At 35.5% G+C, this 72,089-nt stretch overlaps 1 protein-coding gene, 1 long non-coding RNA gene and 1 other non-coding gene across 3 annotated transcripts; all 3 read right to left on the bottom strand.

The window, feature by feature from the left end:
- Positions 1–17,280: 17,280 nt before the first annotated feature.
- LOC136231418 (small nucleolar RNA R71) lies at positions 17,281–17,386 on the bottom strand. The gene has a single exon (XR_010689806.1). It is a non-coding gene; the product is annotated as a small nucleolar RNA R71 (small nucleolar RNA).
- A 14,896-nt stretch (positions 17,387–32,282) lies between these two features.
- LOC136229126 (uncharacterized) lies at positions 32,283–50,082 on the bottom strand. The gene is made up of 16 exons (XM_066017703.1): positions 49,752–50,082; positions 49,443–49,628; positions 48,465–48,644; positions 46,993–47,401; positions 46,446–46,564; positions 46,289–46,366; positions 41,273–41,413; positions 40,764–40,808; positions 40,453–40,616; positions 38,879–38,957; positions 38,718–38,803; positions 37,845–37,974; positions 36,503–36,635; positions 35,964–36,130; positions 33,278–33,470; positions 32,283–32,710 (listed from the first exon to the last, which is right to left on the bottom strand). Exons 1-16 carry the CDS (start codon positions 49,869–49,871, stop codon positions 32,514–32,516), a joined length of 2,427 nt encoding a protein of 808 aa, XP_065873775.1. The 5' UTR covers positions 49,872–50,082; the 3' UTR covers positions 32,283–32,513.
- A 14,274-nt stretch (positions 50,083–64,356) lies between these two features.
- On the bottom strand, positions 64,357–65,800 carry LOC136230168 (uncharacterized). Its single transcript, XR_010689290.1, has 2 exons — positions 65,352–65,800; positions 64,357–64,784 (listed from the first exon to the last, which is right to left on the bottom strand). It is a non-coding gene; the product is annotated as an uncharacterized lncRNA (long non-coding RNA).
- Positions 65,801–72,089: the final 6,289 nt, after the last annotated feature.

The raw sequence follows: 72,089 nt of genomic DNA on the forward strand, positions 1-72,089 counted from the left end.
CCAGTTGATATGTTAAAATCCATTAGGATAGTACTGGTCATAGTTGCATGGTATGACTATGAGATATGGCAGATGGATGTTAAAATCGTTTTCTTAAATGAGAAGTTACTCGAGGATGTCTACATGACACAGCCATAGGGTTTTATCGATCCGAAGTATCCTAACCGAGTATGCAAGCTTCAAAGATCCATTTATAGATTGAAGCAACCATCTAGGTCTTGGAATCAGAGATTCAATGAAGCCATAACCGTAATATGGTTTCATGCAGAATCCGGATGAACCCTGTGTGTATATGAAATTCAGTGGGAGCATATTTGATGCGCCTCAGAGCTAACGCCCAACGAGACTCACTAAGGGATAAGTGTACCCCGTCGCTACCAAGTAATAATCTGGACAAGTCCATGTATCGAATCCATAGGATTTACATCTGCAAGTATCGAGCTACTAGGTTTCTAATGTTATCTAGGCTGTGGGGGGTTTGAGATTGAGTTTGTTTAAGTTAATCTACTCCTAATTAAGTTATTCTACTCCTATGTGATCCTTAATTAATGTAATTACCCTGAGGTGAAGCTTGGTGATACGATAATATCAATTTCAATCTATTTTATCAATCAATTATTAACCTAATCTGATGTCACTTGTGCCTAAGGCGATTAACCCTACTTATCCTTCTATGGTTCCTAGCGCGTGATTCCCTTGTAAGGCCGAAACTAGCTCTAAGGCTCGGAAATTTAGGCTTAATCTTCTATAAGGTTGTCAATCTTATAGGCTCTGACTAGGTCAGATTCAGCTCGCAATATGTGCCAAGTAATTGTATGGACTTATGAATGAGTTAAACCAGAAAGGCAAAGCGTAAGACAAAGATTTAAAAAAAAACAATCAACTGAACAAAACAAAACTTGAATTAATATTAAAGATGGAAATATTGTCACGAAGATACAATTAGCCTAGGATTTATAGTATGGATCAGACGCAAACAGAATGTAAAAGAGAAGAAATCCCTTTCAGGGAACCTGTCGACCAATGCAGACGTCTTCCTAGGACTTGAAGGATGGAGCCTTAAACAATCCTCGGGGAACGCGAAGCTTGGAGGGTCTTCAATGGCTGACGGAAGGAGGAAAAGGATTCTTCAAGGATGGAGACTAGGGTTTTTTACACAAAAATAAGGATCTCCTAAAAATTAATTACAATGTTCTATTTATAGCTGTAGTTTGAAGCCTAAACCTAATCTAATTTGTTTCCCGATGCAGGTGGAAGAGTGGGGACGCAATTGTGGACTCGTGGGGCCAGGAATTAGTCAAAAGACTAATTCCTATAGGCCATCTCGTCGAGCTGCACGAGGCAGCTCGTCAAGCTGGCCCCTGGCAGCCAGCTCATCGAGCTGGCCTCTAGTGGCCTGCTAGCCGAGCTGCTCGTTGAGTTGGCCTCTGGCAGCCAGCTCGTCGAGCTGGCCTCTGGTGGCCAACTCACCAAGCTGCTCGCCGAGCTGGCCTACAGAGGCTAGTTCGGCAAACTGGATATGCCCAATTCACCGAGCGACTACCGGGGGTCCCCGAGACGCGATTTTGCCCGAAATTGATCCCGTTTTAACCTGCACATGCATATAAACTCCAAACAATGTTAGTTCAAAGGCTAAATTGACCCACCAGTCGTTAGATTTGAGTAAAAACTCCATTTGGTGTGACCTTTGGTGGATCAATTAGCCGAAATAAATAAGTGACAGTTCACGTGTGTGCTATTTTGGCAAGATTTGCCTGAAAACAATCAGAAATCGGCTAGAACCTACAAAAGTAAATAAAACATATACTAACTAACACGCACACATGAATAAAAGTGCGAGAATTGCTCGCTTATTGAATGAAAACTAAACAAAACCATCCTAAAAATTGTACCTAAAGATAGTGGTTTTCGACCCCTATCAATATCCACATTCTTGGTATTGTATGTCGATGGCATACTGCTCATTGGAGGTGATATACCAACAATGCAAGGCATAAAGTAGTGGTTGAGTAAATGCTTCGCAATGAAAGACTTATGAGAAGTTGAAACGATTATAGGGATCAAGATCTACAAATATAGATCCAATCGGCTTCTCGGCTTGAGTCAGGCAAAGTACATAGACAAAGTTCTTAAAGGTTTGCATAGACCTGGCTAAGAAAGGATTCTTGTGAAGGAAAATAGACAAACCTACGCGCAGCGGAAATATAATTTTTTTATCTATTTTATCTATTTCCCTTTCCCAAGATCCGTTAATCGTTATTTCATACAAAGAGGGATTAAACAAGTGTACCTTTTCTGAAGATCAATCTACCATTGCAAACAAAGTGCCCACAACTTCTTAACCGTATATCATGAATGATGATAACAACAGAAAAGAAAACGATTAGTAATCAACCAATGAATAGCAATCTAAATGGATTACCTCTAAAGGAATCGACACGAGATCAAAGAGAGAGTAAACAAAAGAGTAATTTAAACGGGATGATGTCGGAAGAATTCTTAGTCTCCAATACTTGCTTGGACGAAATACATAGGGGAGGGGTCTATTTATAAACTTCTCAAATCCAAACTCTAGTTGTATTAGTTAATTAATTAAATTAGAATCCAATTCGGAATAGGATTACTAATTAGATAATTAATTAAATATCTATTATTATCTTAAATTATATCCTAATATAATTAGATAATGATCCTAATCAAATTAGATATTAATTTATGTTAGGGATAATTAATTAGAGTTATAATCATATTAAAACTTCTAATTAACATTATCACATAATCATATAATTTAATTTACAATCATAATCCAATTATAATTATTAATTAAATTATTTTATCCTTTGTTCATTAAATTCAACTATATAAAGGCATTAATCTTTTATCAGAACTAAATAAGTCAAATAAAAGAAATTCCAAGTTTATTTAAGTGATCATAAAGTGTTCATACAGCAAGCATGAAATGAGACTAAACTTTATTATAAACCAATAAACTTCAAATGACCCCAAGTCAAGTAATGTGTTTATGGGATTAACGTATTGCTGTTGAGACTTGCACATAACAGTGTCTTTTATTGTGAACAGAGAGCTGATCTCACAAGCTTTAGATATGGAGATATCTAGACAGTTATATGGATCCGTTGAAGGGTTCATTAGGATTGGGGACCTGATTTGAGATAACAGGATGGATAGATTCATCCAAATGTCACATGTTCACCTCAAATGGTTTTAGTAAGTATAAGTAATCCTCAGACTCAAATAAACATTAATTAGTGATTCTGGATTATGGAATGTGGTGCTTAGGCTCTGTTCAAGCACGATCCACTACATAGGGGACTTTGGGGTGTGTGAGGCATGCATTAGGTATCACATGAAGTAATTGCAGGATAGTTAATATTAGATTGAGCATTCGCCACTCCTGGTAAATAGGAGATACATTTAGGGCCTCTTATGGAGAAATAACTGGAAATCCTTACAAGGTGATAGGATTAAAAGTAGAAATGGAGATTTTATTTAACTTATCTATTCAGAGTTAATTCTACATGGACAAGTAACACAGACGTCTCAATATATGTAACTTGACATATTCCATAGTTACAAGGTTTGTCTAAGGATATAGCTGATGAAGGATCGAATTATACTAGACCTAATGCGGAAAGGTAAACGTCAGTATCAACCTGTCTTCTTATCACTCTGGGGAAATGTCTACGGCTCTACTAGTAACAGTCCTCGAATTCATTTTGTTATATATTAAGTTGAAATTAATCATGTTGAACTAATTCCAGTAAATAGATACGGCTAGCAGATGGCGATCATGAACTCTTTGGGTTAAGGCCTTCGTCAACGGATCTGCAACATTGTCCTCTGTGGGTACTCTTTCTATTCTCACATCTCCTCTGCCTATAATCTCTCTGATGAAGTGATATCGCTTGAAATAATGCTTGGATCCATTATGAGACTTTGGTTCCTTTGTTTGTGCAATGGCTCCATTGTTATCACAATACAATGTAATAGGATTCACAATGTTAGACACCACTCCTAGTTCTGTCATGAACTTCCTAATCCAAACTGCCTCTTTTGTTGCTTCTGCAGCTGCGATGTACTCTGATTCGGTCGATGAGAAAGCCACGCTTCCTTCTTTGGAACTCTTCCAACTGATTGAACCACCATTTAGGATGAACACATATCCTGTTTGGGATTTGTAATCATTGTCATCTGTTAGATGACTATCATTTGAAAATCCTTCTATTTTCAGTTCTCCACCTCCATACACATGGAACGTGCCTTTAGTCCTTCTCAAGTACTTAAGAATGTCCTTGACAGTTATCTAGTGTTCGTTTCCTGGATTTGCCTGATAGCGACTCGTCATGCTCAATGCAAATGCTACATCAGGCCTCGTGCAAAGCATGGCATACATAATCGAATCAATTGCACTGGCGTACAAAATTACAGCCATGCATTTCCTATCATCTTCCGTTTTCGGACACTGATGATTAGATAACTTAATCCCATATAGTATCGGTAAGTTTCCCCTTTTCGATTCATGCATGTCAAAACGCTTTAGCACCTTGTCAATTTATGTAGCCTGGGAGAGACTAATCAGTCTTCTTGATCTATCTCTATAGATCTTAATCCCTAAGATATAAGCTGCTTCTCCCAAGTCTTTCATATAGAAGTTACCAGATAACCAGACTTTTACCGACTGTAGCATAGTTATATCGTTTCCCATTAGTAATATGTCATCCACATATAGCACTAGGAAAATGATTGAGCTCCCACTTGCCTTCTTATAAACACAAGCCTCTTTGCAGTTTTGTTTGAAACCAAATTGCTTTATGGTTTCATTAAAACGTTTGTTCTAGCTCCTTGATGCTTGCTTGAGTCTATAAATGGACCTCTGAAGTTTGCAAACCTTAGTTGCATCCTTCGATGTGAAACCTTCAGGTTGCATTATATATACATCCTCAAGTAGATTTCTGTTTAGGAAAACTGTTTTCACATCCATTTGGAAAATCTCATAATCAAAATGAGTGGCAATAGTAAGCAGGATTCTAATGGATGTGGACATGACTACTGGAGATAAAGTTTCATCACAGTCAACTCTTTGCCTTTAACAATAACCTTTCGCTACCAACCTAGCGTTGTAGGTGCTAACTGTTATCGTCGTAATTTATAGTATTTTTAGTATTTAATTACTAGTTATTTAGTACCATTTTAATAAATTTTAATAATGGTTTTTGTATATTTTCTTCATTTTATGTATCTAAGCCACTTTGTATGTTTTTCAAGCACTTTCGCAAGGTTTTCGGCATAAATAACCAAAGTCGAGACTTAAGGCGAGAACTCGGGAGTAAAACAGAGTGAAAAAAATGAGTTTTTAGTGGTTTCCCGTATGCATCTTGTCAAGGTGGGCAGCATCTTGTCGAGATGGAGCTGGCAGAAATAAAGTCTCTTTGTTCACATTGAGGGCAGATTTGACACGCTTTCGTATTGTCATCGTATCTCCCTCATACGGACTCGGATTGAGGCAATTCAAAATGTGCTGGAAAGCTAAGAGAAAGATGTACAAATGACTAACAATAATCATCTCCAAATTCGAAGTGTAACAGGCCCAGAAAATTATCCAAGTTGATGAACATGTTGAAGCCTATGATTCCTTTTCCACCTTTACTTATTTCAACTCCTAAATTGTCAAAGTCTTCCACCACCCTCTTTAAAGTTGAGTATGGAAGATTAAGGAGTTATGGGACATAAGGAGACTTGGTCTTTGGAAGCATTTGTGCCATTTTACTATAAAGGGAGACCTTAGGAGCCATTTGCGGACACACCAAGCTTAGGCTAAATTCCTCCCTCTAGAATGTTATTTTGTTGATTTTTCTCTTTAAGAATCAGTTGTTTGTGTTGTTGTAATTGTTGTTATTGTTCTCAAAGTGTTGTTTGTGCAAGAGTTCATCCAATAAAAGTAAGTTTTAAGTTACCGAAGAAGTTCATTCGGCAATCGTCCTTACGGTTTCTTCTAAACTTCAATCTCTTTTATTATTATGAACTCCATTATCTATCTTTCTAAGGTGCATTTTAATCTAATCATGGGCTAAAACCCCCTTAACTAAGGCTAAAAGTGGATCTTAACCTTAATTATGTGGTAATTACGTTTAACCTATTTAAGCTATGTTTATCCTTTTTGAGAACTAACTTATGATTCTTAATGCTTGTAGGAGATGAACCAAATTCCTATTTGAATATAATTAATCATTTATATTGACCGTGATTAAATTGATTTCAAAATTCATAAGTTGAATCTAATGACCATTTAGTGTGGCTTATTGGTTTTCCAAGGTTTTTCATGAATCTTATTACAAATCTTAGATTTATTACTTGAGCCGGACTAAGGGGAAGTAATAAATCGAAGGTTTGGAACTAAGAAAACTTAATGCTTCTTTGGATTAATTACTTGAGGCGGACCAAGGGAAAGTAATTAATCGAAAGTTTAGAACTAATTACTCGAGCGGTTTTTTCTTGAATCTTAAGTGATCACTTTAGTCGAACCAATGTAAAGTAGGTTAAAAAGGTTTAGATTAATAAAACTTAATTCTTCTCTAGATTAATTACTTGAGCCGGACCGAGGGAAAGTAATTAATCAAGAGTTTAGAGCCAATCTCGAGAATCTATTAGTTAATAAGAAAAATCGCCATCTTAAAAAGAATAAAACAACTTAAAAGGGGTTAAGAGTTATTACCAAGCAAAGAGGTTAAGTGAAGCTAGAACCCGTAGTTTCTTTCAATATAAGTAATCTCTCAGGTAATTTGTATAATTTTCATTTTATTTCTTGCTTAAGTCTTAACTTGGTTATCCAACAAACTCTACCTTTCGATTGTTTAAATAATAAATAGTGAGCGAAAAAAATAATACTTATAATCACCATCCTCGAACGATACTCTACTTTCACTTTATTACTTGATACGCGATTAAGGTGCACTTGCCTTGACATGCACGTATACGTAAAACGCGCATCAAGTTTTTGGCATCATTTTCGGGGATGGTTGAGTTGCAATATTAACCTAGTCGAACTTCTATTAGTTTAAACGTTTTTGTAAATATTTTGATTTTTTTCACCATTTTTTTCTTTAATGATTCTTTTGTAGGAAGATGGCCATGAATGACTTTTCATAGGGAATACATTTGTCGATAGAAAAAGTTTTCAGCTCTTTCTACACAAATTGGGAGGACAAACCTGAAAATTCATGGTTCGAATATCAATATGATGGTCCAAATTCACCACAACATATTGGCAATGAAGAAAAGACTATTGAGGAACTAATGGTCCAAATTCACCACAACATATCGGCAATGAAGAAAAGACTATTAAGGAACTAATGATTGATTTTATTTCTTCAAAAGAAAATCAACATGATAGTTCATATACTTTAATGAAAGATATTTGCATTGAACATTGTCTACTAATTGATTTGACTGCAGATAAATCAATTGGAGAGTTTGATTCAGATGATCAGATTGAAGTATTTATCTTAGATGGGCCACAATATGACAATTTTCTCAATAAATCTTTGGAGCCAATATTAGTGGAGAATAGTGACCGTTCGACCAAAAGTGAAGAGTTGAAAATTTTGGTAAAAAAATCTATGATAGAGGAGTTCGAGATAACCCCGACTCAAGAATATTATGTGTTATATGACTTGCCACGGGAGTCAAAAAGGGAAAATTCGAAACTCGTACACAATTTTTTTAAATTTATGTCGTGGATTTTATTAAGTTAACTTCAACCTGACAATCCAATGTGCATTTACAGGATTTTTATCAAAGAATTTGGATATCCTAAGAAGGCATAAGACGGCTCTAGCATGGAAAATAGAAGATATAAAGGGAATCAGCCCGACAATTTGTATGCACAAAATTTTAATGGAAGAAGATCATTGACCAACTGTGCAACCGCAAAGAAGGTTAAACCTGCACATGAAAGAAGTTGTGAAAGCAGAGGTGATCAAACTCATCGAGGCAGGAATCATTTACTCTATCTCCGATAGTATATGGACCAGCCCTGTCCAAGTTGTTCCTAGAAAGGAGGAACCACCGTGGTCAAAAATGACAAAAATGAGCTCATCCCTACCAGAACAATCACAGGATGGCGGATGTGCATTGACTACAGGAAGCTCAACGAAGCAACAAGAAAGGATCACTTCCCGTTACTGTTTATTGATCAGATGTTGGAGAGACTAGCTGGTTATCAATTTTATTGCTTCCTGGACGGATATTCAGGGTACAATCAGATTCACATCTGCACCAAAGACCAAGAAAAGACCACGTTCACCTGTCCATATGGGACTTTCGCATACAAACGTATGCCATTTGGGTTGTGCAATTCTCCAGCAACATTTCAGAGATGCATGATGGCCATATTCCATGATATGATCAAGAAAACAGTTGGACATATTCATGGATGATTTTTCTATCTACGGCACATCCTTCGAAGCTTGTTTAGAGAACTTAGAAGTTGTTCTGGAAAGGTCTACGAAAACACAGTTAGTCCTAAATTGGGAAAAGTGACACTTCATAGTGACAGGGGGTATTGTGCTTGTACAAAAAATATCGAGCAAAGGGTTGGAAGTTGACAAGGCTAAAGTGGAAGTAATCGAGAAACTACTTGTGCCATAAACGGTCAAGGATATTCGAAGTTTTCTGGGACACGATGGGTTCTATAGACGGTTCATCAAGGATTTCTCAAAGATCGCACAACCACTCTCCGCACTACTACATAAGGAGGCTGACTTCATCTTCACAGATGAGTGCAACCAGGCATTCGAACAGATCAAGGAGTTGTTGACACATGCACCTATACTCACCGCACCATATTGGGACGCACCATTCGAGCTCATGTGCGATGCCAGTGATCTGAGTGTAGGGGATGTTCTTGGACAACGAATCAACAAGCAGTTTAAGCCCATACACTATGCAAGCAAAACTCTAAATGAAGCTCAACAGAATTACACAACCACAGAAAAAGAGTTGCTCGCAGTAGTCTATGCATTCGACAAGTTTCGACCCTATCTTGTACTTTCCAGAGTAACTGTTTATACTGACCATTCTGCTTTAAAATACCTGTTCGCCAAAAAAGGATGCTAAACCACGACTGATATGATGGTTGTTACTTCTACAAGAGTTCGATTTAGAGATCAAGGACAAAAAAGGGATCCGAAAATCTAGCACCTGATCACTTATCCAGAATACAAGCAACCACGGAAATCGAACAACCCGAGATCCTCGACCATTTTCCTGATGAACAACTGTTTGCAATCTCCACGCTCCCCTGGTTTGCTGACATTGCGAATTTCTTGGCTTGCAAAATAAAACCTTTTCGATACTCTACTAATAGAAAACAAAATTTTTATTCTGAACTTAAATATTACATTTGGGAGGAACCTTATCTATTTAAATTATGTGCAGACCAGCTCCTACGAAGATGTGTGACCAAGGAAGAAGGAATGGAGATCTTGCAAAAATGCCACGCTGCGGAATCAGGTGGCCATTTTGGGGCCAATCGAACAGCTACGAAAGTGTTTCAAGCAGGGTTTTTTTGGCCCACCATATACAAAGATGCCCAACAGTTCGTTCAACGATGCAACGACTGTCAACATACAGGCAACATTTCTGCCCGAAATGCCATGCCTCTAAACAACATTGTTGTTTGCGAAATTTTTGATGTATGGGGCATCGACTTCATGGGACCATTTCCCATCTCCTTTGGGAATCAGTATATCCTGGTCGCTATGGATTATGTGAGTAAATGGGTGGAAGCATGCGCGTATTAGGGGTGAGCAAAAAAACTGATGAAACCGTTATCCGAACCGAAAACCGAAAAATCGAACCGAAAAAATTGGTTAACCGAATCGACGGTTTAGGTTTAGGTTTATGTAAGTTTAATTTTTCGGTTTTCGGTTTGGTTTCGGTTTTAGATAAAAAAACCGATGGTTTCGATTAACCGAACCGTTTATATTATTATATTATAAAATATAGTTTTTTTAGAAATAAATAGTTAGAAATCCTAAATTTCTATCTCTTTGTTCCTGCTTTCGTTTTCCATAAACAGTCGCCCACCTCATTTTGCTTTCTCTCTGCTTTCTTTCAACCATCCATATTCCCCATTCATTTTCTCTTCCGCCGACCAGCAGATAACAGCCAGCACCGGCAGCCGTAGATCTCCATCTCCCTCCTAAGTTAGACACAACAGTCACCCACAGCCACCCATAAAACCACCGCAGCCAGCCAACCACTATTTATCCAAGCGATTCGATCGATAGCCATTGGATTTCCGATCGACAGCCACCCACCCACAGCCCTTCACTCATCTTGCTTATTGCTCTCTTGTACTACCTATTCCATTCACCAGAAGCAAAGCTGAGAAAGAAGGAGGCTCAAGGCTGGATCTTCCTCAATGGTGGATCTTGGGCAGCAAATAGAAAATGGAAGCTGAAGGCTGGATTTTCTTTTAGAGTTGATACTAATTAAATCTTGAGAACCAATGAAAGACTTTTACACTTAGATTGATTTTAATTTCAGCCTTCCTCCATTTTTTTGTTTGTTTTTATCTTTCTAATTGTTTGTTGTAAATTAGTTGTTCCTCTATTGTTTGGTTTTTCATCTTTCTAATTATCATGATCATAAGTGTATTAGATATTATTGTAGATATATTAAAAAAATCCCCACTGCAAACCCTTATTTTCATATTTCTATTTAAAATTAAATTTGTTTGTATATTTGAATATTACGGTTAACTGTTGGTTTTGGTTAACCATAGAGAAAAAAAAAAAGGTAATGGTTAAAAACCGATAACCGAAAAATTTAACCGAAAATATCGGTTAACCGTTGATATGGGTAACCGATATTAATGGACCGGTTTTAGTATTAATGCATTAAAAACTGATAGGTTCGGTTAATAAAATATCCTAATGGACCGGTTAACCGAACCGTGCCCACCCCTAGCGCGTATCCGTCAAATGACGCAAGGGTAGTGATAAAAATTTTAAAACAGTTGTTCACCAGATTTGGAGCACCAAGGGCAATTATAAGTGATCAAGGTACTCATTTCTGTAACCAACTATTTGAAAAACTACTTCAGAAATATGGTGTCACACATCGTATAGTTACACCATACCACCCCCAAACGAGCGGACAGGTTGAACTATCCAACAGGGAGCTGAAGCGAATTTTAGAGAAAACAGTTAATTCTTCACGAAAGGACTGGTCTCTTAAACTCGATAATGCATTGTGGGCTTACCGAACAGCCTATAAAACACCCATAGGGATGTCCCCCTTCCGGCTCCTGTTCGGAAAAGCTTGCCACCTCTCTGTTGAGTTAGAACATAAGGCATACTGGGCACTAACATTTCTAAATTTTGATGATCAAGATATTAAGCAGAACAGGTGTGCTCAATTGAACGAGATGGACGAATTCAGACTGTTCGCCTATGAAAACACACTCAAATATAAGGAACAGACAAAAAAGTGGCATGATCATCGTATTCAAGACAAGCACTTTCAAGAGGGCGAACGAGTCCTCCTTTATAATTCACGCCTGCGCCTGTTCCCTGGTAAACTTCGCTCGCGATGGTCTGGCCTATTCACCATCCACCGCATATTCTCTCATGGGGCGATAGAAATTCAGAACACCAATGGAGAAATATTCAAAGTCAATGGACAGCGCCTGAAGCCTTACTTGGCTCATGAACCTCCCGCAACAGTGGGCGTCACCCATCGCTTGACCAATCCATGACAAATCAAAAGTTGAGGGTAAATAAAATTTCAATTTTTTTTAATATAGTTTAATTTTATTTTTCGCAACATAGTTAATTTTCAATTTCTTTTTCTAACCTTTCCTATTTTAGTTCCCTTTTGAATAAACATGTGTCTAAGTACATAGGGAAGCACAAACAATCATTCCTCTCACCAACCCGCACCACACGCGAGACAACCACCGCCCAAGCCGTCTTGTCCTTTAATGCAGATTTGTCAGACGGCAGACCCTCAGCCTCAACGGTCACAAGCATTGATGTGGCTACCCCTCTTTCCAAACATGGCCATTTGATTCCCTATTCTCACGGTGGAATAAGAAAAGTGATTGGTTCAAACGGTTGCAACCATCCTTGACGGTTCACTTCTCTTCTCCATCTTGTATAAAGGTCTCACCTTTTCACTAAACCCAATCCTAACCTAGAAAACCATTAACCGCCTGCTGATAATCCGCCATGGCAAGAAAGAACACAAGGTCCGCTACCGCCAGCAAGGGTAAAGAAAAGAAACAAGATGTAAGCTCTAGTACCCAAACCTCTCTTGTCCTTTCCAAGCAACTCCTTACCTTCTCCGATGAGATTGAGAAAACTAATTACGAAACTTTCCAAAAAATGGAGCTATGCGCTACCAGACATATTTGCTAGGAAAGTTTGCGAAAGGTCGGTCTTGCTCTAGAGGTCAAGCAGATGATTGAAGGCGCTAATCTGGCTAAATTTCTAGCCATTGAAGAGTTCACATACCACGAACTCACAATGGAGTTCATTTCCACCTTTCAACGCGATGTCAAGTACACTGACCCTAATCATCACAAGCGCTACCAATTTCGACTCATGGGGAACCACATCAACTGCTACATCAACAAAATGAACATTTTCATAGGCCTGGTCGACCAAACCAAACTTGAAGAAGAGCCTTACCTATCGGCGTGCAGAGATATTCCCCAGGACTTCGATGATAATGCTTTCTGGCATGCAATCACTAATCACACTGATTATAACCCCAGTTCATCCAAGGCCTCAGGTATCGAGAACTATTCACTGAAATATTTACACCGTATTCTCGTTGGTTCACTTTTTGGCAGGGTCCATCAAGCAACAGTACCATCCGTTGACCTGTTTGCACTAGCCTGTTTACGAGACCGGAAGCCGCTGAATGTTGGGTATTATTTTGCTGAGTACATTGCCTCCCTACAACAGAAGAATAATGTCGCTGGCCTGTTCTGTGGACCATTCATCACCACCATCGCTCAGAATTTGGGATTTTTCAATCCCAAATACACTACACTAACCCTTGGTCCAGCTATGGAACCATTGAACTTGCAGGTGATGAAGCGGATTGAAATCTGTTGCGATATCAAAGGAGTTTGGTACCTATGGCGAGAAGCGGAGCGACTCAAGAAAAAGGACAAAGACGCACCTGGTCCATCCAAGAGACGAAGATCTGAGGAGTCTATGCCAGAACCTGTTCATGTCACCCCCATACGCTCCGTTCCAGAACAACCACCAACCGGTGATGATGACAAAATTTACCGCATTGCCGCTAGGATGAGCATGGAGATCGTCCTTATCAACATGCGTGTGATGGAACAGCGAATAAATTCCTACGAGCAAGAAGTGGAGATCTTACGAGCCAGAATAGCCATTCTAGAAGGGAACAACCATTCCGCACCAAAGCCCCATGTATCTGATGAATCACAGAAGAGCCCCATCAAAAATGAACCACTTGAAGAAGGACCCACACCTTCTGCTGTAAAACCTAATGCCGATGAGGAGGCCGAGTCCCCCACAGTGTAAATGTCTCACCCTCTTTCTCTCTATCCTTTGTTCGGCTGGCTGCTGCTGTTGTTTTCGCACGACGCTGTTGACGTCTGTCTCTTACCCAATTGTCTTACATTGAGGACAATGTTTTTGTTAAGTTGGGGGTAGGGGAACAGTGTCTTAGCAACTGTTTGGTTGTTTAATTTTGCTATGCTATTTTGCCATGCCATGCTCTGTTATTTTATTCCCACTTTTAATTTTTGCTTAGTCCTCGCTTCACATCAGCACCACCCCACAAAAAGAAAAATAAAGCACAAACACCATAATCACCTTGTGCACTTCACCCGCCACTCAACCATTCATATTCATTTTGGGGTGAATTGACCAAACTTAGAATAGTTAAGTTACCATGCATTTTTTGTTTTCTTTGTGATGATGTGATGATTCGATAATGAGTAGTTTAGGTTGATTAATTAATTTGTGAAGTCCCTGATCAGGTCAATTGTTGGCTAAGTACAAACAACCAGTGAGGCTTGTGCCTAAATCTTGCATATCGTGCAATAACATTATTGAAGAGTGGGCTTTGCATATTTTAGGTAAGTTAGATTTTGCCTTGTTTGCCTTTCGGTAGAAAGAAATGAATCCTGGCATAATAGGATGAACATCCAACCATCCACCACCAAACACCCACACAAACACCTATAGCTTGAAGCTGGTTAGTAAAAGAAAGAGGCCCTGTTTCCCAAAAGTTATCAAAGGGAACACAGTCACTTAGAAAAAATTTCGTGTCAAATAAACGGCGGAACATTTTTCCCTTTAAAGCGTTCAAAAGAAAAATGAAACAGGAAAGCCTAGAAACAAAAACAAGCCAGCTCTCCACGCTAAATTTATCCACTCACCACAAAACATCTGCCCCAATCACAAGTTCCAACCAATCCACCATTCAAACCACCCTTTACCCTTGTAAGGATTCTAAGGTGCCAAGAGAAATTTCGAGTATCTGTTAGACAAAAAGGCAGGTCAAAACTTATTCTTTATATGCATAGTTGTCGAGTGACTTAAACACCCTACAAACAAAGAGCAAACACTGTGAGAGATGAGCAAATTCCCAGAAGTACTAGGAAAATAATTGATTTTTTACCAGGGGATCCGCTAACTAGTTGTATCAGCTTAATTACTCATCATATGAATATTACAATCATTAGAGAAACCTTAACTGCATTTACTTAGTTGTTCTTTTGTTTGTGATAATTTCTTCCTGTTCCTCCATTTAATATTGATGTGTTGCTTGAGGACAAGCAAAAGCTTAAGTTGGGGGTAATTTGATGCGAGTAAAAAGAGCAAATATTTGAGGATGATCACTCATGGAAAAGAGCTTCAAAGTCTTAGTTTTCAACCAGAAATGGAAGAAACAGGCAGAAATAACAGTTCAAGCAGGAATCCTCACGAACAGTCTTTCAGTAGAACAGAACAGCTTAAACAACGGCATTAATGGGTCATTCAGAAGGAAACGGATAAACGCGCAGGTCGAGCAAGCTATAGGAGAGAGAAAGAGAGATAAACGTGGGAAGCAAGACAGCTTTCCATCTTGCGCCAAGTGTAGGAGGATTGTTTACTTGTCCTTGTTTTTACCTTTTTGTGACTTTTTACCCTTGTAATTAGGGTTGATGTAAGGGGAGTATAAATAGGAGGAATATTATTGTAATAGGTATCTCGGCATTACCGTCACCACTAGTTTTTATTCTCTGTTTTTATTTTCTGTTTGAAGAATGTTTTTGGGAAGAACAAGTTGTTCACTCATGATAATGAGTGAGTAGTTCTTCTGCAGGCCTAGCCAGCCATTTAGACGACGACTGTAAGTATCTTTTAACAATGAATGAAGTATTTTTATCCATGATTGAGTGTTATTAGCATGCTTAAAGAATAGATTAAGATCGAGTCTATTTTATGGTTACCGAGGATGACACGACGGTGCTCCGGCGTAACGGAAATAGCTAATCGGCATATGTTGTAGTGGACGGACACGAAAACTACCACATATTGGGGTTTCTTTATGAATGCTCCATGTTACTTAATGCTTGTTTGTATGTTAGCACAAGGACACTTGGTTAATATCACTTACTTAGAATCTTTGGAAATGGGACACCGGACCTTAGTGACCGATGAGGGAGAGACCCAACTCAGGAATATAGATCTACTTCACTTAGCGATAAAAGTTAGGCACAGTTGTTCGTTAGGCGTATGGCTAGATCTGTGCTTGTTCATCTTGGATTCATTTATCTTATTATTCGTTTGTTTTTGTTTATGTTAAAAGCTCACACTATTCACCCACTCAAGAATTGCATCTAACACTTAAAGTAACTTATTCTTCTCACTAAAGTCCAATCCCTGTGGAATACGACACTTGGTCTTACCAAATATCACATAGGACCTAGTACGCTTGCTAGCGTCCACATTTAACACACCAACTTTCGTTTATTTTGAGTTTGATCTAAGTGATATTCTTAAGTAATTTAATTAGTGTTTTCATGCAAAAACATTTATTTACAAATATAGTATTTTCCATGTAAACTTTGTTAAACACTTAAGAAAATTCGGATTTATATTTGGTCATTGCGGGAATACCGAATAATCGGGTTTAGATTCCGAATTTGATTAAGGTTTTCAGTCTTAGGCCGAATAGGAAAGATTGATTACAGTTCAATTTCTTTAAATTGAGTTAATTGATAATTTGTAACATTTTTCTAAACAAATCAAAGTTATAAGTTGTGTTCTTGCTTAGTATAAATAAGCCTTGGATATTAACTTTAATCTAAACGTAAATTCTATAAGTTGTAATCTAAACTATAGGCAAAATTAGAATCAGAATTTGTACCTTTTAAACCATTTAACGATTTTTCTATTAATCTCGAGAAAACAATTTAATCAGAAGTATAATTTTTATTTATCAAAACGTTCCCTATGGGATCGATATCTTTTTATTACTACAAGCGAAACCGTGCACTTGCGGAAATCACTCACCAAGTTTTTGGCGTCGTTGTCGGGGAACGGTGTTGATTTTTATAAAAAAAATTATTTTTTGTATTTTATTCCGAATCTTGGTTTATATATACTTATACTTATATTTATATTATATATTATATTTACTTACAAATTTTATTTTTCAATTTTTTTGAAGGTAATTTCAGTTTGTGCGCCTATTTTCTGTTCATGCGGAGGACTAGAAGTTCGAACATTCAACCGGAATCACTTGATCCTGAAAATGAGAATACGCTAAAGAAAAATAAAAAGAATAAAAAGAAAAAGAATAAAGAGACACAAAATCAAGAACCACAAGCAGTAGAAATGGGAGAACGCCCTAGACTTATGGATTACGCTACACTAAGGGTTAACGGAGTTACCAACAGTGTAGTTAGACCCCAAATTAATGCACACCAGTTTGGGATAAAACCAGCATTATTGAATATGCTACAAAACAGTGTTACTTGTTATGGATTGCCTACCGAAAATCCAAATGCCCATTTGACTAACTTTCTTGAGATTTGTGATACCTTTAAAATTACAGACGTTTCTGCCGAAGCAATCAAACTTTGTCTTTTTCCTTTCACAATGAAGGACAAGGCTAAGGTTTGGTTGAATTCTTTATCGGCCGGAACAATCCAAAGTTGGAACCAATTAGCCCAAGCATTTTTATTTAAATATTTTCTCCTAGCCAAAACAGCAGAAATTATTAAAGAAATTACATCATTTACACAAAATGAAAATGAAACCTTGTATGAAGCATGGGAACGCTTCAAAGAACTTCAACGTTTATGCCCACACCATCATTTACCCGATGAACTTTTAATGCAAACCTTTTACAATGGTATAAATCCTACCATAAAGGGTTCACTAGATGCTATGTCGGGAGGACTATTTATGAAGAAGACATCTACTGAAGCAAAAGAACTTTTAGAGGAAATGGCTATTAACAATAGTATGTGGCCAGCAGAACGTGCACAGACACCGGTTACTCCAAAACCATCATCCACAACTTCATCATCTGTTAAAGGTATAATTAATCTTGACCCTATAGCGATGCTACAAGCACAATTTTTTGCACTTTCGCATAAAATTGATAAGCTTGTGACACCGTGTGATGTTAATGGAAATCCCATCCAAGATGAAATGGATTTTAGTGGTAGGATTAGGTAGAACAGGTAAATTTTATCCAATGACAGAATCGAATCAATAACCTGTATTCGAATACCTATAATCCCGGATGGAGAAATAATCCAAATTTTAATTGGAAAGAGAATAATAATACTAATGTCAATCAAGATAGAACTAATAATTATCAAAATCAATCAAGAGATTCTATTGGCACACTTTCTTCCAAAATTGATAAGTTTATTGATGCTATTGGTGGTAAGATGAATAATCATGATGAAAATTTTAAACGTATTGAAAATAAGTTTGATCAATTGTTTAAGAACCACTCGTCTAGCATCCATAATTTGGAAGTACAAATTGGACAAATTGCCAAGTCAATTCCATCCCGCAAGGAGGGTAGCCTTTCTAGCCATACGGAAGAAAATCCTAAAGAGCAAGTTAAGGCTATAACTCTTATATCGGGAAAACATTATTTAGGTCCGAAAATGCCTGGAAATGTTACTAATATTTTGCAGGAAAACGATTTGACGACAAAGTCCAAAGAAATGAATGAAAATTCAAAAAGTTCACCAAAGAAGCTAATGCAAGTACATTTCAGCCAAAACCTCCTTTTCCACAAAAAGTCTGAAATAAGGACTATGATAAACAACTTTTAACATTTCTAGATAAACTTAAGAATTTGCATATTAATTTAACGTTTATGGATGCAATAACTCAAATTCCTAACTATAGTAAGTTTTTGAAGGATTTGATTTCTAAGAAAATAAGTTGGGAAGGTATTTCATCTATAGCATTAACGGAAGATTGCAGTTCAATTGTGTCGAGTCATGTGCCCACTAAGTTGAAAGACCCAGGATGTTTTACGATTCCTTGTAAGAAAGACCCAGGATGTTTTACGATTCCTTGTAAATTGGGAGATATTGAATTCCCAAGTTGTCTTTGTGACTTAGGTGCGAGCATTAACTAAAGTTAGGTCTAGAAGAAGACATTAAACGAACTAATATGGTTTTGCAATTAACGGATCAAACCACTAAAAACCCATATGGTGTAATTGAAGATGTTTTAGTAAAAGTCGATAAATTTATTTTTCCTACCGACTTTGTGATACTCGACTTTGCATATGACGTTAATTGTCCATTAATTTTTGGTAGACCGTTTATGAATACGGGACATGCATTAGTCCATGTATCCGAAGGAAAAGTAATTTTGAGAATTGGAGAGGATGAAATTGAGTTTAATATGAATAGAGCTATGAAATATCCTATGGAAGAGTTTGTTTGTATGAAACTTGATTTGGTTGATGAATGTGTTAGTGATATTGCTAAAGAGGAAAATGTTATAGAACCCATAATTGAAGAAGAGATGGAAGATAAGGCTCCTGAGCCTTTGATTCGTGATGATGGACCAATACCACCCTCAGTTTTGAAACCACCTAAATTAGAGTTAAAAGAATTGCCCAGCCATTTGAGATACGCTTTTCTAGGGAAGGTGATACTCTACCTATTATTATCTCTAACAAATTAACTAATGAACAAGAGACGAGTTTAAAAGAAATTGTTAGAAATAGGATAGGAAGTATAGGTTGGCAAATTTCAGACCTTAAGGGAATTAATCCCATCATTGTTATGCACAGGATTCATCTAGAAGAAGGAAACCCTCCTAAAGCGGATAGGCAAAGACGCTTAAATCCAAACATGAAAGAAGTAGTTAAAAATGAAATTACAAAACTTTTGGATAACGGAATTATTTATCCAATTTCGGATAGTGAATGGGTTAGTCCGATCCATTGTATACCTAAGAAATGAAGTATGACTGTAGTAAGAAATGATGAAGGAGAGTTAATACCTACATGAACCACCATAGGTTGGAGGGTTTGTATAGATTATAGGAACTTAAATATGGCAACTAGGAAAGATCATTTTCCTATTCCTTTTATGGATCAAATGATCGAAAGGATAGTCGGACATGCATTTTATTGTTTCCTAGATGGGTATTCCGTATTCTTTCAAATTTATGTTTACCCGGATGACCAAGCTAAAACTACCTTCACATGTCCCTATGGAACTTTTGCTTATAGAAGAATGCCCTTTGGTCTATGTAATGCACCTGCAACTTTTCAACGTTGTATGACTGTTATTTTTAACGATTTTATTGAAGATATCATGGAAGTATCCATGGATGACTTTTCCGTATATGGAGATTCTTTTGATGCATGTTTACAAAACTTAGATAAAGTGTTGTCTAGATGTGAAGAGACTAACCTAGTACTTAATTGGAAAAAATGTCATTTCATAGTAGATGAATGAATTGTTTTAGGACATAAAATTTCTGAAAAAAGGATTGGAAGTGGATAGAGCGAAGACTTCAGTAATTGAAAATTTACCCCCACCAACCACGGTTAAGGGACTAAGGTCATTTTTAGGACATGCAGGTTTTTACATAAGGTTTATAAAGAACTTTTCTGTAATTGTCAAGCCACTTAATAATTTACTTATAAAAGATGCTCCTTTTGATTTTAACAAAGATTGTTTGCAAGCCTTTAATACATTGAAAACTGCTTTAGTTAGTGCACCCATAATTGCTAAGCCCGATTGAGATTTACCTTTTGAAATTATGTGTGATGCAAGTGATTTAACCGTAGGATGTGTATTAGGTCAAAGGAAAGATAAGAAACTTCATGTCATATATTATGAAAGTCATACTTTATCCGGTGCTCAATTAAATTATACAACAACCGAAAAGGAAATGCTAGCAGTAGTTTTTGCATGTGATAAGTTTAGATCATACTTGTTAGGGTCTAAAGTCATCATTTACACCGATCATGCTGCTTTGAGGTATTTGTTTGCTAAGAAAGATGCAAAACCGTGTCTTATTAGGTGGGTCTTATTATTGCAAGAGTTCGATATTGAAATTAAAGATAAAAATGGAGTCGAAAATCTAGTCGTCGATCATCTATCTAGACTTGAAGATGAAAATGGTCCCACTGGTGAGACTGTAGGCGTACGAGATGATTTCCCTGATGAACATCTCATGCAAGTAAAGAGTCTAATGGCACCATGGTATGCAGATATAGCTAATTACCTTGCTGCAAATATAGTTCCTGATGGGTTGAATTTCCAGCAAAAGAAGAAATTCTTTTCAGATGTTAAAAAATACTTTTGGGAAGATCCATTCTTGTTCAAAACATGTGGTGATGGAATTATTAGGAGATGTGTTAGTGAGTCAGAATATTATTCAATTATGTTTGAATGTCATGCAAGCTCTTATGGAGGTCATAACGGCGTAAGTAAAACAATTGCAAGGGTATTAGAATGCGGATTCTCTTGGCCTACTCTGTTTAAAGATGTTCGTTTGTTTATTAATTGTTGTGATAAATGTCAAAGAGTAGAAAATTTAGGCAAGAAAGATGAAATGCCCCTGAAGAACATGTTGGAGGTTGAAATCTTCGATGTGTGGGGAATTGACTTTATGGGTCATTTTCCTCCTTCTTTTGGCAAAAATTACATTTTAGTAGCCGTAGACTATGTTTCAAAGTGGGTTGAAGCAATTGCAACCCCGACTAATGATGCTAAGGTAGTTGTTAAGTTTTTAAACGAAATATTTTATCGATTTGGAGTTCCTAGAGCAATGATAAGTGATGGAGGTACTCATTTCATTAGTAAAAGGTTTGAATTGCTTATGAAGAAATACGGAGTACATCACCGTGTATCTACTCCATACCATCCTCAAACGAATGGTCAAGTAGAAATATCAAATAGAGAAATCAAGTGGATATTAGAGAAAACAGTTTCATCTTCTATGAGAGACTGGTCTTACAAACTTAACGATGCGCTATGGGCATATCGTACCTCATTTAAAACACCTATAGGAATGACACCATATAGATTAGTCTATGGTAAAGCTTGTCAATATCGGTAGAATTAGAGCATAAGGCATTTTGGGCAATTAAAACCCTTAATTATGATTTACAAAGTGCATGTAAAAAGCGTTTAGTTCAACTTAAATGAATTGGATGAATTACGTTACTTGTCCTATGAAAACGCTAAGGTGTACAAAGAGAAAGTGAAAAAATGGCATGATGTTAGAATTACGGTAAAAACTTTCAAGATTGGGGATAAAGTTTTACTTTTTAATTCTCGATTGAGGTTGTTTCCATGTAAGCTTAAGTCTAGATGGACGGGACCATATTTGGTTACTACTGCGTTTGATCATGGAGCTTTGGAATTGGAAAATTCTAAGGGAGAACGATTCAAGGTTAACGATAATCGTTGTAAGATTTATTATGATGGAACTCCAGTCCAGGTAATTGAATTTATGCAATATTTAGATGCCTCTTGAGATTTCTTAAGGGATTATTTTCATATTTTAATTCTTAGCTTTTAGTATTTAGCTTTTACATTTCATTTTTAGTTTATCAATTAGAAAATTATAGTTAATTTTTTATCATTGAAAAAGATATTTAAAAAATAGGTTTTGAATCTTAATTATTTGTAATTGTTAAGATAAAATGTTTTTAAATCTCACTTGAATTAAATTTAGGTGAAGTTCCATCAAACATTAAGTTTCTGTTCGTGTAGAGATTATTAAAATCTCAACAGTGACTTTTTGTTTGAAGTTAGAAGGATTTCTGCTCATGCAGAGATTATTAAAATCTCAACTGAGATTATTAAAATCTCAAATGAGATTCTTGTTTTAAGTCTTACGTAAGTTTCTGCTCATGTAGAGATTTAGGGAGGTCCAGCACGCAGCTCTTTTCCAGTGGGCAAAGCGTGTCGTGACCAAGATTTCCAGAATCTCGACCGCGACACACGTGATTCATGCACCGATCTGTTGATTTTCTTCTCCTTCCCTTTTTCTCACATACATTCATTTCGAATTTTTAAGTTATTTTTCACCCAAAAGGCACCAATAGGCACCTTTTCATTTTTAAAAGTAATGATTTTTGGGAATAGAAACCTATAAAATTAAATTTTCTACATATTTTTCATATCTTTTCATCTATCTTCAGAAATTCTGAATTTTCTGTTTTAATTTTCTTAAGTTTTCACACACCAAAAATTTACGTAATCATGACTCATTCTCCAAAACAATTGAAGAAACGTAATCCCACTCGCGGAAAGCGTGTTGACATCTCAGCACGTTATAGTGTGTGGTTCCCTATTTTCAACGAGGATGAGGGACGACGTTATTTGCACTTCCGCTACGTTATATTATGTGGCATGATGTATATAGATGAGTTCTTAAATGATGAACTCGGTAACAGCGGAGATATAAACCGTTAACTTAACAATTTAGGATGGACTAAGTTTTCATCCATGTGTTTCCCAATTATAGGAAATTGGGCAGTAGAGTTCTTTTCAACAGTTCGATTCATCGACAAGCGGTGAGTTCGTATTACATTCGGTTATGCCGAATTACATGCATGGTTTGGTTTTCCACCACGTGATACATCACATATCCATCCTGGTAGAGATATAACTTCTCGAGATATTTGGAGGATGTTGATAGGATTTTGGAGATTTAATCCACGTCTTGCATTCAACAAATCTATTAATTCAAACTCCATCTTATATCTCCATAGGTATCTCTGTTACAGTCTTTTTGGATGTGTTTATGGAAGTATAGTTCATGACAAGGATTTATATGTTTTGGGAGACGTACTTCAAGGTAATATGGTGGATTCATCGAAAATTTTGATGGAAGGTTTGATATCTACTTCACGTTTGAAGAACAAGAAAGTTGGGTATAGGAATTTAGTCTGTGGACTTATTCTAGGTGCCAATGGCACAATTTCCGTTCCTTGGAGCAAGAATGAACCATTTTCCGTCCTTGACTTCGAATTCTTAGAAAGCCAAGGACTTGTCAAACGAGAATTTCGTCTTGGTCCGCGGTTTCTTTCTTCACAAGAAAGAGAAATAACAGTTCAAGCAAAAATAAACCGGGCTCAAGCATAAGGCATTACCATCAATAGGGATGAAGTTTAGATTTAGTTTGTGTTTAAGTGTGTTAATGAATAATTGATTGTAAATATGTCTTGATGTTTAGCTTACATATTTTCAGTTTTTTTATATAAAATGTATATATGTTCCAATATCAATGAAATTATCTTTTATAAATTTTTAGTTTAAGGAAAGCCTTTATGGCTAACCTTTTATTTAATTTTTCAGTTTTGATTTTAAATTTTTTTCAGGTATTAAATATTATTAATGGAACATTAATGCAAGAACAAATAAATTTAACAAGTTGAAAATGTCAAAAAAAATAGAGATTTTGGTGTACAGCTCAAAAATCTCGGTTGAGATTCTCAATATCTCTGGACGACCAGCAAGCAGGCGAAGTTAGGAAGAATTTTTCTCCTTGAAAAACGTCTATCGCGACCGAGATTTTAAGAATCTCGATCGCGACACGGAGATTTCAATCCGAAAATTGGTTGAATTTTGACACATATTCCTATTCCAACTTTCAATTAAACACATTTCCTTCTTCCACGCTAACTACACATCAATCACATTCAAATTCACCTCACTTTTCACCAATCAATACACTTCTCTCTTCCCCAAAATAAGAGTTTGGTCTTCCCCATATATCTTTTCCCTATTCATCTTCTTCCCCAAACACAAACCATACCCTAAACCTTTCATTTTTCAAATTTTCTCTCATCTCTCTCTATTTGCTCACACCAAAAAAAATCAAACACAAACACCATGCTTAGACAAAAGAGAGTTGCACACAAAACTCCTGCAACTTCGGCTAATAGATTACGGGTTCAGTATGGAGCACCCTTTGATATCAATTCCGATGCGGAAGGAAAGCGTTATCGGCACTTTTCTGGTTCCAAAATCCTATTCACCGATATGCCTTTCTTAGATTTTGAAACGGTGAGTAATTTTTCCTTCTCCGAAAGGATTAATGAATTTTTAAGAGTTCTTGGTTGGGAGGAATTTGCTAGTATGTGTTTCCCTCATAGTGAAACGGATATAGTTGAGTTTTTAGTAACTTTGGCCTATGATAAGAGGAATGGTAGAATTTCTTTTAGGAATTTGGGTAGGACTTTTGATGTTGGCTATGAAGAGATGAGTAGGTGGTTTGGATTCCCTACACACAAAAATTATGCTAAGCCTAAGAATTTTCAAACCAACCCGGTTTGGAGATCTTTGACGGATTTGGATAATTTTCGTCCAAAAAATACTTCAAGCAAACTAATTAAGGATAATTGTGTTTTCTATTTTCATAAGTTTTTATCCTATTCACTTTTTGGGAGAGTTGATGGGTCAAAGGTTCAAAGTCGGGATTTGTTTTTCTTGGATTGTATTTTCAAAGGTTTCGTGGTGGATAGTATTGGGATGATTTTTGATAATTTGCACCGAGCCTCCATTTCAACCAATAGACAAGTTCCTATGGGTAATCCCATTACCGGAATTGTTTTGGGAGCTACGGGTGGTTTGGCGGATTTCCAATCCCTCCCTCATAATTTTGGTTTTCCTCTATTGGATTATGCCGCACTTCAAATGGCAAATTTAGTACTTAAACAAGGGCCGCCTACTTTCAGATCGTATGAGGCTAGGACTAGGAGTTTGTTTGCTAGTTCGGGTGGCGGTGCATCTAGTTCACATGGTTTATGTACCCAAGAGGAGGAAAAGGAGGAAGAAGCGGATGTTGGTGGGAATGGAGATAGGCAAGAAGAGGAGGCACCATGTGAAGACGTCGGGGCCAATGTTGATGAAATGGTAGGTTGGCAACGTGTTTTGGAGCAAGTTAATGCCAACAATCGCCAAATGAATTTAAGAATGGATGAAGTCATTGCCAACAATCGCCAAATAAGTTTGAGGATTAATGAGGTAGATGAAAACATCAATAGCTTGAGGAGGGAGCACAAATCCACTCGACGTCGGTTATTATCCTAGTTCTGCCGTCAAGGAGTCGTGATGACACCATCTCCACCGGGTTCACCTTCCCATTGATAGGTTTTATCTTTCTTTATTTTTAGTTTATTTCTATTTTTTATTTTATGCTTGTTTGTTTTGTACAATTTTATCAATTTTATTTCAGTTTATATAATTTCGTACTCTATTTATTTATGAATTATCAATTTTTGCACCAATGAGGACATGGTCCAATTTAAGTGTAGGAGGCTCTATTTCATTTACCTATTTTTGAGTACGAATGCATGTTTTTAAGTACGAATGCTTGTTTTAAATTGTTGCCTACGTAGTAAAAAAATCATATGCTACATATGCTAAATTTTTTTAATTTTATCATAATGATAAATAATAACATATGCTTTTTAAGGTAATCAATATAATAATAGGTAAATATTTCTATAAGGGCAATCAAATATTGAATATTATTACAAATCTCCGAAACGATTTTATAAAGAAAAACGTCTCGAGTGAATGTATATAAGTAATAAATTCTTTATTTCGATCTTTGTTTTATAGTATGCCAATGCATGATAAATATAATTCTTATTTCTATATTTGTAATTAGGTTTATAGACATTAATCAAACTAACGTTTTTAGCTTTTTGCTCGGTTTGATTCCGTCTTACTTTAAAAAATCAATTGAAGTTTTTAGGGAAACTATAGTCATAATACATGTTGATTTAAGTCGATATAGGATGAAGGTACTATTTTCTTTCCCATATTAAAATTTTATTTTATAACTCATATCACCCATGTCATAGTCGAGGTATGAAAGGGAAGAAAAATAAATAAAACGGTACTTTTGACCACGGTTGCGAGCACCCTTATCACAATCGAGGTATGAAAGGAATGTTAAAATATAAATTAAAAGCAAAATAATGTGTCTAAAGTTTAAAGCCACAGTTGCGTCCACCCATAGCATGGTCGGGACCTCTTAAACGGACACAAAATAAAAATATTTATAAAGTCACGGTCGAGACCACCCTTATCATGGGCGTGACTAGCAAATAAGTTAACAAAAACCTAAATTCATATTTATAAATTTTAGTATAGGTTTGGGAAAAGGAAACTTTATGCTTAGAAATGCCTTGAGACCGAAGATCAAAAACATGTGTGCTTTCACCCGTCCCGAATGCTTCATTATAAAAATTGCAATACAAAACGGATGATAAATCACTTTAATCCTAGCTAGTTTGATGTTTTGCGTATAAATTTAACTTACAAGATTTATCTTTTGGTTTTAACTAATTTAAAAAGGTTACGTGGAAATGTATTCTATTTTTAAGATCGTTTGAAGGATACATTTAGTGATAATTTTGCTCGGGACTAGCAAAAACTTAAGTGTATGAGACTTGATAAGCCCAAAATATACCTAAAATAACATGCATAATAATGTCAATTTCATGTGGAAAATATGTTAATTATATTCTTTTGGAAGGATTTTACGTTGGTATTTGTTACTATTGTGCAAGGTGTTAAATTATTTGGAAAAATCCAAGTATGAGCTAAAATGGAGCAAAAACGAGTAAGAAATCAAAGTTTTTAGCAATGTTATCAAAACCGGACCGGACATCAAACCGGATTTATAACTGGATCATGGGTCACTTGGTCGGATCGGATGGCTCGGATTGGTCGAACCGGATGATGTAATAAATAAATAAATAATATTTATATATATTAAAAATATATAATTATTTTAAAATTATTTTTATAAATTATTTATATCTAAAATAAATCATAAAGTTATAAATTATTTATATAGATAAATAAATTAAACTTATCAACTCCTAATCACATAAAATCTATATTTTTAAGTCTTTTGTTTGTTCATGACAAAAATAGGTAATACTCCATTTTACATCCTTTAAGTAAAAGAAATTAAAGCTATAAAAAAAAAAGTAAAAGAAATTAAAAATTACTCATGTTCTTGGGGAAATGGGAAGTTTCTCAAAATGACACTTGCTCTTGGAAAGAGGAAAGTCTGAGTACTTTTGTCCATCTACTTCCATCTTTTCTTCTTTCCATAATATTTTTCCTTCTTTCCATAAAAAAAATTAATTAAGGAAAATGGAGAGAGAAGGTTGAGAAGGAGAGCTTGATGCACTCTTGTATAAACATGTATAATGTTTCTCCTACTAAATTTCTTTTCTCTGTATTTCGTTAAGGACAGCTCACCGGAATCTGCTTCTATTTCGTAGCTCGCCGGAATCTACTTCTTTTTCTTACTTCTGAGTCAGATGCTCTAATGGCGTTTCTTTTTATCAATTTTGGTGCTACTGATCTATTGTTCTTTTCCCTACTTCTGAGTCTGATACGCTGGAGTTTCGTCAAATTATTTTTTGTAATTCTGAGATAACCCGGGTCAGGTCGGTTCACCGGTTCAGTCCGGTTTAACCCGGTTAAGTCCGGTTTGATCCGGTTCAGTCCGGGTTTTTATACATCCTTTAAACCAGTGAGATTCGGACCAGAAGACTGGCCGGTTTCCGGTTCGACCGGTCGAACCGGCCGGTCCGGTCCGAGTCTGATAACATTGGTTTTTAGTGAAAGACGCGTACGAGACTCAGAGGCCGCGTCAGAGATTCAGCAAACAAACTAAGGAAGAATTGGCAAGTCTCTGTCGCGGACGAGATTATGGAAATCTCGATCGCGGCACACATTTGGCAACACCAGAAACACGTGAATCACCCACTCCTCCTTACTCCCTAAAGCCGCGATAGAGATTTCAGGAATCTCTACAGAAACAGCAACTTATTTCAGCATATTTTACATGTTTCAATTTCCAAATGACGCATCCTTTCATCCGGATAGAGGCGACTCTTTACCAACGGATACGTCCCTTTAACACACCTCTTGAACAATTATAAATAGAGGAGACATTTCAGAATTCAATGTTGTCAAAGATTTTTAGTGTATAATTTTGTTAGAAACATACTTGTTATACAAGTTGTACAAATAGTTGGATACAAGATACAGATTTATAGTTTACATTAGAGTTTTCTTCGAAGACGATTTTATGCTATGTAGTGACCGAATATGTGCTATTTCGAGGATTCAGCGAGAGGAACCAGTGTAGGAGGTGCCCCAGGGTCTGACGAACCTACGAAGTTGAGGAAAGGATTGACAACCTTGAACTCAATTAGTTAAAATGTTATCCAAGCTTCTTCTTCTCTGTTAACTTGTGACGTTTCAATTCAAACTAATGAAATATCTTTTCAATACAATTTCATCTTTACTGTTGTTTATTTTGAGTTTGATCTAAGTGATATTATTAAGTAATTTAATTAGTGTTTTCATGCAAAAACATGTATTTACAAATCTAGTATTTTCCATGTAAACTTTGTTGAACACTTAAGCAAATTCGAATTTATATTTGGTCATTGTGGGAATACCGAATAATCGGGTTTAGATTCCGAATTTGATTAAGGTTTTTAGTCTTAGGCTGAATAGGAAAGATTGATTACAGTTCAACTCCTTTAAATTGAGTTAATTGATAATTTGTTACATTTTTCTAAACAAATCAAAGTTATAAGTTGTATTCTTGCTTAGTATAAATAAGCCTTGGATATTAACTTTAATCTAAACATAAATTCTATAAGTTGTAATCTAAACTATAGGCAAAATTAAGATCAGAATCCATACCTTTTAAACCATTTAACGATTTTTCTATTAACCTCGAGAAAACGAATTTAATTAGAAGTATAATTTTTATTTATCAAAACGTTCCCTGTGGAATTGATATCTTTTTATTACTACAAGCGAAACCGTGCACTTGCGGAAATCACTCAACGGATACTATTACTTTCTACTCATCTGGATGATAGAAGTAATATCCTACTGTTTCGTTAGGATATCCAATAAAGAAGCACTGATCAGATTTAGAATCTAATTTATTTGATACAATGCATTTAACGAATGTTGAACAACCCCAAATTTTCATAAAAGAAAAGGTGGGTTTCTTTCCATTGAACAGTTCGAATGGTGTAGAACAGGCGGATTTGGTGGGTACTCGATTTAGGGTAAATAGAGCAGTTTCCAAGGCATAGCCCCAGAACGTCTTCGGAAGACTTGCCATGCTCATCATGGATCGTACCATATCTAATAGAGTATGATTTCTTCTATCGGATACTCCATTGTGTTGTGGTGTATACGAAGGAGTCCATTGTGAGCATATTCCATATTTCTCTAGATAATTCAGAAAATCATCTGAAAAATATTCTCCACCTCGATCTGATCGAAGTATTTTAATAGTCTTTCCTATTTGATTTTCTACTTCTTTCTTGAAGCATTTGAATTTGTCAAAAGCTTCTAACTTGTGCTTCATCAAGTAAATATAACCATATCTAGTGTGATCATCTATGAAGCTAATGAAGTATCTGAATCCTCCCCTTGCTTGGACTATCATAAGACTATATACATCTGAATGTATTAATCTTAGAGTGTCTGATACACGCTCTCCTTTATTGCTAAAGGGTTTCTTTGTCATCTTTTCTTCTAAACATGATTCACATGTTCCTATTAATTCACAATCAACTGGGTCTATAAGTCCATCTTGATGTAACTTAAGCATGCGTCTCTTATTTATATGGCCTAGACGACAATGCCACAAGTAAGTTGAATTATCTATCTTATGTATTTTGGTATCAATTGTGAAAACAGAAACTTTATCATTTAACACATAAATGACATTCAATGATATTCCTGAAAAATAGAAAATCTCATTTCTATAAAATTCGCAATTCGAGTTCTTAATTGAAACAGTAAAACCATCCTCTACTAGACAGCTAACAGAAATAATATTTCTAGACATCTTAGGAACGTATAAACAATTCCTTAATTATATTACAAGTCCAGATGGTAATGCTAAGACATAATCTCCAATTGCGAGTGCAGCAACTCTTGCTCCGTTTCCAACTCGCAAGTATACGTCTTCTTTCTTCAATAAGTAGATTTTGTGTTGTTTTGAATTGGACATATTCTGTTAGCAGAATGTACATTTGGTATTTTATGGATTGGCCATATCCTCTTACAAGTAGATTTTGTGTTGTTTGGCCATTTGGCCATCTCTTAGCAGTATGATACAATTTATGGATACGCTACTTGGTTAACATATGATACAGTTTATGAGTATGTTATTTGGTTAATAGATTATACAGGTTTTGTTAACAGTTTTTTGCATTTTTTTTTTGTTAACTGGGGGTATAGGTTTGAGGTAAAAAAACAGAGGATACAAATTTTTTGCATTATTTTGTTTAACAGAGGATACATATTTTGCATTTTTTTTAACAGAGATGATACATGATTTTTGCATTATTTTGGATACGTCTTTTGCATTATTATGTGTTCAAACTAAAGAGCACAAAACAATGATACAAAATAAAGCCATTTAATTAAGACAAATAAAGTCATTACAAGCCATACAGGTTAGCACCTACTTCAAATGGTCTGTTTTTACATAAAAATAACACTAACCAAATAAACCCAAAACACAAAACATATACAAAGCAAATATTACAACAGTTACAATCCATGTCCGTGTGCAAATCCTTCCCCCGTTTCTTTCTCTGTCAATTACCAAATCTCTTTTCTCTTGCAAAGCTTCTTCACATGAGCTTTCCCTTTCTAATTCATGTTTCACTCTTTCACTTTTTTTAATCATGTCTAGCTTCCTCGATAATCCAAGAATGACAGATTTTGGCCTTTGACCCATAGCTGGATCCATCCACTCGAAGAAGTTGCATACATTTGGTTTCTATTATAGAGGGGGAAAAGTCAAAAAAAAAAAAATACATAGAAGGGGATGAATAGGAAAAATGAGTTATTATCCTAAAATTGATACGGTTGAAGTATCTTCTGCCTAGATTCGAATCGCTCTAGGAAGTTTTCAAAGGAGCATCGATTCCACAGTGACAAATCCTTCCGCTCCCAAATCGATGGAGATTATGCCTGGTTGAAGGCATCCTCCTTGTGTATTTACTAAATCGGTTACATTTTTATAGATTAGGGTTTGTTACTTTTTATTATGCAGCTCAACCACTGAAGGACGACGAAGAAGAAAGAAGAACAATTGAGAGAGAGAGAGAGAGAGGAAAAACTGTTTATGAAACGATTAGAACAGGTATTGTATAGTTATTTAGGACGGAGAAGCAAGAAAGTGTATTTTAGATAAGGGGTCCCACTCTTTTAAATGGGAGAGATGAAAAAATGATTACATGACGCATTGACTGTAGTTGACCAATCATTTTAAATCATAATTAGAGGTCACCTATAAGGTTGTACACCAAAATGTAACATAAATAAACCTTACACACCTCGTATGCAATTTACTCAAAAAATAAAATTCATACTTCTTGTAATTTAATAATAGAATTGAAAATTAATATTTATAAATTCCACAAAAGATTTAAATTTTTTTCCCAACTTTTAAAGACAATATATTTAAAAAAAACTGTTTCACATCTAAAATTTATCTGTTTCTAATGAGTGATACAATAAAACACAGATGATAAGATCCACACTCAACTAGTCAGCGTTAGAGTAAATTGCTCTTAGCTGCCAACATTAACGTAAAATTATTTCTAGCCGTAAACACTAAAGGTTTTTTTTTTTGGCACCTTATCCAATAAATAAAAGAAACATTGTAAGACACGAATCAGGAAGGGCAAAAATAACCGTCAAGATAACAATTTTTTCAGCTACAACAGTCAGTTTGTGATGCTCATCTATGACAACAAAAACAAAACTATTGTGAAGCTACCAGCAAAATTTTGCTATAAAACACTTTTTAACAACTTTGACAAATGTAAATTACAAATACAAAATCCTTGCCCTAATATATATACATGCCAATGCCGTCATTGTGAAAGCACAAGCTTCCATTCACCTGTCACTCAGGAACGGTTGTCCTCTTTTCCATGAGTGATTCTAGAAATGCTGAACACAGTTTGGTGAGGGGCGGCAGATTATGCGATGATCCACTAAATATGCTTTCCCACAGCCTCTCAGATGCAACCCATGGAGTTTCGCATTTTTTTAGCTCAATTACTGGTAGATCTCCATACATAGATGCATACCCAAATTTCCCTGAAACAAATATCAATTGCTGGTTAGGTGAGACATGAAACAAATTGGTATAATTTTCTGCTCTTTTTAGTCTTGCTTTTTGTCCGTTTGAGTTGCTTATGCAATTATCTCATAATTTTCTTTTCTTTTACTAGTTTGTTTTCTCTCAGATCTGAAATTATTGATTAATCTTATGGCTCTTCAAAAAAATCTTATGACTCCCAATTTCAACAACAAACAGCATCTCCAAACCAAGTGTTTCCCTTGTCCCATTGGCTTTTATGGATTCACATTAACAGATAGAATTCCCTGGAATCCCAATGCAGCTTGTCGAGAACCAGGGCAGGGTATTATGACACAAAAGAAATGAATGAACAGGTTTTAACCCAATAACCAGAGAACAAGAACTGGGTATCATCAAAACTCAACCTGTTTTATGTACCTAGAGCGAAGTTTTATTGACCCCAAATTCACCACTTATATCCAACTCAGTTATAAGATGCCTAGTTAAGTTTGAACACAACATTCTTATTTAGATTAACTAGCATAAACAACAAAAAAAAAAAATCAAAATTATGGATTCCTGACCTGATTCTTCAACAACAGGACGACCATCCCGCTTAATTGTGCTAAGCTCGTTAGATTCTTTTTCATATGGATTGAATAGGACATACTCATGATCACCATTTATATACACGAGCAATGCTCTAGGTGCATTCCCATCAAACATGTTTTCTTCTGCCGAAGATTGATTTAGGAAAGAAAGAGCCCCTCCCTTGGCCTGCACAAAAGCATAGTTGATCAGGAGACCAAGTCACTCATACAGCATAAATGCAACACAAGTAGATTAATGTATGGTTACACAGCTTTGAGAATTAAGGTATGCTGTGGCATCCCTCAGGATTTCACAATAATGAGCTTTGAACCAAAAGAGAGAGAGGGGAGAATGGCAAAGGCAGATTTGAATTTATTCTCCTATTCCATCTAACTTTTTTTATCTTTGAGATCAAGATAGAGGAAAATTGTAAACTTCATATTCTTTATCGCATCAACTAAGCAATTTATATAATTTTGTATTATGTCTTGGTTATACAAAAAGAAATGAAAATGCAAACACTAAAATAATAGTAATTACCTACTTCTACCTAGACAGTGCAGAATGTGTTACTTTTGGAAGCATTCACGGTTGAGGAGAACTTTTGATGACACCTTCCATCCAAAAAAAAGAAAACTTTTTTATCACTTAATGATGCCTAATTGCACGTAGGTTTAGTTTAGGCTGGACATGATATTTGATGATTACGTTCTTAGAGTATCTTTTGCTTAACCAAGAATTACGGAACCGTGCAAGCTCCATCCTATCTCTTTCTATAGTAATGAGCTTATTTTGGGTACTTGACTCCTCTTCACTAATTACTAATTAGGGTGCTTTTGAAGATGACTGGATTAGGGCTGCCTGTAATTAACAAAAGAGAAGGTGGGTAGTTTGTTGGACCAGGAGGCGAGAATAGAAGAACGTTGGAAATGGGTGAGTAGAGTAATGGGTGAAACCCGAGATCCCCGAAACATGTTTGCACACTTGGGCAAACGAAATCTGATACCATGTAATCTATATAAATGGAAGAACGAATTATATCCTATTCATCTTAGTTTGTGAAGAGAATGACTAACTATTTATATACACATAAGCTCAGTGACCAAGCAAAGAGACCAACTTGCTAATCAAGTAAATACACCTAGTTAAATGGAAGACAGTTGTACATTTATAACAAGTAGCATTAGTTATAGTTAGGTACTTAGGTTAAGACGTTAAATATATGTTAATGTCTTGGTGTTTTTGACATTTATGATTTAGTACCAAGCTTATGTGTTTATAAATAGTTATAAATGTGGTTTTGTTTTGTTTGTGTGGTTATAAATGTGTTTTTTTTGGTTTATGCTTACTAGTAAAGTAGTATATACATTTTTTTTATTTTATGCGCCTCGTGTTCTTAAGACACGCACCTCGCCTTGCGCCTAGGCTCCAAGACACCTTACCGCGCCTTGCGCCTTTAATAATTATGCTTGTAGTTGCACGTAGTGCTGGGTTTTTTAAACTATGGCTAATGATCTCAATTATCCATAATCTCCACATTAGTTTTATTTTCTTCTTATTCTATCAACAAGCGTTCAAGTGAGGGCCATAGTTTATGCAGACAGCCTCTCTTGCTTAGATGGATAACACTCATTGGAATCTCAAGGAGCCTTTTATGTTTAAAATGCTTATTTTTTGGCTTTGTGGGAATCTTGGTCTTTCAATCAAATTGAATTGTTAACTATCAGAGTTCCTATATCAATTATCCATGTTAGTTTCTGTAAAATTTAGTACTACGACTATATCTTCCACTAATGCCTTTCTGGCTTCTGTAATTTCCCGAAGAGTTCCCAAAGTGTAGCATAAAAATTATTATAACAGTATATAAGCACAAATACGCAGCAATTCTTTTTCAAACAACGCCCAACCATAACCAACCACCATTAACCATTGGCCACCAACGACTACTAGTAAGCTACACAGGCCACCACCAACAAGTCAGTCGAAAATTCCCAAATGCATAACCTTTCCTAGTTTTACTATTAGTTCATCTCCTGTTAAATTATAAATTGTATTTTGAAATCTTAATATTATAACATTTATTCACTGAAACAAAATGGATATTTTCAATGTATTCCAACCATTTGAAAAAGTACTTAATTTTCTGCGTTGCCATTAAACAGTAGAAAAAATATTTTTATGCACCTACATCAGGAGTTAGCAAGACAGATTCAATGTTTTGTGTGTGAATTTGTGTTAGTGTTTTGGTGTGTGTTTGAATGGTTGGTTACGTCTAAAATAAACAGCCTCATAACGGATGGTTGTACCTGTCAGTTACTCATAAAGACAGTAACTGCTTATGCTGGGATGAATTGATCTATGGTAAGCCTTATTATCCAGGAATTCTTGATATCAAAGGGTTCTCTCTAATGAGCCCTTGGCATGATTCATGATGATAGATTCAAAAGGAAGAAAATCAACCAAAACAGAAAACATTACCGTCCCATTACTAGATCACAGGACTGTAATAATGTTCTACTCTTGAAAAGTGTTTTCCTTCGAAAACATTTTCCTAAAGTAAGTTATTTCAGCAAAACTAACAGAATCATAACTCAGCATCAAGGTTTGCATCATCCGAAGTAAAATAAAATTATTGAAGGCACTGCATATGGCTATGGATGGGATGGGGACTGATATTACCTTATTAACCAACCAAGTAGCAATAGGAATCGGATCTGAAGCATTGAAAAATAAAATTACTCCATCTCTTCCTCTAAAAGCAGCTTCATTAGATTCACTGCATTTAGATGATTCAGGAAGCAGGACAAGAGCAGCAAAAGAGAGCAAATCTGCTGCACTTGCTACAGCTGCACAATAAATAGAAACATATAAAAGAAAAACAAAAGGTATATTAATAACACAGTTCTATGATTAATCTAGTTAATCAAAATGATAAAACATTACTATAAACAGATACATAAGATGCTACTTAACATGAAATACATGCTTGTTACTTACTGATTATGCTAATTATAGGTGATCTTATTTTAATAACTTATATCTTACACAAGATTAACATCACATGAATTAGGAAATTAAAATAAAATACAAATTTTATAACTTTAATAACTGAAAATTCAAGCGGTAATCAGAGCAGTCGAAATGATTCCGAGATCAGAAGAGATATCATGAAGTGGTAATTGCCATAAAATGTTTGCATCTCACAGAAGATATCTCACCTTCTACATGAAGCCTGTATGACCAAGACGAACAGAGCTTAGACATACTCCAAACAGAGAGTTGTGGTCTATAACCCCAGGATGCAGAAACAAGATATTCTGACTTCCCTAAAAATGAGAGAGTACGGATTGGCTGCATAAAGTTCCATAAAAAATATGATTTAGAAGAGCCTATATGACAAACACAAGACAAGGCAGATTCATGAACACATAACTATGGAACAGAAGCATAGCATGCCACCTAAAGATGGATAGGCCAAAGCAGTTGCTGTGCAGAAAGAACTCAGATTCTTATACTATACGTTTATTGCTTTTCAGTAGGAAATTCTGCGTCAATTATTTCTTTGGGTTGTTAAAATTTTACGTCTACATTAGGATAGAATCAAAATGCACATCACCAAACCGTTCTATTCAAGGTTAAAATGTAGTGAAACACAACCAAGGTGATACTATAGTAACTGTCAAATATTAATATGAAGTGGACCTTTAACTATCGGATTGAACTTTTAGTTCAAATAGTTCCATGACATGGTATCAGAGCGGGTTCGATTCCTGGCAATCCCATTTGTTGATTTAATTGCAGGACATGGTAATATGGGCCAGCGTCCTTCAAGAACAGTGGGCATTTGCATGTGGGGGGGTGTCAGATATTAATATGAAGTGGACCTTTAACTATCAGCTTGAGCTTTTACAGGGCGTTTGGTATTCTAAGGATAAAGGTTGGGATAGGGATAAGGATAAATGGTCGGGATAAGGATAAAAATATGATAGTCGAGAATTATTATTCAATGTTTGGTATGTGGGATAGGGATAGGGATAAAATAATACATTTTACTATTTTAGCCTTATTTAAACTACATAACATTAATTTGAAGGATAAGATGGACTTTTCCATCCTATTAAAATAGCAGGAGCTTATCCCACCTCCTTATACCACCCCCCTCCTGGGTATAGGATTTGAGGGATAAGAGGCTTATCCCTCATCTGTCTTATCCCTCATCTGTCTTATCCCTCATCTGTCTCTCAAACAAACACGGGATAACTTATCCCGTGTTTTTTAATCCCTATCCCACCTCCTATATCCCTTCTAACAGTTCAAATAGTTCAAATGGTTTCATGATAGTAACCAATCCCATGACCACTTTCTAGGCAATAATGAACTCCTACGAAAATTGGAGTGAGATTTGATGCCTAAGATTGGTGAAGGGCCAGATCTGCTATGAATTCTCATGGATCATACATTAGGTGCAAGTCATGTACATGTGCATGTACACATGCTTGTATGATGTGATGTGCATGTCAGAGTCAATATAACACGATAGTTAGGAAATGAAAGAGTCACCGTGATAGTCTCCCCAACTACGGCCAAAAGAACATTCTTGTAAGCGTCCCACAAAGTAATAGAAGTTTCAGCTGCAACTGCTAAAACAGAACCATCGTGAGAAAACGCAGCCGCTGTCATTGGTTTTTTTCTGCAAGGAGAAAATAATATAAATGGAGATTAGTTAATTTGGATCAGCAGGCTATATTGCCAAGCAACTTAGTCAACAAATATAACTCAGAAAAAGAAGCATGAGAAAAAGAGAACAGAATATGATACAGAATATCAATCAAAGAAAAATCAAGAATTGAGTTAAACCAACTGCGGAGATTCCACAACAGTGAACTTATTTCAAGTACTTCAAATAGCTCAGCCAGCATACACAGGAAAATTGAACTTCCTAGTGGAAATCATGGAGCACAAAAGAGACCAAGAAAACAAAGAATTCTGACTTATCTCCTTCTACCTAATCATCATAATTGAGCTCCAAGATAAAAGCTATCCTACTACCAAGGACAGGAACAGCATGCCTCAGACAGGAAAAACCTAGCTTACCATACACCGTTACACTTGTATGGAAATTCATCGCTGTTCATCTACTTCTTGAACCTTTTCACCTTTACTCATCTCATAAAATTATCCATCTCAAGATCCATTTTCACTATCTTATAATGAAACACATTAAACAACAAAATCACATAATAGAAAATGTTCAGCAATCAACTAAGGTGAAGTACTTCAAAAAATAGAAAAGGAAATACTTAAATGCTCTGAACACCAAGACATTAAACAACATAATCACATAATATAAAATGTTCAGCAATCAACTAGGGCAAAGTACTTCAAAAAATAGAAAAGAAAAATACTCAAATTCTCTGAACACCAAGATCATACTTATATGATGCAACAGCATGGCAAGTCCATCTAGAATTTGTAAGCCCTAGATCCGTCCACTTGATCCCTTTGTTGCAAACCCAAACCTACAACATCAGAAAGAAAATGTATATTTAGTGGAGCTTAAAACAACAACGAACTTACAAAAACTTAAAGATTACCTTAAAGTCTCCACCATAAGATGAGCTGACAGCCATACAATAGACAGGATTGAGAGCAACTGAGGAAATGCCAGCATCCCTGTACAATAACAACTACCACAAGGTTCATTACTTCTGCATACAGGCATCATAGTCTAACGAACATTTCCATTTTGGGAGAACATATGCAACTGAACAAGATATTTAATAAAACCGTACGAACTTTATTTGAAAGGATTGTGAGGTATCCAATAGGATAGCCAACTTTTTCTGTACCCTCCTATTGTATTATAAGATTTAACGGCATAGATTACAATCTTTTATAAATCACTGTATGGTTTGCAACCTTTATAATTGAACTTGCTAAGTATGTTTAGCTAAACACCTGTAACTTTTGTACCAATCTCAATTTTATCAATCAAATTCTCGACCTATATAAAGAAGATATAGTAGTAGACATTTCATCAGCAAGATTGGAGATAGAACTCAGAGAAATATCAAACAAACAGGCGGTAATACCAAATCTAAAAAGTACTACAGGGAAGAAATAATAAATATAAATCAAACAAGGTTAAGAGAATCTAAGATCCAGACAACTAGATGTGAAATCAAAAGATAAATCAAGGAAAGCAAAAAAGAGGCGGGGGTGAGGGAGAAAAAAGAGACTTTGTGATTTTAGAGTGGAGAGTGGAGAGGTGAGAGGTTTGAGAATCTTGAACTGAGAAGCAGAAGCAAGCTTAGCCAAATGAATGACCTTAAAAAGGGCGGCCCGGTCGCACTACGCGTCCCCGCTGAGCGAGGGTCCGGGGAGGGGTCCCACCACAAGGGTGTACTGGGGGCAAGCCTTCCCCTGCCAATTTATTTGGCAAGAGGCCGCTCCTAAGACTCGAACCCGTGACCTCTTGGTCACACGACAACAACGTTTACCGTTGCGCCAAGGCTCGCCCTCAAATGAATGACCTTCCATAAAGAAAAATATAAGGAATAAAACACCAGATGGTGCTGTGGACGAGTATAAGCAAAAAAAAAAAAAAGATATCTAAGGATGACAAAAGAGAGTGCATGTGCAAAGGTAGAAGATATATTATGAATGAAGATGGAGGGAGAGAGAAAGAGAGGAGATAGATGGTAGAGATGAGCATGTCATGGCTGTCTATGGAAAATTTGAAAAAAAAAATGAAAGACGCTGAGGTGAGCATTATGCATAAGGGAAGGTGGAAATCAAGTAAAAATGGAAAAGGAGCCCAAAATGTCATGCTCCAAAATCAAATAATTAGCAACAGTCTGCATCAAATGAATGATGTAAAAACTCTCATGTCTGTGGATGCATATTACAAAGAACTGATTCAAATGAGAGATGTAAAAACTCTCATGTCTGTGGATGCATATTACAAAGAACTGATTCCGTAACACATAAAAACTGATAATTAACTGATAACCAAATTACAACTTATAGACCAAACCAAAATGACAAGGTCAATTAATAATCTCATCTTTTGGCATAAAAAAAGGTGCTATAATGGACTTATTCACACATGTGCTTTAATCTTTTTATGTCTCCCTTTCATTTGTTCAATCAATATGCAGATTCTAACCTGTGAGGTTCATAGACAATTGTTGACAGGGTGAACTTTTTATCAGGCCCCATTGCCCAAAACTTCAAAGAAACCAAGCCACCTAAACCCTCCTCAGCAAGCTTTTCTTCAGCAGTAAGCATCATAGCACCATCCAATGAGAGTGCAACTAAAGTCACTACTACCTATGACAAAATATCAAGAAAATTTAATTGAAACTAGATGATATTGCTATAGTCAGACTATAGGTCTAATATAAGTATTTTACAGTGTAGATGACCATAAATTTTTGTCTCATACATAAGAAAATTTCAAATAAGCTAGTCTATTACCGTGACTCCATCACCCGGTTGATGGTTTCTCTCACAAACTTGCACCTGAAGAAAGTACATTAGACAATTCAACTTCCATCAATGTAGATCATAGTCAATAATATTACTGCATATATGGGTGGCATACAATGTCCCAATCAAAATCAGTAACTAGAGAACCAATATTTCACAAGAAAAGAAAATACAAGATAATGGATGGTATACTACTACTAGTGTTGATTAGCCGCTTTCATTTGCTTGAATTAGAATTCATTATCACAATGGTCCAAACAAAATATCAGAGTAAAATCATTCTCACCAATGCCCACACTTATTTGTAATATAAGAAAGCATGTCACGGAGAAAGACACTGGCACATGCATCAAAAGACTGAATGAAAAGATTCTCTAATAAATAAAGATCTAAGAATATAGATTTCTATTACCAAGAAAAGTTACCAACAAGACATTAAGCTCATCAATTGAAACTAGATATAATCTTAATGCAGCAACAAAAATTAATATTTTCACCTCAGAAATTCCACGGTCATCAAATAGACTATAGAACTGGATGCAATAGTCCTCTGTACGCAAAGCAACTAAGCCATTGTTTTGATCGAAGGCAACCCCATTACACATGCTTTTACATATCTCTGGGAATGAACAAGGAAGCTGAAAAATAAAACACAATTGTTTCTCAATAAATAATCAAATTATCATTTAGCTGAAAGATAATCACATTAGTTTCTCCATACACCTTTTCTCAATATAGACCAAAATAAAATTGACAATAGATACACAAATGTGTGATATGGAACCTGCTAGCTACTAAAGCATCAACCTAGTAATGCAAGAGGCGCATGCATAAGGCATATACAGTTAGCATCCACACTAACTTAAAGATAACACTTAAGGTTGAAACTTGAAAGCACTTTCAACTTTTAGACTTCATTCAATGCAATCAAGCAACTAACAATAATAAAAAGGATATCTGTGCAAATAGATTATATACAAGACTTGTAACAATATTCTACAAGCAAAGCTTTATACTTTTGGGCATGATATGTGGTTACCTGTGGCATTCACTTTAAATTTTGTTACTTACAACTAAGAAATGAAATTCAAAAATTGCATAAGGCTTCATCTGTTATAATGGAAATTCACTTCAAGTCATGTGGTCTAATTCATGTAAGACTAGAAGTTGAGTCCCAGTTCAAGTCTGATTAGGAATTTCTTCTAATTCTTTTTTAAAATTAGATAGTGGGAGGGGGCTTTTTTGGCAAGTCATATGAAGACTGAACTCATGAGCCCTAGCTTCACTAGTGGAAAGTAGTACCACTAGACCAAAGTCTGAGTTAACATTAAAGGTGCGCCTCGAGCAAGGCTCAAGGTCTTGCGCCTTAAACCATGAAATTGAGGCGCTGTTCAAAAGGCTCTCGCCTTGTGCGCCTGGCAGTTTTACTTAGGTTTCTTTTACAATTTTTATTTTTACAGCTTTTTTTTTAAGTAACTGCTTACTTTTTAAAAATACTGCTTTATTAACTGCCACTAATCTAACTTAAATAAGATTAATCTTAACCTTTAATTTAAATAAAAATATGAAGAGTCCTAGCCATAATTAAATATATAAAGAATAGAGAAAGGTTGGGAGAAGAGTCACATACAGAAGTCTCCTCCACTCCAATGAAAAACAAATCTCCACAGACAGTGTGAAGAAGAATGAACTTCATTAGCTCTTTAGGTTAAGACATTAAGTATATTGTTAGCGTCTTTATGAAGTATATGTTAATTAGGTACTTTAGGTTAAGAAGTTAAGTATATATTAGCAGTTTATAGTTAGGTACTTTAGGTTAAGACGTTAAGTATATGTTACTGTCTTTATGAAGTATGAACTTAATTTGGTGTTTCTGACATTTATGATTTAGTATTATGTTTTTATGTGGTTTTATTTTGTTTGTGTGGTAATAAGTGTTTTTTTGGTATACTCTTAACTAGTAAAAGAGTATATATTTTTATTTTATATTATGCGCCTCGTGCTTCTAAGGCGCGCGTCTCGCCTTGCGCCTTTAACAACTATGTGAGTTAACATGTTACTTTTTATTGCACACAGTTAAAATCAATCTTGGGGTTGTTTAGTTTCTTATCTATCTATACATATACTAAATCTGTAGACAGATTTAACACGTGGCAGCATGATAATAATGTTTTTGCTGATGTGCCTTGATAACACAGCTTTCCATCGACGACGAATTTTTAAGCCTGAGCATGGCCCCCTTCCCCGGTGTTTTTCATCTATTAATTGAGGAACCAATTGGTAATGGATGGAAGTCAATTTCTGTCTTCCAATTCCATTGAAATGTTCATGTTTTATGTCTCTGTTAGTAATGGGTCACTTTCTTGAAGAAAATCGGTGGGTTTCCATTACTGTCATCTTTATCTTTTACTAGGAGTTTTCAGTTATTATTATTATGATTAATTGATTTTGAATTAATTAAGGGCTAATCACTTGAATTGTTAAACTGGTAGTAAGGGTAAAAGTTCTCATATCTTGAGATTTAATGAAGGAGTTTTCTTCATATATCTCCTCCCACCTATTATCTTCAAGAATGGGTAGGTACTTTTTAATTATTAATTGATTAATGCATATTAATATTGGCATTGATCGGATTTTTTAATTTAATTGTTGATTGATCAGATTTCAGGTGAAGAAAAAGCGTTTCTTTCAGAACTTTGTAACCATTATGGCATTTGGGGTGTTTGGTGTTTTCATTTCAACATCCATTATTGTTGGTGGTAAGTTCTAATTTCCTTAATTAATTGTTTCCTTTTCTTTCTTTCTTTTTTTTTTTTTTTTGAAGAATAGATGGTACATTTTTCGATTTTCTACTATATTGTTTAGTTGATTGCATAATGATATGTTTAACAGGTTATATCGGTATTTAGGAATGTGAGAAAATAGTATTAGGTAGCTTATATCAGCATATCAGCTATAATATCTAGCTTTGCTAAATATCAGGTTGGAGAGTAATCTATAAGCAAATGAAGACAGTGAAAGAGTTCTTCTTTTTAGGCTTGTGAAATAACTCAAAGCTTATATAGTTATTCAGTTTATGTTTAGAGTTACAGTTCCAATAAAATCCTCATAACTGAAACTGGATATTTTTGTGCAGTTTGAAACAACATAAGGGTGAACTTAGGTCTGTCAATGTGAAGGCATCCTGTTTAATTACAGAAGTATGTCACATTAGTTTATCTCAGGAAATTCAGTTCTTATGGGTCTGAATTTTCCTATCCACAAATTAATATTTTGATTTGATTGTTTTCTATCTTTATACCCGAAAGCTCAAAGTTGATTTGTGTTCTATTGTTCTTTCCCCATAGTGCTTACAATTAGAGGTGTTAAAAAACCGAACCGGATTGAAATAACATACCGAACCGATGAAGTTTGGTTTTGTCTTACCTTTTTCTCAACGATTCTTGAAAATCAGAAATATTTTGCAGATGAGCAAGACAGTTTTCTCAAGGACAACTGCTATTTATTTTTATGATGCGTTGCATATTGTTGTCTAGGTCCAACACGTTCTAATTGAGTATCTTCAATTCATGTTATCTATATAGGAGTGGAAATTTTGAACTTTTTACTCTTGAAACACTTATATAGCTGTAACAAATTGCAACTTTGTTGTACAATGGTCATTTTCTATTACTTGCAATATATTAAATTTCATTAGATTAAAAGCATTGCTAATTCTTTTATTTAGAGGTAGGAACAAGTAGCCTATAAATCAAGTAATGGATATACAGTGCAGTATAGAGTTTGATCAGTTTAGGGAATTAATTTAGTTAGTTTAGAGGTTGATGCATGCTCACCAACTTGGCCAATGTTTTATTAATCTGCTAGAAGTTGTCCAACATCTTTCATCTTTTAGTCAAATACAAAGTTTGTGTTCTTTTTGCTAGGAAATTCTTCTTTGCCCTTTCAATAGATATATTATGGTTTCATCCATTAAGTTTGCTCGAGCAAGACAGAATTACAATTGTTAAATATAATGGTTTTTAAGTATTAAATAAACTTAATCACGAAGAACTCATAGCAAAGTTACAATTGTAAAAACCATTTATTCTTTTTATAAACCATAATATCAAATTGTTCTCCTTGTAATTTAAAATATAATAGTATGCAGAATTACAATTATAAAAAATGATAGTATGCTACTGGTTTTGCTGGAGCAAGGCAGAATTCCCTACAGCCAACCTAATGTCTTAATTTATTACTCTGAATGTATTACTAATTGACAAAAGTTTCATCTATTTAATTTTAAATGTATTGTTTTATTATTTAATCTAAATATACTTATTAAGATATCAAAAATATCAGCAACTAAATCTAAATATAATTTAAAATAGATTTTTGAACTTTTGAATTTTATTGGGTTAAGGTGCAAAAATACCCCTAACGTTTTGGGTCAGGAGCAATTTTACCCCTAACGTCTAAAATGGTGTAATTTTACCCCTAACGTTTGTAGCCAAGAGCAATATTACCCCTAACGTTGATAAACCGGGTCAATTTCAGAAATAATTCATCAAACTGTCTTCTCGGTCATGAATATTATCATCTACATTTCACATGTGCGTCATTTTATCAGTAACAAATCATAAACAAATGTTGGGATGTGAAAAAAATAATAAAAAAAATAAAAAAATATACTGTCTTTTGTACGAATTAGATAAAAAAAATCAAAAAAATCACCGAATTTATAAATATTAATCTCCAATTCTATTATTAAATTATAAAAACATGAAATCCTTTTTTTAGAATGAATTGATATGCAACTTGTACAAAATAATGAACAAAAATATCTGTGTTTTATAATAGTGTCTGAAATTGACCCAAATCACCAACGTTAGGGGTAAAATTGCTATTGGCTACAAACGTTAGGGGCAAAATTGCACTATTTTAGACGTTAGGGGTAAAAGTGCTCCTGACCCAAAACGTTAGGGGTATTTTTGAACCTTAACCCAATTTTATTTTAGTGGTCACGGGTTCGAGTCTTAGGAGCGGCCTCTTGCCAAATAAATTGGTAGGGGAAGGCTTGCTCCCAGTACACCCTTGTGGTGGGACCCCTCCCCGGACCCTCGCTTAGTGGGGACGCGTAGTGCACCGGGCCGCCCTTATGAATATTATGCATTAATTTTACTTATAAAAATGATCATTTAATTAACATTAACATAATATTTTAAAACCATCATTTATTTTTCTTCCAAAAAAAACTATCATTTATTTCATAGAGAAAAAAATAGTAAACTCATGTAACCCGTGCATTGCACGGGTCTTCATCCTAGTTTAGGACTATTGTGATACAAATTTACCCTCTTATTCAAAAAATACTCATTGTGATCCATGGAAGAAAAAGTTAATATTATCAATTTAGAAGAATATAAGGCTTATTTCCCATCATATTCTCATATCAAATTACAAAAATTCAATGTAAATACCTAATCAGATATGAACTATCTGGTATGCTCTGCAAAGAGATGGAAACTAACCTTAATCCCTGAGATGGACTTCAAAATTCCCATGGAAGGCATTTTCAATATGTGAATTTGATTATCTGCACAAGATATCTAAGTAACATTTTATTAGTAAACCTACTAAATAAACTGCTTCCAGAGTTCTATTCTCCTATTAATGTATTTTACTTACTGAAGAAAGAGAAGGATCTGGAGAATCAGTATAATACAAGAGTGGAGATCCAATTCGAGGTAAAAATTTCTTTTTCCCTGTGTCTAGTTGCCAAACCACAAGAACTCCTTCCTTTCCACCTGAAACCAATAACTTTATACATTAACAATAAAACAACCATGATGATGTAAATTATGATATGATCAGGTCAATGGTAATGCGGTCATTAAGCATATTCCATGATTTCTTGCTGAGACACTTAAAACTACCGTTTTTACCCAATGATCAAGCACATAAATATAAAAAATACAGAGACAGTGGAGTTTGTCATATGTAAGCATTAATGGAAATGTGACATGACTCCAGTAAAAAGTCCACATGCCATCAATGAAAATTTTCATTTATTACATGCCATCCACTAGATAATGCAAACCATACTCTGGTTAACTCCAAGAGCGCCTGATAGCTAGCCCGCCCATTCTCCTCATTCAACACTGCAATTTAGTAAAGCTAAATGTATGGAAGCAGAAACACAAGGACTCTACTCGTCTAACTATAGTGTCTTTACCAGAATACAAGTAGGCCCCATCAGAAGAGAACGAAAGAACATTGACTTCAGCAGGGTGCCAATGCCATGTGGTGCAGGACTCAGCATCACCATCACCCCTCACTCCAGGTCTTTCTTCCTCAATATTCAGGGACCTTTGACTGCCTAGTTCATCACCTACAACATATGTTCTGTTTCCAAACCCCCTCCAAATCAATACTCTCCCTGTCACATCTCCGGCAGCAACAATATTTTGAGTTGGATGGAATGCAAGAACTGTCAGGTTTTTCGTGTGATGCAAAGTGATCTTCTTAACTCCTGCATGTTCAGACTCACTACTAGGAACCTTCCATACATGAAGTTTGCGCTTTATCCGAATGCCAAAAAAATTTCCGGAGGAGCTAATAGTTATAAATTTTGGTTGCTCCATCTGTCAAAGAGGTAACAATGACAACATCACAAAATACGGACCGCGTATATAAATTTAAACCACTTGCTTGAAACTACAAATCCATACGACAACTAACATGAATATATTTGATAGACATGTGATCACAACTATTTAAGATTTCATTTAAGGTGGTGGTTTTATTTTGAGTCAACAATTACTTAGTATCAGAGTCATTTACATATTTTATGTAATTACAAAGACTTAATAAACAATTTATAATGCACCCATAGTGGGAATTAATAACCCCACTAAGTAACATTATTCATAGAGAGAACTGTTTGTCTGATCAAAGAGAATTGTATGGTCAAGTCACATTAGATTCCCAACCTTTTCAGAGTCTGAATGTATAATGACTGATGTATTTGGTAAAAAGGTTCTCAGCACTCAACAGTAATTTTGTTTTAACAGAAACTAACCAGCAGAACTCGCCCAACACCTCAACATCAGTAGTAAATGGTAATGACCCCCAACTATATCAAGATGCATAGAATAATGTTAGGTTTTGTTAGTTATAGATTAGTTAACCAATATCAGATTATATAGTCACTGGTTATGTGTTTTAGTTAATAAATTATGATAATACAATGGACCAACTTGTCCTAGATTGGTATACATAGTCGATAACAGAAGCTTATGTACATTTTCATCTCTATCCTCTATTTCTCTATTTATGTATTCTTTCTTCTCTTCTCACAAGATAACAGCAAATCTCTTTCTCAAATGACTCGAGGTCATCAAAACCTTTTTTTTCAAAAGCAACCTATCTTAGAGCATCTAACTGGATTAATTAGCCTATGTTTGTCAAAATTATTGTTTTATTTCCTGTTTTTTTACATAGCTGTCTATCCAAAACAAACAAGTTAAATTACTATCATACCTGCATTTATACAAGCACATTGATTTCAACAAATTTAATGTCAATTTGTACTTCAGATTCCTTCCTTTTCTTTTCCAATTTCTAAGAGCTATGTGCTTAATGGAAAAACCTTAATGCAAAGTGTAACAAATAGTATTGAAGAAGTTCAATAATATGAGATCAAACCTCTGCCAAGGTTAGTCCACCAATCAGCCGTGAGTTGGTCAAGTTACATTTCCTTATTTGTCCAAGTAAAGCTTTGGACTGGTTTCCTAGCTTTTTAGTTTCTTCAATAGACAAATAAGCAAAAAGTTTAGCTGGCTTTCCAATCATCTCAACCGGTTGTCTCAATAGAGATGGAATCACCTGGAAAAGTGATAAAACTAATCAACATTTACATCAAAATGCATAAATAATTAAGACTTCCATAAAATTTAGGAATTCATTGGAAGTTCCACAATTGACATATTTTCCCTGAACATATCAATTATAATTCATGTAATTTGAACTCTTTAGATTTTAATATTCTCGAACCAAATCATGTCAATATTAACAGAATCCGCAGATGAAGTTTATACAACCCAAAATAAACAAATAATTTTATCAAAATGCACTCCAAATTAACAACCCAATCCCTACATCTTTCTTGATCGTTCTCTCCCTAGTGAAATAAGTTGTTATTTCAAGTGTACAAATTCCTTTTATTCAATATGTCTGCCCCAAATTGAGTCCATAAAATTCCCACCTAAATTCTAGTGAATTGAAGATAGAGAGTTGAGAAAACTCATGCAATCAGCCTCTTAAGTGTTAATCTAACATCGATGCAATCCAGCAGCAGTTAGAATAAACCCAATGCTGATCCAAGCTCAATAAAGTTCCCCAATCCTTTTGTAGATTAAATCCAACAATATTGTCCTTAGTACTGAACAAAGTCGGATATTGCTGTATAACAATACGGAAGGTAGTTGAAGACCACACATTTGAACACAAACTTTCCAATTTTAACACCCACGTTTTGGTCTTACGTCTACTGAAATTTAGTTAATGTTGAACATATCCAACCATGACTAACAAATAATATTGAATGGATTGTTAATTTACTGGAGAGGTAACAGAAGCTGGAACATAAAGCAAAATCAGCTTATAAATTTTACTTATAATTACCATGGAGAAAATGGGAAACTTAATATCAATCGTCTTTATCAACTCCGGCACTGAAAAATCCCAATAACGAATAGTCCCATCAAGTGAAGCCGTCCAACAGTAACACAAAATCTTAGTAGCCGGAGTTGTAGCAGGCACGACTATGACCGTCGTCACGAGCGACGAATGCCCTTCTAATGACGTTACCTACCAAGAATAAGAATAGATAAGGAAACCCTAGTAAATTAACAAAACAAATAGTAATTAAAATTTGGGAGGCGAAGCACAATAATAAGTGATAAGATAATTAACAGGAGGGGAAAAGAAAACCTGCAAGCCGGTGGCAGTGCTGAAGACAGAGACAGAGTTACCAGAGCAAACAAGGAGTCGTTTGGCGTCGTTGGAGAAGGCCGGCGGTGAAGAGACATAGCTGCTACCGCCTCTTATCATGGTGAGGCGGGCTAGATTTCAAAGAGTGAAAAAAGAAATAGCAGAAGATGAAGGAAAATTTGGAGGACGATGCAGGGGAGAGTTTGATTGTGGTCGCAATACAGGAGATAGAAAGAGTTGCCTGAGTTGCTCTTGTAAAGTCTGCGCTGGCTGCTTTGCTCTCGTAGACAAAAGCCCTAAACCCTCCTCCCTCTTCTTTCTTTGTTTTTTAAAATGGAGAAAGGCTATGCAAATATAAAAGTGAAAAATTAAAATACATTAATTAAATTTTTTTTAAAATAGCTAAGTTGTCCAAAAACTGACATCTTAACTTCCAAATGTTACAACTAATTAGAAAACTTATTTGGAACTTCAAAATATTAACATATTTGAGAGCTTGTTTCAAAAAAAAAAAAACATATTTAAGAGCTTATTTGTTTCAAATAAGCAAATGGAAGAGATTAGTTTTAACATTTTAAAATTCAATGGTCGACTTGTGGACAATTTTTTTTTAAAATAAGTTTTTGGACAATTTGAGAGTCTTAAAATATATTTGACTTTTTTAAAATTGTTTCATAACTATTATTAACCAAAAAAATTTACATCTTATTGTTAGGTTTTTAAGAATATTGTTATGTGACACAAATTCCATCGATTAATTTTAACGTAACATTTTTCGCTATACTAAAGTTATAATAATATTTTTAATGAAATCAGACTCCAAAATTAGTTTTTTATGAGGAGAAACTGATGTAGCGGAATAAACAGACTTTCGTTCTAAACGAATGTTCGCGCACGAACAAAGCTTAAAACCGTCAACTATCGTTGAATCGCGCACGACTAACGAAAATTGGAAGAAAGAGAACTCTGAAATTTTTATTAATCGATAACTGCCTTACATAAGGTGGGGGTCGAGCCTTTATATAGGCTGACACATAAAACCTAATCTGAAACCTAAAAGGAAAACAACAAAACAGGAAAAGTGCGATAAAACACAAAAAGGCCGATTTGAGGCCCTAAACGACCTCGGATGGCTAAAAAACACGTCCGCCAATGGGTTTGATCCAATGGGCCGAATCCAACAAAATTAGGGTCCGGAATCGCTAAATTCCAACAACCCGTTTTATCTTCAAAATCTCAGTTTCGGGTCCACTTTCTCCAAATAGTTCAAGGCCCGCTCCACTTCATCAGAAACTCCAACTTCTTTCTCTAACATTTTGCATAGTTCCGGACCGTTAAAAATTACAGTCGTCAAACTCCGCTTTTAATTAACACTCTTTATTTTCAAAAAAAAACAAATAATTGGCTGAAAATGGAGAAAGGCTATGTAAATATAAAAGTAAAATATTAAAATACATTAATTAATTTTTTTAAAATTGTTCTATAATTATTGTTAACCAAAAAAGCTTACAACATCTTGTTAGGTTTTTAAGAATATTGTTATTTGACACAAGTTAAATCGACTAATTTTCATGCAACTTTTTCCGCTAGACCGAAGTTACAATAATATTTTTAATGAAATCAGACTCCAAAATTAGTTTTTGTGGTGGGAAACTCTAACTTCTTTCTCTAACATTTTGTACCTCTTTCGGTCCGTTAAAAATTACAACCGCCAAACTCCACTTCCAACTAATACTCTTTATTTTTGGGAAAAAAAAAACTAATAATTGGCTGAAAATGGAGAAAGGCTATACAAATATAAAAGTCAAAAATTAAATTACATTAATTAAATTTTTTAAAATTATTCTATAACTGTTGTTAACTAAAAAAACCTTACAATATCTTGTTGTCAGGTTTTTTTAAGAATATTGTTATTTAAGACAAATTTCATCAATTAATTTTCACATAACCTTTTCCGCTAGACTGAAGTTACAATAATATCTTTAACGAAATCAGGCTCTAAAATCAGTTTTTGTGGCAGGAAACTCCAACTTCTTTCTCAAACATTTTGCACAACTTCCGATCCGCTAAAAATTACAGCTGTCAAACTCCGCTTCCAATTAATAATCTTTATTTTCGAAAAAATAAACTAATAATTGGCTGAAAATGGAGAAAGGTTATGCAAATATAAAAATCAAAAATTAAAATACATCAATTAATTTTTTTAAAATTGTTCTATAACTACAGTTAACCAAAAAGCTTACAACATCTTATTATTAGGTTTTTAAGAATATTGTCATTTGACACAAGTTCCATCGATTAATTTTCACGCAACTTTTTTTGCTAGATTGGAGTTACAATAATATTTTTAATGAAATCAGACTCCAAAATTAGTTTTTTTGTGGCAAGAAACTCCAGCTTCTTTCTTTAGCATTTTGCACAGCTTCCGGCTCGCTAAAAATTACAGTCGCCAAACTTCGCTTCCAATTAATACTTTTTGTTTTCGGAGAAAAAAACTAATAATTGGCTGAAAACGAATTAAAGATTAGCATGTTAACCCTAAATCTACCTCTTTAAGCCCTTACATCAAATGAGTGAGAAACGCGATAATGGTAAAAAAAAATGGGGGTTTAAGTAACGGGTGAGACCGTTGCAAATTGTGAAAAGTTAGTAAACCCGTTAAAAATAACATATTTAATCACGGATATGTCAAATAACGCGATACAATAAACAGAGTTTGCAATGGGCTTAGTTTGTGCCTGTTACATATTGGTAATCTAATTGCAACACACATATTTTATGTTATTACATCTGTACAAAAAGTGTTAAGCTTTCCAGAAGTTAGTGATGTAATTGCAATGTGCTTTTTATTTTAGCCCGTTACAAAAAAAAACATATATTCTCAAAATTTGTAATCATTGTTAGAAAAATATGCATGCTTCATTAAGATAAACATCTTTCAAACTTCCTCCATGCAAACCTTTACATAATTCCTCTTAAGAAATTCGCGTAGCCAATATTCGATTTGCTAATTGGAAGATTTCTTATCGTGAGAAAGCAAATTAGTTGTTCTGTTATATTCAAATGAGCAACCTGCAATGTAGGAATAGCAACCTGCAATGGAGATTTCAATGCATGCATTGTTTGGAACATCAACAAATAATTATAATGCACAATGTACAATTGATAACAACGATGTTATTTATGGTGAAGCATGATACTATAAAGATGATAGTGAATATGTGGTGTGTCTAGATGTAGGTGCGGAAAATTCGAGTTTTGAGTCCTTAAAATATGCATGTAAAGAATATGATAAATGTTTTTGCATTTTTAGGTCATCTTGCATCAAAGGTAAAGGCTAGTTCATCAAATATATGATACTTGTGTGTGACAGAGGAAGGAAATAAGAAGGTCAAAAAAGATTAAAAATGATAGGTTGTCAGTAAGAATAAGAGCATTAGACAATAAAGGTGTTCAGAAAGTTACTGAAGTAGTACATGAGCACACCCATGAGTTGGTTCTAGACATGATTATAATGGTGTCTAGTTAAAGGAATCTGATTATTCAAGATAAGAGGCACTTGGAAGCATTTTATATAGCAAGATAAGGACAAGCAATGAGCCATAGATTATTGGAAGTTCAAAATGGTGGATCGTAGAACACAGATTTATCAAAAAAGGAATGCATAAATTTTGTTGGAAGTAAGAGGAGGTTAAGGTTAGGTAATGTTGATGTTGAGGCAATGAACAAAATGTTATTAAATATGCATGAGAAAGATAAGGACTTTTTCTATCTTGTTCAAAAGGATGGTGAAGGAAATTTAAAGAATGTTGTGTTGATTCATCCTCGTTCAATAACAGCTTTTGAAGAATTTAATGATATTGTGAGCTACATTTGTAGGTGATGAGAGGATATTATACTTGTTAAAACTCGTATATTTTCACTTGTTCTAAGCAGTGTTATGAAAACAGGATCGATCGATTCTACCGTGAACCGATCAGGTATACAACCCGATCGATGTTGTTTTTTTTGTATATCCAATAAACCGGACTAAACCATTTGAAGCAGTCGGGTTAACCGCAAACTGGTCTAGTTGAGCGACTCAGCCCGGTTAGTTTTTCATCCATGTTTAATTTAAAAAAATATGTAGAGTGGGATTGAAACTTGGGCCACTAAGTATTGTTGTACATATCCTACAAGTAAGCTAGCTTTCCATTTATGGCTAATAACAATAATATATATTTATATATTATATTAATGGTTAAGAGCTTACCTATGACTAGAGAGGTTTTAGCCTAGTGGTTGAGAGCTTACTTATGACTAAAGAGGTCATGGGTGCAAATTTAAAAAAAAAACATTAAAAATTTAAAATATCATTTAGTATTTATTTTTATATATATTTTGATAAATTAGGAAAAGTACAAAAATAAACCATTTGATTGCACTCTTTTTCAATCAGAAACTATGTGGTTTAAAAATTTGCAAACAGGTACATTATGTTCCATTAGCAAACACAATCCAAACTGACTAACAGTTAAAAAAAATCAAATGACAAATGGAAAAGAGTTATTTTTATCTTTATATTTATTTATTTTATAAATTAACTTCCTTATTATCTAATTATCACAAACAAACCTCAAAACAAAAAAAAAAAAAAAAAAAAAAAATCAAACTCACCATCTCTCTCACCATTTGTTATCTTCTCCTTAATTCTCTTACATCTTCTCCATGGCCATCTCCAAACTCTCCCAATCCAAACAATTTTCCCTAAATTTCTCCAAACTACAGAGAAATGGAAAACCCAGAAAGTCTATCTTCTTGATCAAAATAAACAGGCAAAACCTTCATCAGCATAACCCAAAAAGAAAGCAAAAACCATTCAATAAAATTTTATTTTTTAAAGCATTACCTGACAAGATCTAAAAGGCTAAGAATTGTAGAATCGAAATACATAAAGTAGATGACAATAAAACCTAAATTGAGCACAGAAATACAGATTTTATACCTCAAAATAGAAACCTAGGCTAAAAAATTCACAAAATAACAACAAAAGATAGATTTTTCTAGCCCGTCAACAAGTCATATAAGAAATTAACTTTAATTTGTTTCCTTGATTTTCTTCGTGGCTAACAGAGAAAGGGAAAAGTTCAGACCAGGCGCGAGAACCAGGTCCGTAGTTTTTGGGATTAGAGTTTAACATGTTGGAATGACCTATAATTCGACGATTTTCAACTAAGGGTGGAAGATACAAAGCCGCGCAAGAGCCTCCTGCAAAACCTAGAATCTAACCATGGAGAAGACGTAGTCTGAGAAAATAAGAGAATTAAAACATTCTAAAATAAAAAGCCTCTTTAGAAATAAGACGAATGGGGAAGTAATCGGCTATGTTCGGTATAGAAGCCTTAAAATTGCAGCAGAAAAAAAAACTATAAAAGCTTAAGAATTACAACCCAAATTTGAACTGTGAGAGTTTGGAGATGGCCATAGAGAAGACGAGATGGTGAGTTTTATTTTTTGTTTTGGGGTTTATTTACGATAATTAGATAATAAGGGGTTAATTTATAAAATAAATAAATATAAAGATAAACAAAAATAATTTTTTCCCTTTGACTTTTTTAAATATTGTTAGTCAGTTTAGACTATGTTTGCTGATAGAAGATAACACAGGATACTTGTTTGCAAATTTCTAAACCAAATAGTTTGTGATTGAAAACAAATGCAACCACAAAGTTTTGTACTTTTCCCTAAATATTTTAAAATTTAATTTATTTTTGAAATATAAACAAGATTTATTTAGTATTTAAATTTTAAATTTACACAAAATAAAATTATAAGTCTAGTAAATTTCATGATTTAATTTAAATTAAACTATATATAAATGTGTATATATATATATATATATATTATTTCTGATGTCATCATGTTTTACCAATCTGAGTCAACTAGTTGAACCCATTAACCCTTGACCCAGTTGTCAATTTGGGTCGACTTCCGATTCGATTTTTAAAACATTGGTTCTAAACCCATACGATGTTGTTTTAGGCATGTTTTTTTCTTATTTTAACTGGTCTAGAGGTTGATCGATAAAATAGACTGATTGCGCTCATTCTAGTTTTTCTTAGTAGAATATATGAAAAAAATGAAAAAGAATTGCAAAATAGAAGCATGTATCTCATTGGTACATTGAACAAAGCTATGAACTTGTGAAAACCTACCAAGTTGACTTATGAAAGAAGCCACAAAGTGAATATTTTATTCACAATTCATCTCAAGCTTCTCGAATGCAATTAACAACCCTTTAGTGGAAGATGACCTTTGATACGAGCAAGATGGACAAGATTGTGATGCTGAACATTCATGGAAAAGACCCTCAAAGTCCAAGTTTCCATCCCTTCAAGGATGGAACAAATAGAAATTACAGTTCGTTAAGGATTCCTCCTAAACAGCTACGAAGAAGGGTAGAACAGCACAAACTATAGCAGAAACGAGTCCGTAAGATGGGTTTTCGGATTTGAGCGCGGGTGAAAGGATTTTATCATTAGTGAAAGGATCTCACTCAGAAACCTTAAAATCTCTCACCTTTAGGGGGGCATTTTATCTGAAACAGCTTGTTCACTCATAATTATGAGTGAGTAGTTTACTTAGCAGGTCTAGCCAGTCATAAATGGTGATTGTAAGTATATCTGTTTTGTTAATGAAGCATGTTTATCCATGATTGGTTATAAATGAGTTTCTTAAATGATTATATTATGATCAAATCTTTGTGATAGCAACAATGGATGGCACGACAGTGCTCTAGCGTTGTTGAAACACTAATTAATATATGTTGTTAGGGACGGACACGCAAATAACCACATACCAGGTTTTCATTTATGAATGCTTTCTTGGTCTTAATGCTTGGATGCACTTAACTCAATGACACTTGGTTAACCTGTATGCTTAAAATCTTTGGAAATGGAATCATCCTAACTTCTCATGGAATGATAATCAGAGACAACTAGTTGTTCAACAATCCTACCATCAAAACAACCAGAGGCAACCATACCAATAGCAGCAAGCTTCCACATCCGGTCAACAATATCAGAAACCATATATGCACCTCCAAGAAGGCAAACCGGACTTAGAATCCATGATGATGCAGTTCATAAAACAGACCTAAACATCCATCAAGAACCTGGAGACATAAATGTTGCAGTTTGCAAATATCATTGCCTCAGAGGAGAATGGTGTTTTGCCAAGCAATACCAACACTAACCCTAAAGAAGAAGTAAATGCAATCATGTTGAGAGGAGGTAAGCTAATTTTAAGTTCCGTTGAGAATAACAATCTGTCCAATGATGTAGAATGGGAGAACTAGCGAACTCAACTACTAGACCAGGCTGTGCCAGCAGTGAAGGCCAGTCAAAGGAAGGACATCAACCACTCAAAGAGGAAACACCCATTCCCTCTTATGAGGTCAGAATACCATATCCTGACAGGCTGAAGCAGCAAAATTGGGAGAAAAGGCATAAGGGTTTCCTATAACAGTTGACCAAGCTGCACATCAACATACCATTCATTGAAGCACTAACAAAAATGCTTATGTATGTGACGTTCCTCAAGGACTTGCTCACCAATAAAAAGAAGCTCGAAAGCGTTGCCATGGTGCAACTGAACAAAGATAGCTCATCCATCCTCCAAGCTAAACAGCAGTTGCCAAAGAAATCAAAAGATCTAGAGAGTTTTTCTATACCCTATCCACTAGGAACCCTCACTATCCAAAACGCCTTGTGTGACCTAAGTGCTAGCATAAACCTCATGCCATATTCCATATATATGAAATTAGGCTTAGGTGAACCTAGACCCACTAAGGTCACAATACAATTAGCTGATCAATCTATTTGGTACCCAAAGTGGATAGTTGAGGATGTTTTGGTTAAACTAGGGAATTTTATCTTGCCTGTTGACTTCGTAATTATGGATATTGCTGAGGATTTAGAGGTCCCAATCATTTTGGGGAGACCTTTCTTAGCCACTGGTAGGACTATCATCAATGTATATAATGGTCATTTAATTCTGAAAATCAACAATGAAGAAATGATATTTAAGATGCACGAAGTTGTTCGTTATGCTTCTACTTCCGATAATGCCTATTATTTTCTAGATACTAGAGAGGAACAGTCTGTTTTGCAGGAATAGGAGGAGAATGTGAAAGCTGTTAGGGTTTCGTGTCCTATAGTCAATTGTTGTAGGATATAAACCAGCTGTAAATGAATTGTTCTTTTATATCATTTGTTTTAATAAGATATAGTTTTCAACTATATAAAGGCAATTACTTTTAAGAACTAAATAAGTCAAATAAATGAAAATTCTTAAGTTTATTTAAAGTGATTATAAAGTGTTCATACAAGCATGAAGTGAGACAAAACATTATAATAAACTAATAAACTTAAAACCACCCAAAGTCAAGTAATATGTTTGAATAGGGATTGACATAATACTGTTGAGACTTGCATGTAATAATGTCTTCTGTTATGAATAGATAGCTGATCTCACAAGCTTCGGATATGTGGATATCTTAGCAGTTATATGGATCCAGTGAAGGAGTTCATTAGGATTGGGGACCCGACTCGAGATAACAGGATGGATGGATTTATCCTATGTCACATGTTCATCACATTGGTATTAATAGGTATAAGTAACCCTCAGACTCAAAGGAATATTAATTAGTGATTCTGGATTATGGAATGTGATACTTTGACTCTGTTCAAACACGATCCATAACAGGGAGGACCATGAGGTGTGTGCGGGTAGACATTGGGTATCACATGAAGTAATTGCAGAATAGTTAATGTTGGATTGAGCATTCATCACTCCTGATGAATAGGAGATATGTCCAATGATCGCTTGTGGAAGACTTGAATCTAAATCCTTGCAAGGTGATGGATTAAGAGTTGAAATGGAGATTTCACTTAATCTATCTATTCGGAGTTAACTCGTCATGTACAAGTAAAATGAACGTCTCGCTATATGTGACTTGACATTATCCATAGTCATAAGATTCGTTCGAGGATGTAGTTGATGAAGGATCGAATTATACTGGACCTAATGCGGAAAGGTCAACGACGGAATCAACCTGTTTTCTTATAGCTCTAGGGGAATGTTTACGGTTTTGCTATTCACAGTCCACGCACTCATTTCGATATACAAAAGATTGAATATAATTTTGGGAAATTAATTCAATAGTTGCATACGGCTAGTAGCAATAAGAACTTAATGGGTCACACATAAGACTTGGAACCAAATGAGGACTTAATAGTTATTAATGAATGGAGGATTAAAATTGGTTAATTTTGGACATAGAGGGGGCCGAATTTTAATGTACATAATATATGTATATTTTAGTTAATTTATTTAGATAATTATAATTAGATTATAACTATGGTTAAATTAATTATAGGATAAATAAGTTAAGAGGTTTAATGTGATTATATATCTCTAATTATTATCCTATCAAATAAATAAACATTATCTTTTATATTTAGATATAATTATAGATAATATTAATAGAGTATTATTTAGAATAAAACTCTGCTTAAGCAACCTAATTCTACCTAACTAGGGTTGAGATACAAGAGGCTATAAATACCCCCCATATAGTGAATTTCGGCCAACCCTAATGAACTCCAAAAGTTGGAAATTTCGGCCAAGAAAGTTAGAGAGAAATCATCCCGCTTGTCTCCATTCGATTAATTGTTATCTCTATTCTTCTTTCCTTGATATTGTGTTGATTTATTAGAGACAATCTTCTTTGATTACTATTCATCGGTTGTATTCTAATCCTTTACTTGTTTGTTTTGTTTGTATTCGTGAAACTCGGGATTAAGAGTTGTGGGCACTTCGTTTGCAACTGTAGATAAATCGTCAATAAAGGTATTTTGTTCTATCCCTCTTTATATGAAATAACGCTTAACGGCTCTTGGGTTAAGGGAAATAGGTATAATTTTTATATTTTCGTTGTGCCTGTGTTTGCCTATTTCCTTTCAAAAGCTGATGAACTGGAATAGTTGTTTAGTGCTGAACAACCCGTTGACTCAAAAGATGATCCACCAGAGAGCGAATCGAATCAAGAAGATAAAGTTGTTCAAAGTAATTTTGAACATGGAGAAGATTCAAGATGCCCTGAGTTGAAGTCTCTCCCTTCTCACTTGGAGTATGCATTCTTAGATCCGCCGAACAGCCAACCTGTAATCATTTCAGCCACATTGACGAAGAACCAAAAAGAACAGTTGTTGATCATACTCAAAAGGAACAAGGAGGCACTGGCTTTGAAAATCGAAGATATTAAGGGAATCAGCCTCACAATCTGCATGCATAAAATCTTAATGGAAGAGAACTATAGACCAACTGTTCAACCACATAAAAGATTAAATCCGCATATGAAGGATGTGGTTAAGGCTGAGGTGATAAAGCTAATTGATGATGGCATTATTTACTCCATTTCTAACAGTATCTGGACCAACCCAGTTCATACTTTTATCAAGGATATTCGAAGTTTCCTTGGCCATACTGGCTTCTATCATCGGTTTATTAAGGATTTTTCAAAAATTGCACAGCCACTGTCCATATTGCTGCACAAGAACGTAGAGTTCAAGTTTGATGAGAGCTGCATTCAGGCGTTCGAACAACTGAAGGCCAATTTGATAAACTCACCTATTTTGATTGCTCCTGACTGGGCTATGCCATTTGAACTCATGTGTGATGCTAGTGACATGAGTGTGGGAGCTATTCTAGGCCCAAAGATCGATAAGAAATTCAAGCCCATTTATTACGCAAGCAAGATATTGAATGATGCCTAGCAGAACTATACCACCACAGAGAAAGAGCTTTTGGCGGCAGTGTACGCATTTGATAAATTTAGGTCCTACCTGGTGCTTTTAAAAGTAACGGTGTACATGGACCACTCTGCCCTGAAATACATGTTTGCCAAGAAGGATGCCAAGCCAAGATTGATAAGGTGGTTGTTGTTACTCCAAGAGTTTGATTTGGAGATCAAAGATAAAAAGGGATCAGAGAACTTAGTTGTGGATCATTTATCACGAATAGAGACAACCATGGAGATCGAACAACCAGATATCCTGGATACATTCCCAGACAAACAACTGTATACAATCTCCACTCTCCCTTGGTTTCCTGACATTGTCAACTTTTTAGCTTGCAAAATTAAACCCTTTCATTATTCTACTAACAAGAAAAAGAAGCTTTATGCTCAACTAAAATATTATCTTTGGGAAGAGCCATTTCTTTTCAAGCTTTGTGCAGATCAGCTCATTAGGAGATGTGTTAGTAATGAAGAAGGGGAGAAGATTTTGCAACAATGTCACGCAACTGAGGCAGGTGGACACTTCGGTGCAAATCGAACAGCTACGAAGGTGTTTTAGGCTAGTTTCTTCTGGCCAACCATATACAAGGATGCCCAAAGGTATGTGAAAGAGTGCAATAAGTGCCAGAGAACAAGTAACATCTCTACCCGGAATGTTATGCCCTTAAACAACATTATGGTGTGCGAAATCTTCGATGTTTGGGGCATAGACTTCATGGGTCCTTTCCCAAACTCTTTTAGTAACCAATATATTATTGTCGATATAGATTATGTGAGTAAATGGGTGGAGGCTGTTGCCACTCCCTCAAATGATGCTAAGGTGGTCATAAAATTTCTTAAACAGTTGTTCACAAGGTTCGATATGCCAAGAGCAATTCCGTAATTTAGAATGGTCCTTCCCAATTTCTGCCCAACTTGCCTTTATCTTGCCTAGATTGTGAAGCTTCAGCATTTCTCAAATAAAGAAGCATTGATCAGATTTAGAATCTAATTTATTTGATACAATGCATTTAACGAATGTTGAACAACCCCAAATTTTCATAAAAGAAAAGGTGGGTTTCTTTCCATTGAACAGTTCGAATGGTGTAGAACAGGCGGATTTGGTGGGTACTCGATTTAGGGTAAATAGAGCAGTTTCCAAGGCATAGCCCCAGAACGTCTTCGGAAGACTTGCCATGCTCATCATGGATCGTACCATATCTAATAGAGTATGATTTCTTCTATCGGATACTCCATTGTGTTGTGGTGTATACGAAGGAGTCCATTGTGAGCATATTCCACATTTCTCTAGATAATTCAGAAAATCATCTGAAAAATATTCTCCACCTCGATCTGATCGAAGTATTTTAATAGTCTTTCCTATTTGATTTTCTACTTCTTTCTTGAAGCATTTGAATTTGTCAAAAGCTTCTAACTTGTGCTTCATCAAGTAAATATAACCATATCTAGTGTGATCATCTATGAAGCTAATGAAGTATCTGAATCCTCCCCTTGCTTGGACTATCATAGGACTATATACATCTGAATGTATTAATCCTAGAGTGTCTGATACACGCTCTCCTTTATTGCTAAAGGGTTTCTTTGTCATCTTTTCTTCTAAACATGATTCACATGTTCCTATTAATTCACAATCAACTGGGTCTATAAGTCCATCTTGATGTAACTTAAGCATGCGTCTCTTATTTATATGGCCTAGACGACAATGCCACAAGTAAGTTGAATTATCTATCTTATGTATTTTGGTATCAATTGTGAAAACAGAAACTTTATCATTTAACACATAAATGACATTCAATGATATTCCTGAAAAATAGAAAATCTCATTTCTATAAAATTCGCAATTCGAGTTCTTAATTGAAATAGTAAAACCATCCTCTACTAGACAGCTAACAGAAATAATATTTCTAGACATCTTAGGAACGTATAAACAATTCCTTAATTATATTACAAGTCCAGATGGTAATGCTAAGACATAATCTCCAATTGCGAGTGGAGCAACTCTTGCTCCGTTTCCAACTCGCAAGTATACGTCTTCTTTCTTCAATAAGTAGATTTTGTGTTGTTTTGAATTGGGCATATTCTGTTAGCAGAATGTACATTTGGTATTTTATGGATTGGCCATATCCTCTTACAAGTAGATTTTGTGTTGTTTGGCCATTTGGCCATCTCTTAGCAGTATGATACAATTTATGGATACGCTACTTGGTTAACATATGATACAGTTTATGAGTATGTTATTTGGTTAATAGATTATACAGGTTTTGTTAACAGTTTTTTGCATTTTTTTTTTGTTAACTGGGGGTATAGGTTTGAGGTAAAAAAACAGAGGATACAAATTTTTTGCATTGTTTTGTTTAACAGAGGGTACATATTTTGCATTTTTTTTGTTAACAGAGATGATACATGATTTTTGCATTATTTTGGATACGTCTTTTGCATTATTATGTGTTCAAACTAAAGAGCACAAAACACACAAAACAATGATACAAAATAAAGCCATTTAATTAAGACAAATAAAGTCATTACAAGCCATACAGGTTAGCACCTACTTCAAATGGTCTGTTTTTACATAAAAATAACACTAACCAAATAAACCCAAAACACAAAACATAAACAAAGCAAATATTACAACAGTTACAATCCATGTCCGTGTGCAAATCCTTCCCCCGTTTCTTTCTCTGTCAATTACCAAATCTCTTTTCTCTTGCAAAGCTTCTTCACATGAGCTTTCCCTTTCTAATTCATGTTTCACTCTTTCACTTTTTTTAATCATGTCTAGCTTCCTCGATAATCCAAGAATGACAGATTTTGGCCTTTGACCCATAGCTGGATCCATCCACTCGAAGAAGTTGCATACATTTGGTTTCTATTATAGATGGGGAAAAGTAAAAAAAAAATACATAGAAGGGGATGAATAGGAAAAATGAGTTATTATCCTAAAATTGATACGGTTGAAGTATCTTCTGCCTAGATTCGAATCGCTTTAGGAAGTTTTCAAAGGAGCATCGATTCCACAGTGACAAATCCTTCCGCTCCCAAATCGATGGAGATTATGCCTGGTTGAAGGCATCCTCCTTGTGTATTTACTAAATCGGTTACATTTTTATAGATTAGGGTTTGTTACTTTTTATTATGCAGCTCAACCACTGAAGGACGACGAAGAAGAAAGAAGAACAATTGAGAGAGAGAGAGAGAGAGGAAAGACTGTTTATGAAACGATTAGAACAGGTATTGTATAGTTATTTAGGACGGAGAAGCAAGAAAGTGTATTTTAGATAAGGGGTCCCACTCTTTTAAATGGGAGAGATGAAAAAATGATTACATGACGCATTGACTGTAGTTGACCAATCATTTTAAATCATAATTAGAGGTCACCTATAAGGTTGTACACCAAAATGTAACATAAATAAACCTTACACACCTCGTATGCAATTTACTCAAAAAATAAAATTCATACTTCTTGTAATTTAATAATAGAATTGAAAATTAATATTTATAAATTCCACAAAAGATTTAAATTTTTTTCCCAACTTTTAAAGACAATATATTTAAAAAAAACTGTTTCACATCTAAAATTTATCTGTTTCTAATGAGTGATACAATAAAACACAGATGATAAGATCCACACTCAACTAGTCAGCGTTAGAGTAAATTGCTCTTAGCTGCCAACATTAACGTAAAATTATTTCTAGCCGTAAACACTAAAGGTTTTTTTTTTTGGCACCTTATCCAATAAATAAAAGAAACATTGTAAGACACGAATCAGGAAGGGCAAAAATAACCGTCAAGATAACAATTTTTTCAGCTACAACAGTCAGTTTGTGATGCTCATCTATGACAACAAAAACAAAACTATTGTGAAGCTACCAGCAAAATTTTGCTATAAAACACTTTTTAACAACTTTGACAAATGTAAATTACAAATACAAAATCCTTGCCCTAATATATATACATGCCAATGCCGTCATTGTGAAAGCACAAGCTTCCATTCACCTGTCACTCAGGAACGGTTGTCCTCTTTTCCATGAGTGATTCTAGAAATGCTGAACACAGTTTGGTGAGGGGCGGCAGATTATGCGATGATCCACTAAATATGCTTTCCCACAGCCTCTCAGATGCAACCCATGGAGTTTCGCATTTTTTTAGCTCAATTACTGGTAGATCTCCATACATAGATGCATACCCAAATTTCCCTGAAACAAATATCAATTGCTGGTTAGGTGAGACATGAAACAAATTGGTATAATTTTCTGCTCTTTTTAGTCTTGCTTTTTGTCCGTTTGAGTTGCTTATGCAATTATCTCATAATTTTCTTTTCTTTTACTAGTTTGTTTTCTCTCAGATCTGAAATTATTGATTAATCTTATGGCTCTTCAAAAAAATCTTATGACTCCCAATTTCAACAACAAACAGCATCTCCAAACCAAGTGTTTCCCTTGTCCCATTGGCTTTTATGGATTCACATTAACAGATAGAATTCCCTGGAATCCCAATGCAGCTTGTCGAGAACCAGGGCAGGGTATTATGACACAAAAGAAATGAATGAACAGGTTTTAACCCAATAACCAGAGAACAAGAACTGGGTATCATCAAAACTCAACCTGTTTTATGTACCTAGAGCGAAGTTTTATTGACCCCAAATTCACCACTTATATCCAACTCAGTTATAAGATGCCTAGTTAAGTTTGAACACAACATTCTTATTTAGATTAACTAGCATAAACAACAAAAAAAAAAAATCAAAATTATGGATTCCTGACCTGATTCTTCAACAACAGGACGACCATCCCGCTTAATTGTGCTAAGCTCGTTAGATTCTTTTTCATATGGATTGAATAGGACATACTCATGATCACCATTTATATACACGAGCAATGCTCTAGGTGCATTCCCATCAAACATGTTTTCTTCTGCCGAAGATTGATTTAGGAAAGAAAGAGCCCCTCCCTTGGCCTGCACAAAAGCATAGTTGATCAGGAGACCAAGTCACTCATACAGCATAAATGCAACACAAGTAGATTAATGTATGGTTACACAGCTTTGAGAATTAAGGTATGCTGTGGCATCCCTCAGGATTTCACAATAATGAGCTTTGAACCAAAAGAGAGAGAGGGGAGAATGGCAAAGGCAGATTTGAATTTATTCTCCTATTCCATCTAACTTTTTTTATCTTTGAGATCAAGATAGAGGAAAATTGTAAACTTCATATTCTTTATCGCATCAACTAAGCAATTTATATAATTTTGTATTATGTCTTGGTTATACAAAAAGAAATGAACATGCAAACACTAAAATAGAGGATGCCTCAGCACCCGAACCTATCATACGGGAGCTCAAATCAGAATGTGCTAAGGCCTCCCAATGGGTTCGTCCAGGAGCACAAAGAGCACAGGCTTAGCATGCCCCCATATCAGCAACAAATCCAAGGTTCTATGCCACCTTCCAAGGAGCCTGATGAAGTGGTGACTCTCCTGAAAGAGATTTCAGCTAGGCTTGCCAACAATGAAGCCTTCTGCAAGGATCTAGCAATCAAGTGGCTCAGATTAACAGGGACATGCAAGAAAGGCTGCAGGGTTCTCTTTCAAGCACAACAGAAAAGAATCCAAAGATTCAGAGGAAGAAATGAGTAACGGGAAAAAGTCGGGTTGTTCCGGCTTTTTGATTCAATTATGAACAATTATCTTATTTTCAGTTTTTACTTTTCCTCATTAGTTTGTTTGATTTATTTTTGTTTTTGTTTTGAATCGAATTTTCCCATTTGTTTTTCTTATTTCTTTCTCTAAAAAAAGGTCGAGCTATATATATATTCGTTTTTTTAATTTTTGGTGAGCCAGGTCGAAGGGGGGCAGAAATCCGCCCCCCTAGCGCCCAACTCGTCGAGCTGGGCTCTGACGCCCAGCTCACCAAGTAGCTCGGCCGAGCTGCCCAGCTCGGCCGAGACGGGCGGAGTTCGGGAAATTATTCCTGAACTCGAAAAAAAAAATTAAAAAATTAAAATTGAGAGTGGGGGATGAAATTCATCCCCCTTCTTCTCCTTCTCCTTCTCCTTCCTTCTTTTCCTTTTTCTTCTTTCTCTTTCCTTCCTTCTCTCCTTCTCTCTCTAAGAGCATCTCCAATAGCCTCTTAATTTGGCTCTTAAGTTAAAATTTGAGAAGGGGGAATGAAAAATTAGCTCCAATAGCCTCTTAGGCCCTGTTCTTTTTGACTTAATTTCAGCATAAGTAAGTTCAGTTCAGTTCAGTTCAGCAGCATTCAGTTCAGTTCAGTTCAGTAGCATTCAGTTCAGTTCAGTTAAGTTAAGCTCAGTTAATTATTTGGTGTAGTTAAGTTAAGTTAAGTTCAGTTCAGTAGCATTCAGTTCAGTTCAGTTAATTTAATTTAATTTAATTTCAGTCAAAAAGAACAGGGCCTTAGTGGCTTCTCAAATCATTAAGGCCCTGTTCTTTTTGACTGAAATTAAATTAAATTAAATTAAATTAACTTAACTTAACTTAACTTAACTGAACTGAATGCTACTGAACTGAACTGAACTTAACTTAACTTAACTACACCAAATAATTAATTGAACTTAACTGAACTGAACTGAACTGAATGCTGTTGAACTGAACTGAACTGAACTGAACTTACTTATGCTGAAATTAAGTCAAAAAGAACAGGGCCTAAGAGTCTTTCCATCCTCTCTATTAATAGAGAGCCTCTTTCCACCTCTTAGTGCCTCCTTAATTTATTTTTTATTGATAATTTATTATTGAGTAGCCTCTCTCCTCTCACTATTAGTAAATATAATAATAATTAATAATTTTAATGATAAAATAATAAAAGGAGTGAATATAAGAGTATTATTGGAGATGATATGTCTTAGTCTCTCTTAAATCACTAAGAGTCAATTATTTATATTATTTTTAGAGTGTGTAATAAGAGTCTTTTGGAGATGCTCTAACAAAACCTAACCCCCAAATCCTTGTTTCTCACTCGATTTCAACAAATAAGGTATGGATTCTTACCTATTTTCGATTTTAAACATGATTCTAACTTTAGTTTTTAGTTTAGGAGCCTTAAAATTCGTTTTTAACTAACCCTATGTTTTCAGGTTTTATAATTTTTGATATATTTGCATGTTTTCCTTGATTTTGTGGTGAATTGATTGCTTATTAGTGATTCTACATGCTTTGGGTATGATTTGAACTTCTAATTTGGGATATTTGGAGAAATTCTTCAAATTGGGTATTTTCTCCATTTTTGCTTCAAAAATCGACTATGTTATTTATAGCCGAAAACTTGACAATAGGCTTTCATTTTACTCCCATAACATGTTTTGGTCGTTGAGGCTCGTTAATTTTGCACTAAATAGGATCTAGGAGTTAATTACCAAACATTTAGGGACCAAACCTTGCAATTCAGTCCCTAAATGTCTAACTTTAGGATTAATCATGCTTTGTGAGTTTATGGTTTAGGTAATTTAACACTACTAACTAGTTTCGTGTATTTATGTTTGGGTTCTAACTTGTCCGGTTTGGTTACTCTTCTAATTTTAGGGAGTTATAGGACAAAAAGGAAAGAGCAATGTCGTCGTGGAGGAAGAGAACGAAGATTCTAACGTCGAGTTCATCGACGCCTTCCAGGTTAAGTATGGCTCCCCCTTCGGTCTGACATATAAGGATGAGGGGATTAGATATGTTCGTTTTGAGGCACAGGAACATTCCCCCCGAGTCCTTTTTTATTTACCTCACCTAGCAACTTTAGGATTGGATAAGGATTTTTAAAAAATCCTGCAGGTCCAGGGCTGGTATAATCTAGCCACCAAGAAGACTGTCGCTTATGACAGTTATACCCTAGAGTTCCTAAGCACACTGAAAAGGGAGGGGCCGGTAAATCGCAACCTATATACCTTCCGACTTAGGGGACACCCCTTTCGCCTCCGAGAGCCAGCCATAGCGGCCTATATGGGTGTCAAAAACATGAGTGGGCTCTTTCAGGTTTTGAAAAACCCATGGATGCTGAAACGGCCTGGGAAGAAATGACCGGGCAAAATTATTTTGACCCTAGTACTGCTACCCCTAGATCTTTACGGGACCCGCTCTTGAACCTCGCCCACAAGTTTATAGCCCATAACTTTGTTGGGCAAGAAAGGGAGCAACAAGGTCTCTACCGGCGAGGTCTTTATGCTTTGGTGCATTTCCAAAGGGAAACCAGTTGATAATGTGAATGCTATTTTTTCTTGCTTTCGGAGTATGCTTAACAATAGACGTAGGTTCTTGGGCTAGGTTATTTGGTGACTAACTTCGTCAAGGACTACTGGAAAGACATATCCTTTGATGAGGTTGGTCACCCACCACTTATTCTTGACTCAGATTTTCTTGGGAGATCCACTTTTCAGGATGTACTGACCTGAGATCAAGATCACGAAGCAGGATCAAATAGTCAGCCAAGGAAGCAAGCACGGAGACCACCACAGCAGAGGGTAGTGGAGGAGGATCAAGAGGGAGATGAAGGAGCAGGAGCTGCAGCTACAATAGAAGAGTGCCAACCGGAGTACCAAGAGTCGGGGGTTTAGGCTCAATTACAAGCCATGAGCATTATGATGAATGAGATGCAGAATCTCAATCTCCAAACCTATGCTACTGTTCAGCATATGGACCAATGCTTCACAACATTCGAGCAGAGGATAGACCGGAGATTATCTGGACTTGAGTATGTGGTGGAGGATTACTGCACCCGCTACGGCATGGAATGGCCATACGCCCGGCCAATCAGTAAGTTGTCTTTTCCACCCTAACTCTTTACACATGAGCTTTCTTGTTTTTATATGCAATGTTGGAACTTATTGCATGATCTAAGTGCGAGGAGGAGGGGTAGACAAACTTATAAAAATTGTATAAATTTTTAATTTTTATTGCGTCGTGTCTAATTTAGTTTTGGTGTTTTGGTTTTTATTTTGTGTTGTTTCATGTTTTACATGTTTTAGGACCTAAAAACCAACTTCCTTCGAAGCTAAACTTCGTTATTTGTTTCTAGGGACTGAGAACCAAATCTAAAATTGCATGCTAACTAGTTTAGGTGTAGGACACAATCCTTGTATCTATAAACGCATGAGGTAAGATTGCATTTAGACCCTACTTTTGAAGAAATGCTAAAATCATTACTTAGGTAGATAACTTAAGGATTGAAGGTATGTGATATTAAATTTGAGCTTGGGGAGAACTAATAAGCATAAAATTGAAACCCAAGGAATTGTGAGTTGAATTTGAGCCTTAAAGCGAACATCAAAAAGCTCTCATTCTTGACATTTTTGTGTGAATGCTTTGACTTGTGGAGGATTACAGATTTTGCACCTAATGCTGAGTTGAGTCTGCACACACTGATTTGAGACAATAGACGGTGAATTAGCCTCATTAGAACTAACCCTTTCTTTACCTTATTTTTATCTTTTTTCATCAACTTTAGGAAGCCCCTTTGAAGCCTTAATTTTTGTAGTTTATAGTTTTTCATTCTTTCCTAACCCTTATTTTTGCAAACTATCACCTAGTTTGTTCTCTAACCCAAATTTTTGCAAAACTCGTCTTGAGTTTTTGTTCTATTCTAGCGCTTTTTCTTTGTTTATGACAATATAAGAGCAAGCCGAAAGGCTAAGAGGTGAACGACCATAATTGCTTGAAAAGGACCGACCAAACGGTCTACACTAGAAGAAAAAAGACAAACAAAAGGGAGCAACATCATCCCCCAGTTCTTAAAATCAAACGTCTCGGAAAAAAAAGAGAAATGAAAAGCTCATTCACTTTATATTTGCTAAAAGCCATTTAACCTTGTTTTTTTAGCGCTAGAATTCCTAACATTTGTTGTACCTATAACCTTTCTCTAACCACATTACAACCCCAATTCGAGGCTATTTTTGATGTTGTCGGAGTCATGTTGCAAAGTAGAGGTACTCGGATGAACATGCAAATTCACCGTAATCCTAAGCAAGAACATAAACCGAGAGTAAACATTTAAGCCACTAAAAATTGTGTGAATTGAGTGAACTACCAATGGTGAGGTGTTTTACTTAGCTATCCCTTAAAGCTCGTTTAATTGAACATGTATCCATTTCTTAAGCATATAACCTGTGATAATTGAACTGCGGCTTTTGGATATCGTGTCTCTATTTTGTACTTCCGAATGCATGTAATTATAGATGCTCGATATTGTGTCAGGCACCTAGTAAAACTAGGAGCTTTCTCTAGCTTGGCTAGTGGTTGCGGTGTAGACACCGAGTCGGAGGACCTGTGACAAAAACCTGGAAACAAGACGGTCGAAGCGATTGATTCCGGAAAGTTTTGAAAAATATATAAAGAATAATAAGCAGAGGAAAATTAACGGCACGGCGCGGGCGCGCAACGGCATCCCGCACGCGGACGACGATGGTAGAACGCCCGCTCGACGACTCGAGACGTGCGCGCGGCGTCCGTCGGACGCATCGCGGGTGGCACGCTCTCGACGTCCGGGCGATGCCTGGGACCGCGGGCGGTGCGCGCCCTCGTGGGCCGTTGAGCGCACGTGCCTGGCAGCGCGAGGCGCGCGTTCGGCGGCCGCGACGTGCGAGCGTCTGGTAGCGCGGAACGCGCGCTCGGCGGCCACGGAGTGCACGCGTCCGACGGCGCAGGGCACGCCCCGAGGGTCGTCGGGCGGGCGCCCAACCGCGTCGGGTGAACGCCCGACGAGGATTGGGCGCGGGCGCCCAACCTCGCGTTGGGCGCTCGCCCAACGCTTGGTTGGGCGGCCGCCCAACCACAATGGGCGACGCCCAATTTTCTTTGGGCGTCGCCCATTGTTCCGGGATCCGTTTCCCTATATAAGGGCACGGATCCCAAGGTGAAGAGGGGGGCCTTTTTTGGAGGAGGGAAAACTTTCTCACTCTAAACATTTTTAGAGAGAGAGAGAGTGGATTTTTTTTGAGAAAAATATTTTTTTTTCTCAAAAATTCCAAATTTCCTAAGTTCAATTTTTACTAAATTTTTATTAAAATCGGGAGCTCGCGGTTCGTGGAATCAATCGGCTTCGACAGTCAGATACCGAATCAAAGGTATTATCCGAGGACTAGACTCTTTATTTTATTTAATTTATTTCTCTCCTTCTATTTTTTTTTATGCCATAGTTTTTATTCCTTTAATCATTTATTTATTTTGTCACGTTTTATTTAGTTAGCATATTTATTTAATTTTCGTTTCATGTTAAATAAAATTCGGTTTTGTTTTAAAATAAAAACCTCGTTTTGGATATCCCAATACGAACCGTGATCCGATAAAAAGGTAGTTCGGGTATCGAAAATATTGTAATTATAAGTTTTTTAATTTAAAAGAGGTTCCCAAATAACGTTTTAAAATAAAAACATCGTTTTAGGAACTTCCGTTTTCGACTATGATCCATCTTTGGTAGTTCGGAAACCAAAACGATTGAATTAGATTTAATTTAAAGCTTTTGAACAAATCTGGAAAATATGGGAGTGCTGTTGTAATTTGCCA

Source organism: Euphorbia lathyris, chromosome 5, assembly GCF_963576675.1.
Source record: "Euphorbia lathyris chromosome 5, ddEupLath1.1, whole genome shotgun sequence".
Lineage (NCBI taxonomy): Eukaryota > Viridiplantae > Streptophyta > Magnoliopsida > Malpighiales > Euphorbiaceae > Euphorbia > Euphorbia lathyris.

Excerpts from the sequence above, each read along its gene's own strand:
- LOC136229126 (XM_066017703.1), bottom strand. The coding sequence starts at position 49,871 with ATGATAAGAGGCGGTAGCAGCTATGTCTCTTCACCGCCGGCCTTCTCC. Across the intron at positions 46,565-46,992 it reads TGGGGCCTACTTGTATTCTG|GTGGAAAGGAAGGAGTTCTT; the intron begins GTAAAGACACTA and ends TATTGGTTTCAG. Across the intron at positions 38,804-38,878 it reads CTTATGGTGGAGACTTTAAG|GTTTGGGTTTGCAACAAAGG; the intron begins GTAATCTTTAAG and ends CTGATGTTGTAG.